Source organism: Oncorhynchus gorbuscha, linkage group LG09, assembly GCF_021184085.1.
Source record: "Oncorhynchus gorbuscha isolate QuinsamMale2020 ecotype Even-year linkage group LG09, OgorEven_v1.0, whole genome shotgun sequence".
Classification (NCBI taxonomy): domain Eukaryota; kingdom Metazoa; phylum Chordata; class Actinopteri; order Salmoniformes; family Salmonidae; genus Oncorhynchus; species Oncorhynchus gorbuscha.
In genome coordinates, this window is record NC_060181.1 from 11,189,253 (window position 1) to 11,256,916 (window position 67,664).

General features: G+C 44.1%; 2 protein-coding genes across 5 annotated transcripts; both read left to right on the top strand.

Annotated features, from left to right (window-relative positions):
- The first annotated feature begins 13,497 nt into the window (after positions 1-13,497).
- On the top strand, positions 13,498-28,289 carry LOC124042680 (serine/threonine-protein kinase DCLK3-like). 3 transcript variants are annotated; one of them, XM_046360764.1, is made up of 4 exons: positions 13,498-14,134; positions 25,513-25,645; positions 25,832-25,999; positions 27,664-28,289. In XM_046360764.1, exons 2-4 carry the CDS (start codon positions 25,570-25,572, stop codon positions 28,122-28,124), a joined length of 705 nt encoding a protein of 234 aa, XP_046216720.1. In that variant the 5' UTR covers positions 13,498-14,134; positions 25,513-25,569; the 3' UTR covers positions 28,125-28,289. The 3 variants fall into 3 exon arrangements, with proteins under 3 accessions (XP_046216720.1, XP_046216719.1, XP_046216721.1); XM_046360763.1 differs by lacking the exon at positions 13,498-14,134 and having other exon boundaries at positions 25,459-25,645; XM_046360765.1 differs by lacking the exons at positions 13,498-14,134; positions 27,664-28,289 and adding an exon at positions 27,119-27,167 and having other exon boundaries at positions 25,459-25,645.
- Positions 28,290-45,399: 17,110 nt separating this feature from the next.
- LOC124043163 (cysteine and histidine-rich protein 1-like) lies at positions 45,400-58,184 on the top strand. 2 transcript variants are annotated; one of them, XM_046361418.1, is made up of 6 exons: positions 45,400-47,065; positions 47,748-47,842; positions 48,030-48,173; positions 49,521-49,741; positions 57,694-57,872; positions 57,942-58,184. In XM_046361418.1, exons 1-6 carry the CDS (start codon positions 46,766-46,768, stop codon positions 58,152-58,154), a joined length of 1,152 nt encoding a protein of 383 aa, XP_046217374.1. In that variant the 5' UTR covers positions 45,400-46,765; the 3' UTR covers positions 58,155-58,184. The 2 variants fall into 2 exon arrangements, with proteins under 2 accessions (XP_046217374.1, XP_046217375.1); XM_046361419.1 differs by having other exon boundaries at positions 45,406-47,065; positions 49,521-49,732.
- The last annotated feature ends 9,480 nt before the right edge of the window (positions 58,185-67,664 follow it).

Sequence of the window (67,664 nt, forward strand, 5' to 3'; positions counted from 1 at the left end):
CCTCGTACCCCTGCATATCTACCTCAATTACCTCGTACCCTGCATATCTACCTCAATTACCTACCCCTGCATATCTACCTCAATTACCTCGTACCCCTGCATATCTACCTCAATTACCTACCCCTGCATATCTACCTCAATTACCTCATACCCCTGCATATCTACCTCAATTACCTCGTACCCCTGCATATCTACCTCAATTACCTCGTACCCCTGCATATCTACCTCAATTACCTCGTACCCCTGCATATCTACCTCAATTACCTCGTACCCCTGCATATCTACCTCAATTACCTCGTACCCCTGCATATCTACCTCAATTACCTCGTACCCCTGCATATCTACCTCTACCTCGTACCCTGCATATCTACCTCCTCGTACCCCTGCATATCTACCTCAATTACCTCGTACCCCTGCATATCTACCTCAATTACCTCGTACCCTGCATATCTACCTCAATTACCCTCATACCCCTGTACCCCTGCATATCTACCTCAATTATCCCCAATTACCTCGTACCCCTCATATCTACCTCAATTACCCCGTACCCCTGCATATCTACCTCAATTACCTCGTACCCCTGCATATCTACCTCAATTACCTCGTACCCTGCATATCTACCTCAATTACCTCATACCCCTGCATATCAACTCAGTACTCATTTCCCGTGTATATAGTTATTATATACACACACAGTTATACTCATTGTGTATTTATTATTACTTTTATTATTAGAAGTTTGACTTTTCTATTATTTCTCTATTTTCATTCTCTCTGTGTTGTTGAGAACGGCACATAAGCATTTCCCTGTTAGTCCACACCTGTTGTTAACGATACATGTGACAAATTAAATTGTAATTGATGGTTTGAAATCAAATAACCAATCTGAAGGTTCTTGTTGAAATATAATAGATCAAAGATCAATTATACAAAGGATCAAACATGACACTTTATTCTGAATGACTTGAACATTATCGGGCAGCTCCTAAACTTAAAGCAATGATTTGTATACTTCCCGAGGGAACAGCTCTCACCACATCTTGTGGCGTTGTTTATTGCTTACTTACACAACAGAAACAGTTGTTTTTGCTGACACAGTATTACCCAACCCCCCAACAAATGACTGGTCAGCAGCAGAGCCTCTGGAGCACTGCAGCACTACGTGACAAAGGAGATATTGATTCTCACTCCTGCTAGATGTTCTGTTCAGATCTTTGATTATAACGGGCAACCCTTCAGTTCAACCCTTTTAGATGCACATTAGTTTGGATACCCTGTCCCACTTTGAATTGGATGTGGGACAGAAGTGCTTTTCAAAGGATCCATTCTAGTGTCATTTTATACTCAGGAAGATCACGAGGACACGCCCTTAGAATCAGTGTTTGGACTGTTAGCACAGTTTACATTCTCACACACACACACACACACACACACACACACACACACACACACACACACACACACACACACACACACACACACACACACACACACACACACACACACACACACACACACACACACACACACACACAGCAGAGTGCTTTAGTGAGTGAGTAACTTCAGAGGTCGTGACTCCTGGTTTTCTGGTCTAAATTCTAATGGTCCAAATTCTACTGAATGCATCCCATTAGCTTAACTGTCTGCCGTGCCTACAGGAAGTTCACACCCTTATACTTTTTCCACATGTTGTTGTGTTACAGACTGGATTTAAAATGGATTACATTTAGATGTTATGTCCCTAATCTATACACAATTACCCCACAATATCAAAGTGGAATTTTGTTTGTAGAATTTATTTTTATTAATAAAAAATGAAAAGCTGAAATGTCTTAAGTCAATAAGTATTCAACCCCTTTGCAATGACAAACTAAAATAAGTTCAGGAGTAAAAATGTGCTAAACAAATAGCTAAATAAGTTGCATGGACTCATTCTGTGTTCAGTAATAGTGCTTAAGATGCTTTTTGAATGACTACCTCATCTCTGTATCCACACATACCATTATCTGCAAGGTCCCTCAGTCGAGTAGTGAATTTCAAGCACAAATTCAACCACAAAGACCAGGGAGGTTTTCCAGTGCATCGCAAAAAAAGGTCATCTATTGGTAGATAGAAAAAATAATGAAAAGCAGAAGCTGAATATCCCTTTCAACATGATGAGGTTATTAATTACACTTTGGGTGGTGTATCAATACACCCAGTCACTACAAAGATACAGGTGTCCTTCCTAACTCAAGTTGCCGGAGAGGAAGGAAACCGCTCAGGGATTTCACCATGAGGCCAATGGTGATTTTAAAACATTTAAAGAGTTTAATGGCTGTGGAAAGAGAATACTAAGGATGGATCAACAACAATCAGGGTTGGGGAGTAGCAGATTACATGAAATCCCTTAGATGTAAGGGATTACAAAAAAACACTAACTGTAATCTGTTACGTTACCAGCTAATATATTGGAATCCGATTACAGAAACGTTTTAAAAACTAGATGATATATATATATAATAAAAACTAGATGATATATATATATAATAAAATAATAGATGATATATATATATAATAAAAACTAGATGATATATATATATAATAAAAACTAGATGATATATATATATAATAAATAATAGATGATATATATATATAATAAAATAATAGATGATATATATATATAATAAAAACTAGATGATATATATATAATAAAAACTAGATGATATATATATATAATAAAAACTAGATGATATATATATATAATAAAAACTAGATGATATATATATAATAAAAACTAGATGATATATATATAATAAAAACTAGATGATATATATATATAATAAAAACTAGATGATATATATATAATAAAATAATAGATGATATATATATATAATAAAAACTAGATGATATATATATATATAATAAAAACTAGATGATATATATATATATAATAAAAACTAGATGATATATATATATATAATAAAAACTAGATGATATATATATATATAATAAAAACTAGATGATATATATATATATATAGATATATATATATAAAGCTAGATGATATATATATATAATAAAAACTAGATGATATATATATATATAATAAAATAATAGATGATATATATATAATAAAATAATAGATGATATATATATATATAATAAAATAATAGATGATATATATATATAATAAAAACTAGATGATATATATATATAATAAAATAATAGATGATATATATATATAATAAAAACTAGATGATATATATATATAATAAAAACTAGATGATATACATATATATAATAAAAACTAGATGATATATATATATAATAAAAACTAGATGATAATATATATATAATAAAAACTAGATGATATATATATATATAATAAAAACTAGATGATATATATATATATATATAATAAAACTAAAAGATAGATATATATATATATAATAAAATAATAGATGATATATATATATATAATAAAAAAAACTAGATGATATATATATATAATAAAAACTAGATGATATATATATATATAATAAAAACTAGATGATATATATATATAATAAAAACTAGATGATATATATATATAATAAAATACTAGATGATATATATATATATATAAAATACTAGATGATATATATATATAATAAAATACTAGATGATATATATATAATAAAATACTAGATGATATATATATATATAATAAAATAATATGATATATATATATATAATAAAATACTAGATGATATATATATATAATAAATACTAGATGATATATATATATATAATAAAAACTAGATGATATATATATATATATAATAAAAACTAGATGATATATATATATAATAAAAACTAGATGATATATATATATATAATAAAAACTAGATGATATATATATATATAATAAATACTAGATGATATATATATATATAATAAAAACTAAATGATCACGTCAAGCAAAAGTATTTGACACTTCTCGGTTTACATTCAAAGCAGCTCTGAAAAAAATGTGTAAATGTACGTTTGTTCCACCTGTGCGAATCTAAACACCAGTCAGAGACCACTATGATGACCACCAAATGATGACCACCAATCAGAGACCACTATGATGACCACCAAATGATGACCACCAATCAGAGACCACTATGATGACACACCAAATGATGACCACCAATCAGAGACCACTATGATGACACACCAAATGATGACTACCAATCAGAGACCACTATGATGACACACCAAATGATGACTACCAATCAGAGACCACTATGATGACACACCAAATGATGACTACCAATCAGAGACCACTATGATGACACACCAAATGATGACCACCAATCAGAGACCACTATGATGACACACCAAATAATGACCACCAATCAGAGACCACTATGATGACACACCAAATGATGACCACCAATCAGAGACCACTATGATGACACACCAAATGATCACCACCAATCAGAGACCACTATGATGACACACCAAATGATAATAATAATATATGCCATTTAGCAGACGCTTTTATCCAAAGCGACTTACAGTCATGCGTGCATACATTCTACGTATGGGTGGTCCCGGGGATCGAACCCACTACCCTGGCGTTACAAGCGCCATGCTCTACCAACTGAGCTACATTATTATTATATTAAATGATGACCACCAATCAGAGACCACTATGATGACACACCAAATGATGACCACCAATCAGAGACCACTATGATGACACACCAAATGATGACCACCAATCAGAGACCACTATGATGACACACCAAATGATCACCACCAATCAGAGACCACTATGATGACACACCAAATGATGACCACCAATCAGAGACCACTATGATGACACACCAAATGATCACCACCAATCAGAGACCACTATGATGACACACCAAATGATCACCACCAATCAGAGACCACTATGATGACACACCAAATGATGACCACCAATCAGAGACCACTATGATGACACACCAAATGATGACCACCAATCAGAGACCACTATGATGACACACCAAATGATCACCACCAATCAGAGACCACTATGATGACACACCAAATGTGTTTGATGGATTGTGGGAAAAGAGCAGGAATAGGCTTTTGTAGGCTACAGTCCAAGCTATGTCTTCCAATGGTGTGACTGCTGTCGGCATCCAAAGATTATCCAGCTTAAATAAACGCTTGGTGGTAATGATGATAGCAGTGGTGTAGTCTACGGTGATACGGACATCACTAATTATTGATATGTAAATAGCTCATTAATGTGAAACACACTGCTGCTCTCTCATTTAGCTACATTTGAAGTCGGAAGTTTACATACACTTATGTTGGAGTCATTAAAACTCGTTTTTCAACCACTCCACAAATTTCTTGTTAACAAACTATAGTTTTGGCAAGTCGGTTAGGACATCTACATTGTGCATGACACAAGTAATTTATCCAACAATTTTTTACAGATTATTTCAATTAGAATTCATTGTATCACAATTCCAGTGGGTCAGAAGTTTACATACACTTCGTTGACTGTGCCTTTAAACAGCTTGGAAAATTCCAGATAATGATGTCATGGCTTTAGAAGCTTCTGATAGGCTAATTGAGAATTTGAGGCAGTTGGAGGTGTACCTGTGGATGTATTTCAAGGCCTACCTTCAAACTCAGTGCCTCTGCTTGACATCATGGGAAAATTAAAAGAAAACAGCCATGGCCTCAGAAAAAAATTGTAGACCACAAGTCTGGTTCATCCTTGGGAGCAATTTCCAAACGCCTGAAGGTACCACGTTCATCTGTACAAACAATAGTACGCAAGTATAAACACCATGGGACCATGCAGCCGTCATACCTCTCAGGAAGGAGACGCGTTCTGTCTCCTAGAGATGAACGTACTTTGGTGTGAAAAAGTGCAAATCAAGCCCAGAACAGCAAAGGACCTTGTGAAGATGCTGGAGGAAACAGGTACAAAAGTATCTACATCCACAGTAAAACGAGTCCTATAATCGACATAACCTGAAAGGCCACTCAGCAAGGAAGAAGTACTAAGTCAAGTTTTGCAGAGGGGTCAAATACTTATTTCCCTCATTAAAATGCAAATCAATTTATACAATTTTTGACACGCGTTTTCTGGATTTTTTGTTGTTATTCTGTCTCTCACTGTTCAAATAAACCTACCATTAAAATGATAGACTGATCATTTCTTTGTCAGTGGGCAAAAGTACAAAAATTAGCAGGGGATCAAATACTTTTTTCCCTCACTGTATGTTAACTTCCGACTTCAACTGTATAAAACAAAAAATAAAACAGTGAACTATGTTTGTACTGAATAAGCTAAATTGTCACGGTCGTGATAAAAAGGAGACCAAGGCCCAGCGTGGTAAGCGTACATAACTCAGAGAGCCACATCATTTTACAGGAATACTCATTATAAATGCTGATGAAAATACATTTGTTAGACATGGAAATATAGATATACCTCTCCTTAATGCAACCGCTGTGTCAGATTTCAAAAAAACTTTACGGGAAAAGCAAACCATGCAATAATCTGAGACGGCGCTCAGAAAAAGAAAATAAATTATCCGCCATGTTGGAGTCAACAGAATTATAAATATTACCTTTGATGATCTTCATCATAATGCACTCCCAGGAATCCTAGTTCCACAATAAATGTTTGATTTGTTCGATAATGTCCATTATTTATGTCCAAGTAGCTACTTTTGTTAGGGCGTTTAGTACACAAATCCAAACGCTCATGCAGGTCCAGCCGAACTTCAGACGAAAACTTCAAAAAGTTATATTACAGGTCGTAGAAACATTTCAAACTAAGTATAGAATCAATCTTTAGGATGTTATCATAAATCTTCAATAACGTTCCAACCGGAGAATTCCATTGTCTGTAGAAAAGCCATGGAACGCAGGTCGCTCTCATGTGAAATGCGCATGACCAGGACCTGGCTCTCTGCCAGACCACTGACTCAAAGAGCTCTCATCCGGCCCCACATCACAGTAGAAGCCTCATTCAAGTTTCTAAAGACGGTTGACATCTAGTGGAAGCCTTAGGAAGTGCAACATAACCAATATCCCACTGTGTATTCAATAGGGGCTGGGTTGAAAATCGACCAACCTCAGATTTCCCACTTCCTGTTTGGATTTCTTCTCAGGTTTTTGCATGCCATATGAGTTATTTTATACTCACAGACATCATTCAAACAGTTTTAGAAATGTCAGAGTGTGTTCTATCCAATACTAATAATACTATGCATATACTAGCAACTGGAACTGAGGAGCAGGCCGTTTACTCTGGGCACCTCTGGGCACCTTTCATCCAAGCTACTCAATACTGCCCCTGCAGCCATAAGAAGTTAATGAAAGAGAGAACACTGAACAAAACTATACAAAACAACAAAACGAACCGTGAAGCTATATGGCTAGTGCAGAACAGGCAACTAAACATAGAATAACAACCCACAAAATACCCAAGGAATATGGCTTCCTAAATATGGTCCCTAATCAGAGACAACGATAAACGGCTGCCTCTGATTGAGAACCAATCTAGGCAACCTTAGACATAAACACCTAGACTAGAGAAAAACCCTAGACAATACAAAAACTAAACAAACCACCCTTGTCACACCCTGACCTAACCAAAATAATAAAGAAAACAAAGATAACTAAGGTCAGGGTGTGACGTAAATATAAAACAGTACATCATATAACATCCCTACACCACCACATGTCCACAACACAAAATGTTCAATACCACCATACAACAAAATCACAATGTGTGCGCGTATGTCTGTATCTTTGTGTGTGTTGACGACCAATCAGGTGGATAAGAAAGCTTGGTTTCCATTTTCCAACAGAGTTATCTAACTAGCTAGCCGCCTACTGAAGTTGTCCAGTGAGTGTCTAACTTAATAATTAAACTTCCTAATACACTTTCAAATTGTGTTAGCTAATTGATGCCTAGTTAGCAGTGTTTTATGGGATAGGGTGAATCACATTTTGTTGACACCAGTTTCAATCTGTCACCGCCACTGACTGGCTAGCGCTTAGCTAGCTGGCTAACGTTATCTATCATATTTTTGCACAATTAATGTGATCGCTAGCTAACTAATGATTTGCCTAAACACTTATATTTTTTGGTGAATACATTGCTGTCTTTTAATACCAATACGCAGGTCAATATGCTAGTGTCACTGTTCAGTAGCACGTTAGCTAGCACAACAGCTAAGGTACAAACAATATGAGCTGATTTGCCATCAAATCAAATTGCATTGGTCACATACACATGTTTAACAGATGTCATTGTGGGTGTAGCGAACTGCAAAACAAAACGGAACTTTTACAGATGGATCCCCTTGCACTACCCGTGGTGGTGGAATAGACTGTACCTAGAGGAGGCTGCAGCAGCATCCTGGGAAAGATGTTTGCCCCTTCCACTACCCGTGGTGGTGGAATAGACTGTACCTAGAGGAGGCTGCAGCAGCATCCTGGGAAAGATGTTTGCCCCTTCCACTACCCGTGGTGGTGGAATAGACTGTACCTAGAGGAGGCTGCAGCAGCATCCTGGGAAAGATGTTTGCCCCTTCCACTACCCGTGGTGGTGGAATAGACTGTACCTAGAGGAGGCTGCAGCAGCATCCTGGGAAAGATGTTTGCCCCTTGCACTACCCGTGGTGGTGGAACAGACTGTACCTAGAGGAGGCTGCAGCAGCATCCTGGGAAAGATGTTTGCCCCTTCCACTACCCGTGGTGGTGGAATAGACTGTACCTAGAGGAGGCTGCAGCAGCATCCTGGGAAAGATGTTTGCCCCTTCCACTACCCGTGGTGGTGGAATAGACTGTAGCTAGAGGAGGCTGCAGCAGCATCCTGGGAAAGATGTTTGCCCCTTCCACTACCCGTGGTGGTGGAATAGACTGTACCTAGAGGAGGCTGCAGCAGCATCCTGGGAAAGATGTTTGCCCCTTCCACTACCCGTGGTGGTGGAATAGACTGTACCTAGAGGAGGCTGCAGCAGCATCCTGGGAAAGATGTTTGCCCCTTCCACTACCCGTGGTGGTGGAATAGACTGTACCTAGAGGAGGCTGCAGCAGCATCCTGGGAAAGATGTTTGCCCCTTCCACTACCCATGGTGGTGGAATAGAGTGTACCTAGAGGAGGCTGCAGCAGCATCCTGGGAAAGATGTTTGCCCCTTGCACTACCCGTGGTGGTGGAATAGACTGTACCTAGAGGAGGCTGCAGCAGCATCCTGGGAAAGATGTTTGCCCCTTCCACTACCCGTGGTGGTGGAATAGACTGTACCTAGAGGAGGCTGCAGCAGCATCCTGGGAAAGATGTTTGCCCCTTCCACTACCCGTGGTGGTGGAATAGACTGTACCTAGAGGAGGCTGCAGCAGCATCCTGGGAAAGATGTTTGCCCCTTCCACTACCCGTGGTGGTGGAATAGACTTACCTAGAGGAGGCTGCAGCAGCATCCTGGGAAAGATGTTTGCCCCTTCCACTACCCGTGGTGGTGGAATAGACTGTACCTAGAGGAGGCTGCAGCAGCATCCTGGGAAAGATGTTTGCCCCTTCCACTACCCGTGGTGGTGGAATAGACTGTACCTAGAGGAGGCTGCAGCAGCATCCTGGGAAAGATGTTTGCCCCTTCCACTACCCGTGGTGGTGGAATAGACTGTACCTAGAGGAGGCTGCAGCAGCATCCTGGGAAAGATGTTTGCCCCTTGCACTACCCGTGGTGGTGGAATAGACTGTACCTAGAGGAGGCTGCAGCAGCATCCTGGGAAAGATGTTTGCCCCTTGCACTACCCGTGGTGGTGGAATAGACTGACAACCTAGAGGAGGCTGCAGCAGCATCCTGGGAAAGATGTTTGCCCCTTGCACTACCCGTGGTGGTGGAATAGACTGTACCTAGAGGAGGCTGCAGCAGCATCCTGGGAAAGATGTTTGCCCCTTCCACTACCCGTGGTGGTGGAATAGACTGTACCTAGAGGAGGCTGCAGCAGCATCCTGGGAAAGATGTTTGCCCCTTCCACTACCCGTGGTGGTGGACTTAGGTACCTAGAGGAGGCTGCAGCAGCATCCTGGGAAAGATGTTTGCCCCTTCCACTACCCGTGGTGGTGGAATGTTAGACTGTACTGTACCTAGAGGAGGCTGCAGCAGCATCCTGGGAAAGATGTTTGCCCCTTCCACTACCCGTGGTGGTGGAATAGACTGTACCTAGAGGAGGCTGCAGCAGCATCCTGGGAAAGATGTTTGCCCCTTCCACTACCCGTGGTGGTGGAATAGACTGTACCTAGAGGAGGCTGCAGCAGCATCCTGGGAAAGATGTTTGCCCCTTCCACTACCCGTGGTGGTGGAATAGACTGTACCTAGAGGAGGCTGCAGCAGCATCCTGGGAAAGATGTTTGCCCCTTCCACTACCCGTGGTGGTGGAACAGACTGTACCTAGAGGAGGCTGCAGCAGCATCCTGGGAAAGATGTTTGCCCCTTCCACTACCCGTGGTGGTGGAACAGACTGTACCTAGAGGAGGCTGCAGCAGCATCCTGGGAAAGATGTTTGCCCCTTCCACTACCCGTGGTGGTGGAATAGACTGCACCTAGAGGAGGCTGCAGCAGCATCCTGGGAAAGATGTTTTTGGTGCACGAAATCATAACACTTCCTACTGTTGTAATAAATGAATGTATGGTCTTCAAGCTTGATTAAGTAACGCATACATTATTCTCCTAAATGTAACCTATACATTCACATTCTTTGTAACGATTATATCTTCCGTTGCTTTAAACTAGCAGCTAGCTCATATCCATCCATGTGTTGTTCCTCATCTTTTTCCTCGAAGCAATTCCGTTACGAGGCAACAAAAAAAAAAGACAGATAGAGGCCTTCAATCAAACAGAGAAATATGTTTATGCACCAAGTCAGGGATTCTTGCATTCATGGCTTTGAGATGTAAGTTTACAGTAAATCATTTTAGAAAAAAATAATATTAGACGTGACTCAATGTTATGTTGCTTTTCTTCCAAGCCTTTATACACCCGAGTCAGGAAGAAGAGACAACTAGTAGACAACTGTCTCTTAATAGTGAATTCCCCAGTCTAGATTAAAGATCATAATTAATTGATTAGTTTGAATCAATTGTGTTGAGGCTTGGCTGGAGGAAAAACCTGGCCTAAGACCCAGTTTATGCTAGCTGCATCGTTTGTTTATTTAGTATTTATACAAGGCAGAAACATTGTTATCTTGCTGATTTAAAAAAAATAGAATGACAAGTTTCAGTGAGAAGCATAGCAACATCAAGGCAACTTTTGTAACAATTGATCCCGTTTTCCCAAAACCAAGCCCACCCATTAGCCTCCGATACCTTTTACATGTGATATGTTAGCCACTTAGCAGACGCTCTTATCCAGAGTGACTTAGGTAGTGAGTGCAGACATTTTAATATAACGTTTCATTTTCAGTATCCTAATGTTATTTTTGTTTTGTGTTTTCTGATTGTTTCAGTACATGCACACAACAAGCTTTGGACAAGGTCTTCCACTGAGCCACCATCTCCAAAGTTCACTCAAAAAGGAAATGGAAGTGAAGTGGGTTTGATTTAGTTTTAAGTTAGTTAACAAAAGTGAAATAATTATATCTTTTAAGATTCCAATGTTGAAAGCTAGTTATCACTTGGCTCATGTAAATTCTGTAGTTGCCTCTTTAAACATCACAAGGTCTACATCCACAGTGTTCTCATTTCTCCCATGTAAATGTTGTAGCTACATAAAAATATTAAATAAATATTTTATTTGGGAAATATCCTGTCTTTGCTCTTTTCTTCATTGCCATGCTGATGATTTCACTTTGTATTTTGTGTTAATACACAAAGTAATCAAAAAACTTGATCTAATTTTCATATTCATAAATTTGCAGCAAACAGTAGAACGTTCGACACAAGTTTCTTAAAATAGTTTGTCTGAAGTTCACAAGTCTCTCCGGTAAAATTTGGCGCAACAGGTTGCTACAAAACACATTTGCATGTAAAAATAGTAGTCTTTGGCAAATGGCTAAAGATTTGCCACAAACTGTTCGCCAAGAAGCCTGTTTTTTTTCTGTAAGGGAGATCCAGGATGAGTATCCTGGATGAGACCCATCGCTGGAGGCTGCAGTCTTAGCAGTAACCCTGGTAACAGACCGGGTCTTAGCAGTAACCCTGGTAACGGACCCTTAGGGAGAGCGGGACAAAGACACCGGCTGGACAGAGGTGGGATTCCATCCCAGATACCGCCTCTCTCTCTGTTTCTCTCTTTCTTTCCTCTGGTCTGTCTGTTTCTGATTGTCTCTTTCTTTCCTCTGGTCTGTCTGTTTCTGATTGTCTCTTTCTTTCCTCTGGTCTGTCTGTTTCTGATTGTCTCTTTCTTTCCTCTGGTCTGTCTGTTTCTGATTGTCTCTTTCTTTCCTCTGGTCTGTCTGTTTCTGATTGTCTCTTTCTTTCCTCTGGTCTGTCTGTTTCTGATTGTCTCCTTCTTTCCTCTGGTCTGTCTGTTTCTGATTGTCTCTTTCTTTCCTCTGGTCTGTCTGTTTCTGATTGTCTCTTTCTTTCCTCTGGTCTGTCTGTTTCTGATTGTCTCTTTCTTTCCTCTGGTCTGTCTGTTTCTGATTGTCTCCTTCTTTCCTCTGGTCTGTCTGTTTCTGATTGTCTCTTTCTTTCCTCTGGTCTGTCTGTTTCTGATTGTCTCTTTCTTTCCTCTGGTCTGTCTGTTTCTGATTGTCTCCTTCTTTCCTCTGGTCTGTCTGTTTCTGATTGTCTCTTTCTTTCCTCTGGTCTGTCTGTTTCTGATTGTCTCTTTCTTTCCTCTGGTCTGTCTGTTTCTGATTGTCTCTTTCTTTCCTCTGGTCTGTCTGTTTCTGATTGTCTCTTTCTTTCCTCTGGTCTGTCTGTTTCTGATTGTCTCCTTCTTTCCTCTGGTCTGTCTGTTTCTGATTGTCTCCTTCTTTCCTCTGGTCTGTCTGTTTCTGATTGTCTCTTTCTTTCCTCTGGTCTGTCTGTTTCTGATTGTCTCTTTCTTTCCTCTGGTCTGTCTGTTTCTGATTGTCTCTTTCTTTCCTCTGGTCTGTCTGTTTCTGATTGTCTCCTTCTTTCCTCTGGTCTGTCTGTTTCTGATTGTCTCTTTCTTTCCTCTGGTCTGTCTGTTTCTGATTGTCTCTTTCTTTCCTCTGGTCTGTCTGTTTCTGATTGTCTCTTTCTTTCCTCTGGTCTGTCTGTTTCTGATTGTCTCCTTCTTTCCTCTGGTCTGTCTGTTTCTGATTGTCTCTTTCTTTCCTCTGGTCTGTCTGTTTCTGATTGTCTCTTTCTTTCCTCTGGTCTGTCTGTTTCTGATTGTTTCTTTCTTTCCTCTGGTCTGTCTGTTTCTGATTGTCTCCTTCTTTCCTCTGGTCTGTCTGTTTCTGATTGTCTCTTTCTTTCCTCTGGTCTGTCTGTTTCTGATTGTTTCTTTCTTTCTTGTGTTTCTTTTTTCTTCCATCTCTCTGTTTCTGTCTCTCCACGAAGCATGCATTTGCCCTGAACAAAACCAGGGAAAAGTTCGTTTTTGTTATCAATCGCATAGCTACTGTTTGTGTTTGTGTGTGTCTACGCAGAGACGTGTATGAGTGAGGAGAGGCACCGGTCTGTGGCGAACGGGGAGCGAGCTGTGCCAAAACGGTGACGCATCTCTCCCGTTATTCTGGCAATGATCACCTGGATTTACCGCTGTGTTGTTGTTACCGACCCGTTTTGTAGTGTTGTTGTTATGTAAGGTAACAACATCCCACCCGGCTTCCTGTTGCTTAACTTACGAGAGAGAGAGTTTATGTTGCAAGTCTGGACGCCTAGCACGCGCACAAGTAGCAACTCTGGTGTTCCTTCCGTGAGTTGGTCAGAGGAGGTCAACACGCACATCCCGTCTACTATTCCTAATATCTCTTCCAAAAACGACAGAGGCAGAAGTTGTTACATGAAACAATGATCTCCACTGTTGGTAAAGAAATGGTCAACGAAAAGTCCACCGGAAAGTCCACCGGAAAGTCAGAATGAGTTTATTAGTACTGTGAACAGGTAGGCTATGACGCCCGCGTGGAAGCAACCGTTCGGATGCGACGTGGCGACGGACACTAGATGGAGAGCAGTAGGTGAGTGGAAAGTTTAAAACTATGAAATTTAATGCTTTAAAAGTAAAAATGATACATTTTCTCAAATTCATGTGTTGTCCAGTCTTAATATTTATTCTGTAGCTTAGAAAAAGGATATATATTTTTTTTAATGTTAAGAAAAAACATTATTGTCATTATATATGTTAATTGTGAAGCTCATCCTGTGAAGGATTTGAGTGGGAGTAAGAGCCTATAGATACAGTACAACTGTATTTTGTACAGCCAGGTCATCCGTTATACAAGTCAGTATTTGATGTCCATCCATGTCTGAGGATGTCAGGAGATGATGCAGAAACCTGCCACTAGGGGGCAACAGTGAGCACTGCTAGCTTCAAGAAGGTTACAGTTTTGTTAGGGTGTTGTGGACAGGGATGGTGGATGGGCGCTAAAGGTTGCATGTTCAAATCTAGTAATAGAACATTGTTTTTCAGATTTTTGTTTGTTTTGTAGCCTAGTGGGTAGAGCGTTGGGCCAGTAACCGAAAGGTTGCTGGATCAAATCCCCCGACCTGACAAGGTAAAAACATCTGTCGTTCTGCCCCTGAACAAGGCAGTTGGCCTACCGGGGAACAGTGGGTTGTCATTGTAAATAAGAATTTGTTCTTAACTGACTTGCCTAGTTAAATAAAGGTTAAATAAAATAAATTTAAGCCTATGTAACAGATATCCAGGGAAGACTAGAAGACTGGTCTCAGTACCAGTGTAACAGATATCCTGGGAGGACTAGAAGACTGGTCTCAGTACCAGTGTAACAGATATCCAGGGAGGACTAGAAGACTGGTCTCAGTACCAGTGTAACAGATATCCTGGGAGGACTAGAAGACTGGTCTCAGTACCAGTGTAACAGATATCCTGGGAGGACTAGAAGACTGGTCTCAGTACCAGTGTAACAGATAACCAGGGAAGACTAGAAGACTGGTCTCAGTACCAGTGTAACAGATATCCTGGGAGGACTAGAAGACTGGTCTCAGTACCAGTGTAACAGATATCCTGGGAGGACTCAGTACCAGTGTAACAGATATCCTGGGAGGACTAACAGAAGACTGGTCTCAGTACCAGTGTAACAGATATCCTGGGAGGACTAGAAGACTGGTCTCAGTACCAGTGTAACAGATATCCTGGGAGGACTAGAAGACTGGTCTCAGTACCAGTGTAACAGATAACCAGGGAAGAATAGAAGACTGGTCTCAGTACCAGTGTAACAGATATCCTGGGAGGACTAGAAGACTGGTCTCAGTACCAGTGTAACAGATAACCAGGGAAGAATAGAAGACTGGTCTCAGTGCCAGTGTAACAGATATCCAGGGAGGACTAGAAGACTGGTCTCAGTACCAGTGTAACAGATATCCTGGGAGGACTAGAAGACTGGTCTCAGTACCAGTGTAACAGATATCCAGGGAGGACTAGAAGACTGGTCTCAGTACTAGTGTAACAGATATCCTGGGAGGACTAGAAGACTGGTCTCAGTACCAGTGTAACAGATAACCAGGGAAGACTAGAAGTCTGGTCTCAGTACCAGTGTAACAGATGTGATGGTACTTCGTAATCAAATCAAAGTTTACAGTGAAATACTTACTTACAGGCTCTAACCAATGGTGCGGGGGGGAAAAAAGGTGTGTGTGTGTGTGTGTGTGTGTGTGTGTGTGTGTGTGTGTGTGTGTGTGTGTGTGTGTGTGTGTGTGTGTGTGTGTGTGTGTGTGTGTGTGTGTGTGTGTGTGTGTGTGTGTGTGTGTGTGTGTGTGTGTGTGTGTGTGTGTAAAAGTAAAGAAATAAAACAACAGTAAAAAGACATTAGAAAATAACAGTAGCGAGGCTACATACAGACACCTGTTAGTCAGGCTGATTGAGGTAGTATATACAGACACCTGTTAGTCAGGCTGATTGAGGTAGTATATACAGACACCTGTTAGTCAGGCTGATTGAGGTAGTATATACAGACACCTGTTAGTCAGGCTGATTGAGGTAGTATATACAGACACCTGTTAGTCAGGCTGATTGAGGTAGTATATACAGACACCTGTTAGTCAGGCTGATTGAGGTAGTATATACAGACACCTGTTAGTCAGGCTGATTGAGGTAGTATATACAGACACCTGTTAGTCAGGCTGATTGAGGTAGTATATACAGACACCTGTTAGTCAGGCTGATTGAGGTAGTATATACAGACACCTGTTAGTCAGGCTGATTGAGGTAGTATATACAGACACCTGTTAGTCAGGCTGATTGAGGTAGTATATACAGACACCTGTTAGACAGGCTGATTGAGGTAGTATGTACATGTAGGTATATACAGACACCTGTTAGTCAGGCTGATTGAGGTAGTATGTACATGTAGGTATATACAGACACCTGTTAGTCAGGCTTATTGAGGTAGTATGTACATGTAGGTATATACAGACACCTGTTAAACAGGCTGATTGAGGTAGTATGTACAGACACCTGTTAGTCAGGCTGATTGAGGTAGTATATACATGTAGGTATATACAGACACCTGTTAGACAGGCTGATTGAGGTAGTATGTACATGTAGGTATATACAGACACCTGTTAGACAGGCTGATTGAGGTAGTATGTACATGTAGGTATATACAGACACCTGTTAGTCAGGCTGATTGAGGTAGTATGTACATGTAGGTATATACAGACACCTGTTAGTCAGGCTGATTGAGGTAGTATGTACATGTAGGTATATACAGACACCTGTTAGACAGGCTGATTGAGGTAGTATGTACATGTAGGTATATACAGACACCTGTTAGACAGGCTGATTGAGGTAGTATGTACATGTAGGTATATACAGACACCTGTTAGACAGGCTGATTGAGGTAGTATGTACATGTAGGTATATACAGACACCTGTTAGACAGGCTGATTGAGGTAGTATGTACATGTAGGTATATACAGACACCTGTTAGTCAGGCTGATTGAGGTAGTATATACAGACACCTGTTAGTCAGGCTGATTGAGGTAGTATATACAGACACCTGTTAGTCAGGCTGATTGAGGTAGTATGTACAGACACCTGTTAGACAGGCTGATTGAGGTAGTATATACAGACACCTGTTAGTCAGGCTGATTGAGGTAGTATATACAGACACCTGTTAGACAGGCTGATTGAGGTAGTATATACAGACACCTGTTAGTCAGGCTGATTGAGGTAGTATGTACAGACACCTGTTAGTCAGGCTGATTGAGGTAGTATATACAGACACCTGTTAGTCAGGCTGATTTGTATGTACATGTAGGTATATACAGACACCTGTTAGACAGGCTGATTGAGGTAGTATATACAGACACCTGTTAGTCAGGCTGATTGAGGTAGTATGTACAGACACCTGTTAGTCAGGCTGATTGAGGTAGTATATACAGACACCTGTTAGTCAGGCTTATTGAGGTAGTATATACAGACACCTGTTAGTCAGGCTGATTGAGGTAGTATATACAGACACCTGTTAGTCAGGCTGATTGAGGTAGTATATACAGACACCTGTTAGTCAGGCTGATTGAGGTAGTATATACAGACACCTGTTAGTCAGGCTGATTGAGGTAGTATGTACATGTAGGTATATACAGACACCTGTTAGACAGGCTGATTGAGGTAGTATATACAGACACCTGTTAGTCAGGCTGATTGAGGTAGTATATACAGACACCTGTTAGTCAGGCTGATTGAGGTAGTATATACAGACACCTGTTAGTCAGGCTGATTGAGGTAGTATGTACATGTAGGTATATACAGACACCTGTTAGTCAGGCTGATTGAGGTAGTATGTACATGTAGGTATATACAGACACCTGTTAACAAGGCTGATTGAGGTAGTATGTACATGTAGGTATATACAGACACCTGTTAGACAGGCTGATTGAGGTAGTATATACAGACACCTGTTAGACAGGCTGATTGAGGTAGTATATACAGACACCTGTTAGTCAGGCTGATTGAGGTAGTATATACAGACACCTGTTAGTCAGGCTGATTGAGGTAGTATATACAGACACCTGTTAGTCAGGCTGATTGAGGTAGTATGTACATGTAGGTATATACAGACACCTGTTAGTCAGGCTGATTGAGGTAGTATATACAGACACCTGTTAGTCAGGCTGATTGAGGTAGTATATACAGACACCTGTTAGTCAGGCTGATTGAGGTAGTATGTACATGTAGGTATATACAGACACCTGTTAGACAGGCTGATTGAGGTAGTATATACAGACACCTGTTAGACAGGCTTATTGAGGTAGTATGTACATGTAGGTATATACAGACACCTGTTAGTCAGGCTGATTGTAGTATGTACATGTAGTATGTACAGACACCTGTTAGACAGGCTGATTGAGGTAGTATATACAGACACCTGTTAGACAGGCTGATTGAGGTAGTATATACAGACACCTGTTAGACAGGCTGATTGAGGTAGTATGTACATGTAGGTATATACAGACACCTGTTAGTCAGGCTGATTGAGGTAGTATGTACATGTAGGTATATACAGACACCTGTTAGTCAGGCTGATTGAGGTAGTATGTACAGACACCTGTTAGTCAGGCTGATTGAGGTAGTAAGGCTGATTGAGGTAGTATGTACATGTAGGTATATACAGACACCTGTTAGTCAGGCTTATTGAGGTAGTATGTACATGTAGGTATATACAGACACCTGTTAGTCAGGCTGATTGAGGTAGTATGTACATGTAGGTATATACAGACACCTGTTAGTCAGGCTTATTGAGGTAGTATGTACATGTAGGTATATACAGACACCTGTTAGTCAGGCTGATTGAGGTAGTATGTACATGTAGGTATATACAGACACCTGTTAGACAGGCTGATTGAGGTAGTATGTACATGTAGGTATATACAGACACCTGTTAGACAGACTGATTGAGGTAGTATGTACATGTAGGTATATACAGACACCTGTTAGTCAGGCTGATTGAGGTATGTATGTAGTCATGATTGAGGTAGTATGTACAGACAGACACCTGTTAGACAGGCTGATTGAGGTAGTATGTACATGTAGGTATATACAGACACCTGTTAGACAGGCTGATTGAGGTAGTATGTACATGTAGGTATATACAGACACCTGTTAGTCAGGCTTATTGAGGTAGTATGTACATGTAGGTATATACAGACACCTGTTAGACAGGCTGATTGAGGTAGTATATACAGACACCTGTTAGACAGGCTGATTGAGGTAGTATATACAGACACCTGTTAGTCAGACTGATTGAGGTAGTATATACAGACACCTGTTAGTCAGGCTGATTGAGGTAGTATGTACATGTAGGTATATACAGACACCTGTTAGACAGGCTGATTGAGGTAGTATATACAGACACCTGTTAGACAGGCTTATTGAGGTAGTATGTACATGTAGGTATATACAGACACCTGTTAGTCAGGCTGATTGAGGTAGTATGTACATGTAGGTATATACAGACACCTGTTAGACAGGCTGATTGAGGTAGTATATACAGACACCTGTTAGACAGGCTGATTGAGGTAGTATATACAGACACCTGTTAGTCAGGCTGATTGAGGTAGTATGTACATGTAGGTATATACAGACACCTGTTAGACAGGCTGATTGAGGTAGTATGTACATGTAGGTATATACAGACACCTGTTAGACAGGCTGATTGAGGTAGTATATACAGACACCTGTTAGACAGGCTGATTGAGGTAGTATATACAGACACCTGTTAGACAGGCTTATTGAGGTAGTATGTACATGTAGGTATATACAGACACCTGTTAGTCAGGCTGATTGAGGTAGTATGTACATGTAGGTATATACAGACACCTGTTAGACAGGCTGATTGAGGTAGTATGTACATGTAGGTATATACAGACACCTGTTAGACAGGCTGATTGAGGTAGTATATACAGACACCTGTTAGTCAGGCTTATTGAGGTAGTATGTACATGTAGGTATATACAGACACCTGTTAGTCAGGCTGATTGAGGTAGTATGTACATGTAGGTATATACAGACACCTGTTAGACAGGCTGATTGAGGTAGTATGTACATGTAGGTATATACAGACACCTGTTAGACAGGCTGATTGAGGTAGTATATACAGACACCTGTTAGTCAGGCTGATTGAGGTAGTATGTATATGTAGGTATATACAGACACCTGTTAGTCAGGCTGATTGAGGTAGTATGTACATGTAGGTATATACAGACACCTGTTAGACAGGCTGATTGAGGTAGTATATACAGACACCTGTTAGTCAGGCTGATTGAGGTAGTATGTACATGTAGGTATATACAGACACCTGTTAGACAGGCTGATTGAGGTAGTATATACAGACAAAGAAAGAAAGTCCTGTCCACCAATGGTCCCAGTTCATCTGTACTTTATTCTAGTACGATTCTACTACGACGATGATAGACACAACGATGCACATTAGATGTGCAGGATAACAGTATGTTGATGGCTGTAGATTCCTGGTTCGTCTGTTAGCATGGAAATAAATGAGAATTAGCAGGGGGAGCCAACGGGACCATTACAAATAGAGAATGCTAGCTAACTCACTCTCACAGCAATAACATACAAAAGCACATCCCAGGATTCCCCCTTATATCTACCAGGTAACGTGCACATATATCTTACACACATCAGGGCATGTATATAGAGCTCCTACAGGTTGAACATCTGAAAATAGAATAGACTATTTCAAAACGTGACCTACCGATTTGACCTACCGCTTGCATTTCAATATCAGACTGGGAAGAAGTTACGTTCGCGATCTCCCCCTATCTACAAGCATGACCAATGGCATAACACCTTATTGACATGTGGCTTCATCCAACCAATAGGAATACATAAACATTGAATACATATTTCTGCCGTGTCAAGTGGAAACATAACCGCGCCTGTTACACCTATCCCAAACCTTAACCCTTACCTTAACCATTCAGAATGAATGCCTAAACTTCCAATTTCAGAGTTAATGCCTAAATCTAACATTAAACACTTCGAAATGTGAAGTTTGGAACAACTTGAAAATTTGACGTTTGAGAAACATGGATGAACGTCAAATTGTGACGTGAGACTGTGAGAGCTGGTTGATTTTGTATCATGGCGGCCATTGTGGTATGTGTGTGTATCCGTGTGTTTTTTCCTGAAAGTGAAACATCCTCAACTTGGCGTTTCTGACGCTCCATTAAACATGCAGTTTCAGCAGAGAACAAGGCCACGCGTTTGTTGTCCTTCTGTAGCTCAGTTGGTAGAGCATGGCGCTTGTAACGCCAGGGTAGTGGGTTCGATTCCCGGCACCACCCATACGTAGAATGTATGCACACATGACTGTAAGTCGCTTTGGATAAAAGCGTCTGCTAAATGGCATATATTATTATTATATTATTATTATTATTATTATTATATTATTATTATTATAATTATTATTATTATTATTATTATTATTATTATTATTATTATTATTATTATTATTATTATATTATATTATTATAGTAAAGAAATACGGCTGATCAGATTTGAGCTTCTTCTATCTCTTGGATTGCAGGGGCCAGGTTCTTTGAGTGCCGAGCTCTCCCCCTCCCCCTCCCCCACCCTCAGCCCTGGCCGTCTCTCCTCCCGTCTAAATTATTCACGCTTCCTCAAGGACCATGTGTCATGTTACTTGCTCTATCTAAAGAAAACAGTAGCCCAGTTAACCTATATACAGACAGCTGTTGAGGACACATTTTGAAAGTGGACCTAACTAACCTGTTGATTCTCTCTCAGACACATACATCGCAAAGCAGACACACACAGGCTTAAACACCCAAACACACTGACACACCCCAATACACACCCAAACACACTGACACAACCCAATACACACCCAAACACACTGACACACCCCAATACACACCCAAACACACTGACACACCCCAATACACACCCAAACACACTGACACAACCCAATACACACCCAAACACACTGACACACCCCAATACACACCCAAACACACTGACACAACCCAATACACACCAAAACACACTGACACACCCCAATACACACCCAAACACACTGACAATACACACCCAAACACACTGACACAACCCAATACACACCCAAACACACTGACACACCCCAATACACACAAACCCAAACACACTGACACAACCCAATACACACCCACACTGACACACCCCAATACAAACACACTGACACACCCCAATACACACCCAAACACACTGACACACCCCAATACACACCCAAACACACTGACACACCCCAATACACACCCAAACACACTGACACACCCCAATACACACCCAAACACACTGACACACCCCAATACACACCCAAACACACTGACACACCCCAATACACACCCAAACACACTGACACACCCCAATACACACCCAAACACACTGACACACCCCAATACACACCCAAACACACTGACACAACCCAATACACACCCAAACACACTGACACACCCCAATACACACCCAAACACACTGACACACCCCAATACACACCCAAACACACTGACACACCCCAATACACACCCAAACACACTGACACACTGACACACCCCAATACACACCCAAACACACTGACACACCCCAATACACACCCAAACACACTGACACACCCCAATACACACCCAAACACACTGACACACCCCAATACACACCCAAACACACTGACACACCCCAATACACACCCAAACAGGCACTTCACACACAACAACCCAACCAGACTGTCCATACACCCTACTCACACACACCTTGACACGGATGCACACACACATACACACCCTAACACACATTCTAAACTGAACTCCACACACCCCTCTCACACTCCCAATCATCTTCAGAGGGTCAGAGTGAAAAGCGGAACTAGAGAGAGACTATAGAGACTATCCTCACCGATAGGTCCACTTACCCAGGAAGAGGAGATAGACACACCCCTCGCCCCACGCAGCAGGAACTGTAAGCTCTCTGATCGACCCAATCAGAGAGCAGGGAGGGCTCCACTTCCTCCCGTAACCAGGAAGCAAACAGGAAACAGACCAAATGACCAGGAAGTAGAGAAACTGCACGTCGGTCCTGCCCGATGCCACACTGGATCAATCTGTAGGTTTGAGGAGGAGTCCCTCAGCCAATCAGAACATTGCTCCTCAGATTCTAAACAGGAAAAGGCGGGGACTAAACAGGAAATTATTTTTGACCTCCCATCGGACAATAGTGATGTCACTCTGTCGGATATTGAGCGTTACTATGACATCGGCCGCACGGTCGGCGACGGAAACTTTGCTGTCGTCGGCGCAACAACGGGGAAGCCTTTGCTGTAAAGATTGTGGAGCGCTCAAAGCTGATTGGTCGAGAGCTCATGATGCAGAACGAGCTGAGCATTCTGGGTAGCTTGTCACATCCCCGCGTGGTGCGCCTCTTCACACACCACCACACACACACACATTCCTATATTGTCATGGAGATGGTTACCGGGGGCGACCTGTTCGAGGCGATTGCAGAGCGTGGGAAGTTTCCGGAAGAGGAGGCGGGGCACATGGTGTAAGACCATAGTACACAGAGACCTGAAACCTGAAAACCTACTGGTGAGGCAGTGTGTGTGTGTGTGAATAGGTAAATCAATAGGTGGAGTACAGTAGTGATGGTATCTCTCTCTGCCTTCCAGGTGGAGTACAGTAGTGATGGTATCTCTCTCTGTCTTCCAGGTGGAGTACAGTAGTGATGGTATCTCTCTCTCTCTTCCAGGTGGAGTACAGTAGTGATGGTATCTCTCTCTGTCTTCCAGGTGGAGTACAGTAGTGATGGTATCTCTCTGTCTTCCAGGTGGAGTACAGTAGTGATGGTATCTCTCTCTGTCTTCCAGGTGGAGTACAGTAGTGATGGTATCTCTCTCTGTCTTCCAGGTGGAGTACAGTAGTGATGGTATATCTCTGTCTTCCAGGTGGAGTACAGTAGTGATGGTATATCTTTCTGTCTTCCAGGTGGAGTACAGTAGTGATGGTATCTCTCTGTCTTCCAGGTGGAGTACAGTAGTGATGGTATCTCTCTCTGTCTTCCAGGTGGAGTACAGTAGTGATGGTATCTCTCTCTGTCTTCCAGGTGGAGTACAGTAGTGATGGTATCTATCTCTGTCTTCCAGGTGGAGTACAGTAGTGATGGTATCTCTCTCTCTCTTCCAGGTGGAGTACTGTAGTGATGGTATCTCTCTCTGTCTTCCAGGTGGAGTACAGTAGTGATGGTATCTCTCTCTGTCTTCCAGGTGGAGTACAGTAGTGATGGTATCTCTCTCTGTCTTCCAGGTGGAGTACAGTAGTGATGGTATCTCTCTCTCTTCCAGGTGGAGTACAGTAGTGATGGTATCTCTCTCTCTCTCTCTCTCTCTCTCTGGTAGAGTACAGTAGTGATGGTATCTCTCGGTATCTCTCTCTGGTAGAGTACAGTGGTGATGGTATGTCTCTCTCTCTCTCTCTCTCTCTCTCTCTCTCTCTCTCTCTCTCTCTCTCTCTCTCTCTCTCTCTCTCTCTCTCTCTCTGGTAGAGTACAGTAGTGATGGTATCTCTCTCTCTCTCTCTCTGGTAGAGTACAGTAGTGATGGTATCTCTCGGTATCTCTCTCTGGTAGAGTACAGTGGTGATGGTATGTCTCTCTCTCTCTCTCTCTCTGGTAGAGTACAGTAGTGATGGTATCTCTCTCTCTCTCTCTCTCTCTCTCTCTCTCTCTCTCTCTCTCTCTCTCTCTCTCTCTCTCTCTCTCTCTCTAGTAGAGTACAGTAGTGATGGTATCTCTCTCTCTCTCTGGTAGAGTACAGTAGTGATGGTATCTCTCTCTCTCTCTCTGGTAGAGTACAGTAGTGATGGTATCTCTCTCTCTCTCTCTCTCTGGTAGAGTACAGTAGTGATGGTATCTCTCTCTCTCTCTCTCTGGTAGAGTACAGTAGTGATGGTATCTCTCTCTCTCTCTCTGGTAGAGTACAGTAGTGATGGTATCTCTCTCTCTCTCTCTCTGGTAGAGTACAGTGGTGATGGTATGTCTCTCTCTCTCTCTCTCTCTCTCTCTGGTAGAGTACAGTGGTGATGGTATGTCTCTCTCTCTGGTAGAGTACAGTAGTGATGGTATCTCTCTCTCTCTGGTAGAGTACAGTAGTGATGTTATCTCTCTCTCTCTCTCTCTCTGGTAGAGTACAGTGGTGATGGTATGTCTCTCTCTCTCTCTCTCTCTGGTAGAGTACAGTGGTGATGGTATGTCTCTCTCTCTCTCTCTCTCTCTCTCTCTCTCTGGTAGAGTACAGTAGTGATGGTATCTCTCTCTCTCTCTCTGGTAGAGTACAGTGGTGATGGTATGTCTCTCTCTCTCTTCAAGGTGGAGTACAGTAATGATAGGGTCAGTAGGCTGAAGCTGGGTGATTTTGGTCTAGCCATGGTTGTAACAGAACCCATCTTCACTGTTTGTGGAACACCCACCTATGTCGCCCCGCAGATCCTCTCAGAGACAGGTGACAACATCTGTCCCTTTATACTGTATCTATCACTTTATTTCTCTCTCTATCAATTACTTACCTCTGTCTGTCACTCTATCACTTTATTTATTTTTCTACCAATGACTTACCTCTATCACAATCTTTGTCGTCTCTGTTCACCTCTCTCTCTTTCTCTCCATCCCTCTACCTCTCTCTCTGCAGGGTATGGTCTGCCGGTAGACCTGTGGGCGTTGGGGGTGATAGTCCACATCCTGCTCTGTGGGTTCCCTCCATTCCGGAGAAGGGACAGAGACCAAGAGGAGCTGTTCCAGATGATCAGAGAGGGACACCTCACCTTCCTGGCCCCTTACTGGGATCACATATCTGACGGTGAGTCACACACATATGTATAGACATAAGCACGCACTTACACACACGTACACTACCAGTCAAAAGTTTTAGAACACCTACTCATTCAAGGGTTTTTCTTTATTTTTTACTATTTTCTACATTGTAGAATAATAACGAAGAGATAAACTATGAAATAACACATATGGAATCATGTAGAAACCAAAAAAAGTGTTCAACAAATCAAAATATATTTTATATTTGAGATTCTTTAAAGTAGCCACCCTTTGCCTTGATGACAGCTTTGCACACTCTTGGCATTCTCTCAACTAGCTTCATGAGGTAGTCACCTGGAATGCATTTCAATTAACACGTGTGCCTTGTTAACAGTTAATTTGTGGAATTTCTTTCCTCCTTAATACGTTTGAGAAAATCAGTTGTGTTGTGACAAGGTAGGGGTGCTATACAGAAGATAGCCCATATTATGTCAAGAACAGCTCAAATAAGCAAAGAGAAACGACAGTCCATCATTAATTTAAGACATGAAGGTCAGTCAATACGGAAAATGTCAAGAACTTTGAAAGTTTCTTCAAGTGCAGTCGCAAAAACTATCAAGCTCTATGATGAAGCTGGCTCTCATGAGGACAGCCTCAGGAAAGGTCCTCATGCTGCACTCTAAAGTTTATTAGAGTTACCAGCCTCAGAAATTGCAGCCCAAATAAATGCTTCACATAGTTCAAGTAACAGACACATCTCAACATCAACTGTTCAGAGGAGACTGTGTGAATCAAGCCTTCATGGTCCAATTGCACCAATAATAAGAAGAGACTTGCTCGGGCCAAGAAACACGGACAATGGACATTAGACCGGTGGAAATCTGTCCTTTGGTCTGATGAGTCCAAGTTTGAGACTTTTGGGTCCAACCGCTGTGTCTTTGTGAGACGCAGAGTAGGTGAATGGATGATCTCAGCATGTGTATTTCCCACCGTGAAGCATGGAGGAGGAGGTGTGATGGTGTCGGGGTGCTTTGCTGGTGACACTGTCAGTGATTTATTTAGAATTCAAGGCACACTTAACCAACATGGCTATCACATCATTCTGCAGTGATACGCCATCCCCTCTGGTTTGCACTTATTGGGACTATCATTTGTTTTTCAACAGGACAATGACCCAACACACCTCCAGGCTTTGTCAGGGCTATTTGATCAAGAAGGAGAGTGATGGAGTGCTGCATCAGATGACCTGGCCTCCACAATCACCCAACCTCAACCCAATTGAGATGGTTTGGGATGAGTTAGACCGCAGAGTGAAGGAAAGGCAGCCAACAAGTGCTCAGCATATGTGGGAACTCCTTCAAGAGAGAATGCCAAGAGTGTGCAAAGCTGTCATCAAGGCAAAGGCTACTTTGAAGAATCTAAAATCTAAAATATATTTTGATTTGTTTAACACTTTTATGCTTACTTTATTTCACAGTTTTGACCTCTTCGTTAGTATTCTACAATGTAGAAAATAGTAAAAATAAAGAAAAACCCTTGAATGAGTAGGTACGTCCAAACTTTTGACTGGTACTGTACATACACGCATACACACTTAAGCTTGTAGACACATTTATACACACATGCTCACACATATTTGACCCTCTCTGACCGTGTATGTGTGTCTGTGTGTGTGTGTCTGTGTGTGTCTGTGCGTATATGTGTGTGTAGCAGCACAAGGCCTGGTGAAAGCCTTACTACAGGTGAATCCAACAGAGCGACTGACAGCAGTGCAGACTCTGAAGCATCCCTGGATTCAGACCACTACAGACCAGAACAGACCAGTACCGACCAGCACAGAGTCCATCCCCTACAGACCAGTACCGACCAGCACAGAGTCCATCCCCTACAGACCAGTACCGACCAGCACAGAGTCCATCCCCTACAGACCAGTACCGACCAGCATAGAGTCCATCCCCTACAGACCAGTACCGACCAGCACAGAGTCCATCCCCTACAGACCAGTACCGACCAGCACAGAGTCCATCCCCTACAGACCAGTACCGACCAGCACAGAGTCCATCCCCTACAGACCAGTACCGACCAGCACAGAGTCCATCCCCTACAGACCAGTACCGACCAGCACAGAGTCCATCCCCTACAGACCAGTACCGACCAGCACAAACCAGTAAAGAACAGCACAGATCACTACAGACCATCAGAGAGCATCAAAATCATCAACACAACTTAAGTCATCGAATGCCCCAAGCAACCAGTCGTCTGCTCCAACAAAAGCACATCCAATCCAGCCAGCCCACCACCCATCCAGCCAGCCCACCACCCATCCAGCCCACCACCCACCCATCCAGCCAGCCCACCACCCATCCAGCCCACCACCCACCCATCCAGCCAGCCCACCACCCACCCATCCAGCCAGCCCACCACCCACCCAGCCAGCCCAACACCCATCCAGCCCACCACCCACCCATCCAGCCCTCCACCCACCCATCCAGCCCACCACCCATCCAGACCACCACCCACCCATCCAGCCAGCCCACCACCCATCCAGCCCACCACCCACCCATCCAGCCAGCCCACCACCCATCCAGCCCACCACCCATCCAGCCCACCACCCACCCATCCAGCCAGCCAGACTTTAAACACTTATCATTCAGGACTTGTAAAGATCTGATATTCTGTACAGAGTGCCCCCCATTGCAATACACTGATGTTCACTTCCTCTTCAACTATAGACGTAGATGGTAGGTTGTAGTATTTAGATGGTAGGTTGTAGTATTTAGATGGTAGGTTGTAGTATTTAGATGGTAGGTTGTAGTATTTAGATGGTAGGTTGTAGTATTTAGATGGTAGGTTGTAGTATTTAGATGGTAGGTTGTAGTATTTAGATGGTAGGTTGTAGTATTTAGATGGCAGGTTGTAGTATTTAGATGATAGGTTGTAGTATTTAGATGGTAGGTTGTAGTATTTAGATGGTAGGTTGTAGTATTTAGATGTAGATGGTAGGTTGTAGTATTTAGATGGGCAGGTTGTAGTATTTAGATGGCAGGTTGTAGTATTTAGATGGGCAGGTTGTAGTATTTAGATGGTAGGTTGTAGTATTTAGATGTAGATGGTAGGTTGTAGTATTTAGATGGTAGGTTGTAGTATTTAGATGGTAGGTTGTAGTATTTAGATGGGCAGGTTGTAGTATTTAGATGGTAGGTTGTAGTATTTAGATGGTAGGTTGTAGTATTTAGATGGTAGGTTGTAGTATTTAGATGGTAGGTTGTAGTATTTAGATGGGCAGGTTGTAGTATTTAGATGGGCAGGTTGTAGTGTTTAGATGGGCAGGTTGTAGTGTTTAGATGGTTGGTTGTAGTATTTAGATGGTAGGTTGTAGTATTTAGATGGTAGGTTGTAGTATTTAGATGGTAGGTTGTAGTATTTAGATGGTAGGTTGTAGTATTTAGATGGTAGGTTGTAGTATTTAGATGTAGATGGTAGGTTGTAGTATTTAGATGGTAGGTTGTAGTATTTAGATGGTAGGTTGTAGTATTTAGATGGTAGGTTGTAGTATTTAGATGTAGATGGTAGGTTGTAGTATTTAGATGGGCAGGTTGTAGTATTTAGATGGTAGGTTGTAGTATTTAGATGGTAGGTTGTAGTATTTAGATGTAGATGGTAGGTTGTAGTATTTTTAGATGGTAGGTTGTAGTATTTAGATGGTAGGTTGTAGTATTTAGATGTAGATGGTAGGTTGTAGTATTTAGATGTAGATGGTAGGTTGTAGTATTTAGATGGTAGGTTGTAGTATTTAGATGGTAGGTTGTAGTATTTAGATGTAGATGGTAGGTTGTAGTATTTAGATGGTAGGTTGTAGTATTTAGATGGTAGGTTGTAGTATTTAGATGTAGATGGTAGGTTGTAGTATTTAGATGGTAGGTTGTAGTATTTAGATGGTAGGTTGTAGTATTTAGATGTAGATGGTAGGTTGTAGTATTTAGATGGTAGGTTGTAGTATTTAGATGGTAGGTTGTAGTATTTAGATGTAGATGGTAGGTTGTAGTATTTAGATGGTAGGTTGTAGTATTTAGATGTAGATGGTAGGTTGTAGTATTTAGATGGTAGGTTGTAGTATTTAGATGGTAGGTTGTAGTATTTAGATGTAGATGGTAGGTTGTAGTATTTAGATGGTAGTATTTAGATGGTAGGTTGTAGTATTTAGATGGTAGGTTGTAGTATTTAGATGGTAGGTTGTAGTATTTAGATGGTAGGTTGTAGTATTTAGATGGTAGGTTGTAGTATTTAGATGGTAGGTTGTAGTATTTAGATGGTAGGTTGTAGTATTTAGATGGTAGGTTGTAGTATTTAGATGGTAGGTTGTAGTATTTAGATGTAGATGGTAGGTTGTAGTATTTAGATGGTAGGTTGTAGTATTTAGATGGTAGGTTGTAGTATTTAGATGGTAGGTTGTAGTATTTAGATGGTAGGTTGTAGTATTTAGATGGTAGGTTGTAGTATTTAGATGGTAGGTTGTAGTATTTAGATGTAGATGGTAGGTTGTAGTATTTAGATGGTAGGTTGTAGTATTTAGATGGTAGGTTGTAGTATTTAGATGGTAGGTTGTAGTATTTAGATGGTAGGTTGTAGTATTTAGATGGTAGGTTGTAGTATTTAGATGGTAGGTTGTAGTATTTAGATGGTAGGTTGTAGTATTTAGATGGTAGGTTGTAGTATTTAGATGGGCAGGTTGTAGTATTTAGATGGGCAGGTTGTAGTGTTTAGATGGGCAGGTTGTAGTGTTTAGATGGTTGGTTGTAGTATTTAGATGGTAGGTTGTAGTATTTAGATGGTAGGTTGTAGTATTTAGATGGTAGGTTGTAGTATTTAGATGGTAGGTTGTAGTATTTAGATGGTAGGTTGTAGTATTTAGATGTAGATGGTAGGTTGTAGTATTTAGATGGTAGGTTGTAGTATTTAGATGGTAGGTTGTAGTATTTAGATGGTAGGTTGTAGTATTTAGATGTAGATGGTAGGTTGTAGTATTTAGATGGGCAGGTTGTAGTATTTAGATGGTAGGTTGTAGTATTTAGATGGTAGGTTGTAGTATTTAGATGTAGATGGTAGGTTGTAGTATTTAGATGTAGATGGTAGGTTGTAGTATTTAGATGGTAGGTTGTAGTATTTAGATGTAGATGGTAGGTTGTAGTATTTAGATGTAGATGGTAGGTTGTAGTATTTAGATGGTAGGTTGTAGTATTTAGATGGTAGGTTGTAGTATTTAGATGTAGATGGTAGGTTGTAGTATTTAGATGGTAGGTTGTAGTATTTAGATGGTAGGTTGTAGTATTTAGATGTAGATGGTAGGTTGTAGTATTTAGATGGTAGGTTGTGTATTTAGATGGTAGGTTGTAGTATTTAGATTAGATGGTAGGTTGTAGTATTTAGATGGTAGGTTGTAGTATTTAGATGGTAGGTTGTAGTATTTAGATGTAGATGGTAGGTTGTAGTATTTAGATGTAGATGGTAGGTTGTAGTATTTAGATGGTAGGTTGTAGTATTTAGATGGTAGGTTGTAGTATTTAGATGGTAGGTTGTAGTATTTAGATGTAGATGGTAGGTTGTAGTATTTAGATGGTAGGTTGTAGTATTTAGATGGTAGGTTGTAGTATTTAGATGTAGATGGTAGGTTGTAGTATTTAGATGGTAGGTTGTAGTATTTAGATGGTAGGTTGTAGTATTTAGATGGTAGGTTGTAGTATTTAGATGTAGATGGTAGGTTGTAGTATTTAGATGTAGATGGTAGGTTGTAGTATTTAGATGTAGATGGTAGGTTGTAGTATTTAGATGGTAGGTTGTAGTATTTAGATGTAGATGGTAGGTTGTAGTATTTAGATGTAGATGGTAGGTTGTAGTATTTAGATGGTAGGTTGTAGTATTTAGATGGTAGGTTGTAGTATTTAGATGTAGATGGTAGGTTGTAGTATTTAGATGGTAGGTTGTAGTATTTAGATGGTAGGTTGTAGTATTTAGATGGTAGGTTGTAGTATTTAGATGGTAGGTTGTAGTATTTAGATGGTAGGTTGTAGTATTTAGATGGTAGGTTGTAGTATTTAGATGATAGGTTGTAGTATTTAGATGGTAGGTTGTAGTATTTAGATGGTAGGTTGTAGTATTTAGATGGTAGGTTGTAGTATTTAGATGTAGATGGTAGGTTGTAGTATTTAGATGGTAGGTTGTAGTATTTAGATGTAGATGGTAGGTTGTAGTATTTAGATGGTAGGTTGTAGTATTTAGATGGTAGGTTGTAGTATTTAGATGTAGATGGTAGGTTGTAGTATTTAGATGGTAGGTTGTAGTATTTAGATGGTAGGTTGTAGTATTTAGATGGTAGGTTGTAGTATTTAGATGGTAGGTTGTAGTATTTAGATGGTAGGTTGTAGTATTTAGATGGTAGGTTGTAGTATTTAGATGGTAGGTTGTAGTATTTAGATGGTAGGTTGTAGTATTTAGATGGTATGTATTTAGATGGTAGGTTGTAGTATTTAGATGGTAGGTTGTAGTATTTAGATGGTAGGTTGTAGTATTTAGATGGTAGGTTGTAGTATTTAGATGGTAGGTTGTAGTATTTAGATGGTAGGTTGTAGTATTTAGATGGTAGGTTGTAGTATTTAGATGGTAGGTTGTAGTATTTAGATGGTAGGTTGTAGTATTTAGATGGTAGGTTGTAGTATTTAGATGGTAGGTTGTAGTATTTAGATGGTAGGTTGTAGTATTTAGATGGTAGGTTGTAGTATTTAGATGGTAGGTTGTAGTATTTAGATGGTAGGTTGTAGTATTTAGTTCAGTAGATGATCTAATATCGAACATGACAGATAACTTAATACTTTCAATAAATGTTTTTTTTTCTGACCCCGTGTAGTACACACACACTAGTAATAAATATCTAAACTTACTTTGAACTGACGTGCTATATGACAATAACACGAGGACAGCCCATCAGAATCTATTATTTATTTATCATTGGTTTACCACAGAATTATTTTAATACAGTGACATCATCAACAGTGCATTAGAGCAGTGTTTCCCAAACTCGGTCCCCCCATCCCCCCGGACCTGCCCCCCCCCCATCCCCTCAGGTCCTGCCCCCCATCCCCCGGACCTGCCCCCCCCCCATCCCCTCAGGTCCTGCCCCCCATCCCCCCCGGACCTGCCCCCCTTCCCCCGGACCTGCCCCCCATCCCCTCAGGTCCTGCCCCCCATCCCCTCAGGTCCTGCCCCCCATCCCCCCGGACCTGCCCCCCTTCCCCCCGGACCTGCCCCATCCCCTCAGGTCCTGCCCCCCATCCCCTCAGGTCCTGCCCCCCATCCCCTCAGGTCCTGCCCCCCATCCCCCGGTCCTGTCCCCCCCCATCCCCCAGGTCATGTCCTGCCCCCCCCCACCCCCAGCACTGCACGGCTGATTCAAATAACCAACTCATCATCAAGCTTTGATGATTTGAATCAGATGTGTAGTGTTAGGACAACAAACCAAAACGTGCACCCAGGGGGGGGGGGGGGGGGGGGCAGGACTGAGTTTGGGAAACACTGGTCTAGGAAAGAGGGAGGAGGGTTGCATCCATAGAAATATGACTAGAGTGGACAAAGCACCCTCAGATCATAGAGTTAGTGGGAGGAGCCAAATAAACATTTTCACATTTTAACCAGCATCCAAAGATATGGTTTGGAGGCCATCTTGGATACGCTGTTGGACCCAGTTTTGAGTATTGTTGAATTGAAAAGTATGTTTTATATCCTTACTAAGTGTTTTAAATGATTATATATCAAGTTTAAAAACAATTGATCACAAAAATAGATAAGTTACCCAAGCCCTGAGTTGTTGGAAACCAAACCCATCCTTGTTCTGTTTGAAGATAGACATCACGGAGACAGGTTTAAAAGACAAGCAATATCACATACTAATGTCATCACACACAACCATCATCACATACTAATGTCATCACACACAACCATCATCACATACTAATGTCATCACACACAACCATCATCACATACTAATGTCATCACACACAACCATCATCACATACTAATGTCATCACACACAACCATCATCACATACTAATGTCATCACACACACAACCAAAAATAAATCATCATTATCGGGTCACTTCTGTCCTTCTATTGGTCCGCTGGTCTAAAGAGAGCCCGTCCCCTGAAGCTAAACTCATTTACATTTTTACATTTAAGTCATTTAGCAGACGCTCTTATCCAGAGCGACTTACAAATTGGTGCATTCACCTTCTGACATCGAGTGGAACAGTCACTTTACAATAGTGCATCTAAATCTTAAAGGGGGGGGTGAGAGGGATTACTTATCCTATCCTAGGTATTCCTTAAAGAGGTGGGGTTTCAGGTGTCTCCGGAAGGTGGTGATTGACTCCGCTGTCCTGGCGTCGTGAGGGAGTTTGTTCCACCATTGGGGGGCCAGAGCAGCGAACAGTTTTGACTGGGCTGAGCGGGAGCTGTACTTCCTCAGTGGTAGGGAGGCGAGCAGGCCAGAGGTGGATGAACGCAGTGCCCTTGTTTGGGTGTAGGGCCTGATCAGAGCCTGGAGGTACTGAGGTGCCGTTCCCCTCACAGCTCCGTAGGCAAGCACCATGGTCTTGTAGCGGATGCGAGCTTCAACTGGAAGCCAGTGGAGAGAACGGAGGAGCGGGGTGACGTGAGAGAACTTGGGAAGGTTGAACACCAGACGGGCTGCGGCGTTCTGGATGAGTTGAAGGGGTTTAATGGCACAGGCAGGGAGCCCAGCCAACAGCGAGTTGCAGTAATCCAGACGGGAGATGACAAGTGCCTGGATTAGGACCTGCGCCGCTTCCTGTGTGAGGCAGGGTCGTACTCTGCGGATGTTGTAGAGCATGAACCTACAGGAACGGGCCACCGCCTTGATGTTGGTTGAGAACGACAGGGTGTTGTCCAGGATCACGCCAAGGTTCTTAGCGCTCTGGGAGGAGGACACAATGGAGTTGTCAACCGTGATGGCGAGATCATGGAACGGGCAGTCCTTCCCCGGGAGGATGAGCAGCTCCGTCTTGCCGAGGTTCAGCTTGAGGTGGTGATCCGTCATCCACACTGATATGTCTGCCAGACATGCAGAGATGCGATTCGCCACCTGGTCATCAGAAGGGGGAAAGGAGAAGATTAATTGTGTGTCGTCTGCATAGCAATGATAGGAGAGACCATGTGAGGTTATGACAGAGCCAAGTGACTTGGTGTATAGCGAGAATAGGAGAGGGCCTAGAACAGAGCCCTGGGGGACACCAGTGGTGAGAGCGCGTGGTGAGGAGACAGATTCTCGCCACGCCACCTGGTAGGAGCGACCTGTCAGGTAGGACGCAATCCAAGCGTGGGCCGCGCCGGAGATGCCCAACTCGGAGAGGGTGGAGAGGAGGATCTGTTGGTTCACAGTATCGAAGGCAGCCGATAGATCTTGAAGGATGAGAGCAGAGGAGAGAGAGTTAGCTTTAGCAGTGCGGAGCGCCTCCGTGATACAGAGGAGAGCAGTCTCAGTTGAATGACTAGTCTTGAAACCTGACTGATTTGGATCAAGAAGGTCATTCAGAGAGAGATAGCGGGAGAGCTGGCCAAGGACGGCACGTTCAAGAGTTTTGGAGAGAAAAGAAAGAAGGGATACTGGTCTGTAATTGTTGACATCGGAGGGATCGAGTGTAGGTTTTTTCAGAAGGGGTGCAACTCTCCCTCTCTTGAAGACGGAAGGGACGTAGCCAGCGGTCAGTGATGAGTTGATGAGCGAGGTGAGGTAAGGGAGAAGGTCTCCGGAAATGGTCTGGAGAAGAGAGGAGGGGATAGGGTCAAGCGGGCAGGTTGTTGGGCGGCCGGCCGTCACAAGACGGACACTCCACCTTCCTGCCCTCTGGGAGAGAGGAGGAGAGGGAGGAAGAGGACGAAGAGGAAGGGAGAGAGGAGGGAGGGGCATGGGTAGCAGGCTGCAGGAGCGGCTGGCGAGAGAGAAGCTCCTTGAAGACAGAGTTCATCTGTTTATTGATGTCTTGAAAGAGAGAGAGGGAAGGGAGAGAGAGGGGAAGGGAGAAAGAGGGGGAAGGGAGAGAGAGGGGGAAGGGAGAGAGAGGGGAAGGAAGAGAGGGGGAAGGAAGAGAGGGGGAAGGAGAGAGAGAGGGAAGGGAGAGAGAGAGGGAGGGAGAGAGGGAAGGAAGAGAGGGGGAAGGGAGAGAGAGAGGGAAGGAGAGAGAGAGGGAAGGGAGAGAGAGGGGAAGGAAGAGAGGGGGAAGGGAGAGAGAAGGGGAAGGGATAGAGAGGGGAAGGAAGAGAGGGGGAAGGGAGAGAGAGAGGGAAGGGAGAGAGAGGGGAAGGAAGAGAGGGGGAAGGGAGAGAGAGAGGGAAGGGAGAGAGAGGGGGAAGGGAAGAGGGGAAGGAAGAGAGAGGAAGGGAGAGAGAGGGGAAGGGAGAGAGAGCGGAAGGGAGAGAGAGGGGAAGGGAGAGAGAGGGGAAGGGAGAGAGAGGGGAAGGGAGAGAGAGGGGGAAGGGAGAGAGAGGGGAAGGGAGAGAGAGGGGAAGGAAGAGAGAGGGGAAGGAAGAGAGAGGGGAAGGAGAGAGAGGGGGTAGGGAGAGAGAGGGGGAAGGGAGAGAGAGGGGGAGGGAGAGAGAGGGGGAAGAGAGAGAGGGGAAGGGAGAGGGAGGAAAAGAGAGAGGGGAAGGGAGAGAGAGGGGGAAGGGAGAGAGAGGGGAAGGGAGAGAGAGGGGGAAGGGAGAGGGAGGGGGAAGGGAGAGAGCGAGGGAAGGGAGAGAGAGGGGGAGAGAGAGAGAGAGAGGAGGAAGGAAGAGAGAGGGGAAGGGAGAGAGAGGGGTAAGGGAGAGAAAGGGGAAGGGGAGAGAGAGGGGGTTGGGAGAGAGGGAATGGAGAGAGGGGGAAGGGAGAGATAGGGGGAAGGGAGAGAGAGGGGAAGGGAGAGAGAGGGGGAAGGGAGAGGGAGGGGGAAGGGAGAGAGAGGGGAAGGGAGAGAGAGGGGAAGGGAGAGAGAGGGGAAGGGAGAGGGAGGGGGAAGGGAGAGAGAGAGGGAAGGGAGAGAGAGGGGAAGGGTGAGAGAGGGGGAAGGGAGAGAGAGGGGGAGGGGAGAGAGAGGGAAGGGAGAGAGAGGGGAAGGGAGAGAGAGGGGGAAGGGAGAGAGAGGGGAAGGGAGAGAGAGGAGGAAGGGAGAGAGAGGGGAAGGGAAAGATGTTTGAGTGGCCTCAGACCTACAGTATCCAGCCCCACCTATATCTCCAAATGAAACACCTGCACATCTGCAATGCTTCAAATGAACTATCTGCAATACATTTCTTTGAATGTATTTAATTTCAGCCTTCTCCATGGCGCATAACCAAAAATAAGTTATTCTCCAGGTACCGGTCCTGCTCTCTGCCTCACACTGTCAAAGGTATGCCTACGCTCCAGAGATTCCTGAGAGAGAGACAGAGAGAGAGAGGGGGGAGACAGAGAGAGAGAAAGGGAAAAGGAGAGAGGGGGGGGGAGAGAGCACGAAAGAGGGGGAAAAGGAGAGCGTGAGGAAGGGGACAAATTAGAGAGAGAGAGAGAGGGAGGGTAAAATGAGAGAGAGGGAGAGAGAAAGAGGGGGAGAGAGAAAACAATTGCTGATGTGTTTTTGGTACATTTCAGGTGTGTGTGCGTGCACGTGCATGGAATGTCCTACCCTGTGTTTTGGTGTGTCATGGAGGAGAGGGGGATCTTTTGGAAGGGGCTTTCACTGCCCTCTGTCTCCCAGGCAACGAAGCACTGTCACTGTTCACCCGCAGCCTGTCAAACACACACACAGACCTTTATTAGTTCTTGATGTATGCAGTTAGACCCTCACAAGGCTCACTAGCATGTGCACGTGTCTTCAGAGTGCACGTGTGTGTGTACCGTGTCGTGTTCTCAGTCAGAAGCTCTTCTGAATCCAGGTTTCCGGTGCCTCCTCCTCTGCCCTCCTCTGCCCTCCCTCACTCTGCCCTCCTCTGTCCTCCCTCGCTCTGCCCTCCTCTGTCCTCCCTCGCTCCGCTCTGCCCTCCTCTGTCCTCCCTCACTCTGCCCTCCTCTGTCCTCCTTCGCTCCGCTCTGCCCTCCTCTGCCCTCCTCTGTCCTCCCTCGCTCTGCCCTCCTCTGTCCTCCTTCGCTCCGCTCTGCCCTCCTCTGTCCTCCCTCGCTCCGCTCTCCTCTGTCCTCCCTCGCTCCGCTCTGCCCTCCTCTGTCCTCTGTCCTCCTTCGCTCCGCTCTGCCCTCCTCTGTCCTCCCTCGCTCTGCCCTCCTCTGTCCTCCCTCGCTCTGCCCTCCTCTGTCCTCCCTCGCTCCGCTCTGCCCTCCTCTGTTCTCCCTCGCCCCACTCTGCCCTCCTCTGTCCTCCTTCGCTCCGCTCTGCCCTCCTCTGTCCTCCCTCGCTCTGCCCTCTGAACTCCCTCGCTCCGCTATGCCCTCCTCTGTCCTCCCTCGCTCCGCTCTGCCCTCCTCTGTCCTCCCTCGCTCTGCCCTCCTCTGTCCTCCCTCGCTCCGCTCTGTCCTCCTCTGTCCTCCCTCGCTCCGCTCTGCCCTCCTCTGTCCTCCCTCACTCTGCCCTCCTCTGTCCTCCCTCGCTCTGCCCTCCTCTGTCCTTCCTCTGTCCTCCCTTGCTCTGCCCTCCTCTGTCCTCCTTCGCTCCGCTCTGCCCTCCTCTGTCCTCCCTCACTCCGCTCTGCCCTCCTCTGTCCTCCCTCGCTCCGCTCTGCCCTCCTCTGTCCTCCCTCGCTCCGCTCTGCCCTCCTCTGTCCTCCTCTGTCCTCCTTCGCTCCGCTCTGCCCTCCTCTGTCCTCCCTCGCTCTGCCCTCCTCTGTCCTCCTCTGTCCTCCCTCGCTCTGCCCTCCTCTGTCCTCCCTCGCTCCGCTCTGCCCTCCTCTGTCCTCCCTCGCTCCGCTCTGCCCTCCTCTGTCCTCCCTCGCTCCGCTCTGCCCTCCTCTGTTCTCCCTCGCTCCACTCTGCCCTCCTCTGTCCTCCCTCGTTCCGCTCTGCCCTCCTCTGTCCTCCCTCGCTCTGCCCTCCTCTGTCCTCCCTCGCTCTGCCCTCCTCTGTCCTCCCTCGCTCCGCTCTGCCCTCCTCTGTCCTCCCTCGCTCTGCCCTCCTCTGTCCTCCCTCGCTCTGCCCTCCTCTGTTCTCCCTCGCTCCGCTCTGCCCTCCTCTGTCCTCCTTCGCTCCGCCCTCCTCTGTCCTACTACCACCATCATTACTTCTACTACTACCACCATCATTACTACTACAACTACCACTATCATTACTACTACTACTACCACCATCATTACTACTACTACTACCACCATCATTACTACTACTACTACTACAACTACCACTATCATTACTACTACTACTACCACCATCATAATAATAATAATAATAATAATAATATATGCCATTTAGCAGACGCTTTTATCCAAAGCGACTTACAGTCATGTGTGCATACATTCTACGTATGCACTACTACTACTACTACTACCATCATCATCATTACTACTACTACAACTACCATCATCATTACTACTACTACAACTACCACCATCATTACTACAACTACTACCACCATCATTACTACTACTACTACCAGCATCACTACTACTACTACCATCATCATTACTACTACTACAACTACCACCATCATTACTACTACTACTACCACAATCATTACTACTATTACCATCATCATTACTACTACTACCATCATCATTACTACTACTACTACTACTACCACCATCATTACTACTACTATCATCATTACTACTACTACTACTACTACCACCATCATTACTACTACTACTACTACTACCATCATCATTACTACTACTACAACTACCACCATCATTACTACTACTACTACCACAATCATTACTACTACTACCATCATCATTACTACTACTACTACTACCATCATCATTACTACTACTACTACTACCATCATCATTACTACTACTACTACCATCATCATTACTACTACTACTACTACTACTACTACTACTACTACCATCATCATTACTACTACTACTACTACTACTACTACCATCATCATTGCTACTACTACTACTACCATCATCATTACTACTACTACTACCATCATCACTACTACCATCATCATTACTACTACTACTACCATCATCATTACTACTACTACCATCATCATTACTACTACTATCATCATTACTACTACTACTACCACCATCATTACTACTACTACTACCACCATCATTACTACTACTACCACCATCGTTACTACTACTACCACCATCATTACTACTACAACTACCACCATCATTACTACTACTACTACCACCATCATTACTACTACTACTACTACAACTACCACTATCATTACTACTACTACTACCACCATCACTACTACTACTACTACTATCATCATTACTACTACTACTACCACTATCATTACTACTACTACAACTACCACCATCATTACTACTACTACTACCACAATCATTACTACTACTACCATCATCATTACTACTACTACTACCACCATCATTACTACTACTACCATCATCATTACTACTACTACCACCATCATTACTACTACTACCATCATCATTACTACTACTATCATCATTACTACTACTACTACTACTACCATCATCATTACTACTACTACTACTACCATCTTCATTACTACTACTACTACTACCATCTTCATTACTACTACTACTACTACCATCATCATTACTACTACTACCATCATCATTACTACTACTACAACTACCACCATCATTACTACTACTACTACTACCATCATCATTACTACTACTACTACTACCACCATCATTACTACTACTACTACCACCATCATTACTACTACTACAACTACCACCATCATTACTACTACCATCATCATTACTACTACAACTACCATCATCATTACTACTACTACTACCACCATCATTACTACTACTACCACCATCATTACTACTACAACTACCACCATCATTACTACTACTACTACCACCATCATTACTACTACTACTACTACTACAACTACCACTATCATTACTACTACTACTACCACCATCACTACTACCACCATCATTACTACTACTACTACTACTACCACCATCACTACTACTACTACTACTATCATCATTACTACTACTACTACCACTATCATTACTACTACTACAACTACCACCATCATTACTACTACTACTACCACAATCATTACTACTACTACCATCATCATTACTACTACTACTACCACCATCATTACTACTACTACCATCATCATTACTACTACTACCACCATCATTACTACTACTACCATCATCATTACTACTACTATCATCATTACTACTACTACTACTACTACCATCATCATTACTACTACTACTACCATCATCATTTACTACTACTACCATCATCATTACTACTACAACTACCATCATCATTACTACTACTACTACCATCATCATCACTACTACTACTACTACCATCATCATTACTACTACTACAACTACCACCATCATTACTACTACTACTACCACCATCACTACTACTACTACCACAATCATTACTACTACTACTACCACCATCACTACTACTACTACCACCATCATTACTACTACTACTACCACAATCATTACTACTACTACCATCATCATTACTACTACTACTACCATCATCATTACTACTACTACTACCACAATCATTACTACTACTACCATCATCATTACTACTACTACTACCACAATCATTACTACTACTACCATCATCATTACTACTACTACCATCATCATTACTACTACTACTACTTGTTAAGTGACTGTCCCACTGGATGTCATAAGGTGAATGCACCAATTTGTAAGTCGCTCTGGATAAGAGCGTCTGCTAAATGACTTAAATGTAAATGTAAATGTACTACTACCATCATCATTACTACTACCATCATCATTACTACTACTACTACTACTACCACCATCATTACCACTACTACCACCATCATTACTACTACTACTACCACCATCATTACTACTACTACAACTACCACCATCATTACTACTACTACTACCACCATCATTACTACTACTACTACCACCATCGTTACTACTACTACTACCACCATCATTACTACTACTACAACTACCACCATCATTACTACTACCATCATCATTACTACTACCATCATCATTACTACTACAACTACCATCATCATTACTACTACTACTACCACCATCATCATTACTACTACTACTACCACCATCATCATTACTACTACTACTACCACCATCATCATTACTACTACTACTACCACCATCATCATTACTACTACTACTACTACTACCACCTTCATTACTACTACTACTACTACCATCATCATTACTACTACTACTACCACCATCATCATTACTACTACTACTACTACCATCTTCATTACTACTACTACTACCATCATCATTACTACTACTACTACTACCATCATCATTACTACTACTACTACTACTACTACCATCATCATTACTACTACTACTACTACCATCATCATTACTACTACTACTACTACTACTACTACTACTACTACCATCATCATTACTACTACTACTACCATCATCATTACTACTACAACTACCATCATCATTACTACTACTACTACCATCATCATTACTACTACTACTACAATCATCATTACTACTACTACTACAATCATCATTACTACTACCACTACCTCCCTCCCTCTCCCTCCCTTTCCCCCTCCCGCACTCCCTCTCTCCCCCTCCCCTCTCTCCTCCCTCCCCCTCTCCTCTCCCCCTCCCTCTCTCCGTCCCTTTCTCTCACTCTCTCCCCCTCTCCATTCCTCCCTCCCTCTCTCCCTCCCTCCCTCCCTCTCTCTCTCTCTCCCTCTCTCTCTCTCCCTCTTCCCCCTCTCCCGCACTCCCCCTCTCCCTCCCTCTCTTTCCCCCTCCCTCCCCTCTCTCTCTCCCCCTCCCTCCCTCCCCCTCTCTCTCTCTCCCCCTCTTTCCCCCTCCCACCCCCTCCCCCTATCTCTCTCCCCCTCCCTCCCTCCCTCTCCCCCTCCCTCCCCCCCTCCCCCTATCTCTCTCCCTCCCTCCCCTCCCTCCCCCCTCTCTCTCTCTCCCTCTTTCCCCCTCCCACACTCCCTCTCTCCCCTCCCTCCCTCCCTTTCTCTCTCTCTCTCCCCCTCCCTCTCTCTCCCTCCCTCCCCCTCCCTCTCTCCCTCGTATTTCTCTCACTCTCTCCCCCTCTCCATTCCTCCCTCCCTCTCTCTCTCTCTCCCTCTTCCCCTCCCGCACTCCCTCTCTCCCCCTCCCCCTCTCCCCCCCCTATCTCTCTCCCTTCCTCCCTCTCTCCCCCTCCCTCCCTCCCCCTCCCTCCCCCTCTCCCTCTCCCCCTATCTCTCTCCCTTCCTCCCTCTCTCCCTTCCTCCCTCTCTCCCCCTCCCTCTCTCCCTCCCTCCCCCCTCTCTCTCCCTCTCCCTCCTCTCTCTCTCTCCCTCCCCCTCCATCCCTCTCTCTGTCTTTCCCTCTCTCTCCCTCTCCCCCTCCCTCCCTCCCTCCCTGTGTGACCAACAGATTAATATCTGTATTCCCAGTTTATGTGAAATCCATAGATTAGGACCTAGTGAATTGATTTAAATTGACTGATTTCCTTTTATATAAATTGTAACTCAGTAAAATCATTGAAATTGTTGTATGTTGCGTTTATATTTTTTGTTCAGTGTAGATATGCTTTTAGTTTAAGTTGAGAACAATAGCATTTGTAGGGTATTTGCACCACCTGGTGCACATGGAGGGAGCTTGCAGCTGTAGTGGTATCTGAGGAACGACAACTGCTAGAGTGCTAGGGGCACTCTATTACTATTTGAGAAAGTCCGGTCACACAAATTTCCCAAAAGGTCTGGATGGAATTTATCAGCGTAGTAACAAAATCCCCACCTCGCAACCCATGCGACCCTAAACTGTTCACACCCCTCTTGTTGGCAGAGAGAAAATGTTGCAGTTTCTACACATTTTGCCATGTGGCAGAGATTTAAAAAACAAAACGATTTAAGGCATATTTTCTGCAATGCTAGGCATTCTGCCATGTCTCATGTGTGTTTATATGATACAAGCGGTCGAAAGGGAGGGGGGGGCATATTGACTACGTTCTGGGTCCGGGTCCGGTCCGCGGGCCGCCAGTTTAGTATGACGGTACTAACTAGGCCAATGTGGGGAATGTAGTCATGTGATGTCTTGATGATAAACAGTCAGTGAAGCCACAACCGAATCCCGAAGACGGTTTTTGGATATGCAGTCTTGGTGATTCAACTGTAGCCTGGCTAAGTTTAAGTTAAGTTAAGTGAGTTAGGTTAAGTTGTTAAGTAGGTTTTTGAAGTAAGTGAAGTTGATTTTGGTGTGGTTCATTGTGAGAGGTAGGGGATGATGATGGGTGTCACCAGTGACAGTGTGACTTGTGGATTCACTTCCGGTCACCTCCTGAGTGTAAAAGGGAAAGGGACCTGTTTTTAGTGCACATACGCTGGGTACGAGTACTGAGTCAATATGCAGGGGCACATACGTTGGGTACGAGTACTGAGTCAATATGCAGGGGCACATACTTGGGTACGAGTACTGAGTCAATATGCAGGGTCACATACATTGGGTACGAGTACTCAGTCAATATGCAGAGGCACATACGCTGGGTACGAGTACTGAGTCAATATGCAGGGGCACATACGTTGGGTACGAGTACTGAGTCAATATGCAGGGGCACATACGTTGGGTATGAGTACTGAGTCAATATGCAGGGTCACATACGTTGGGTACGAGTACTCAGTCAATATGCAGAGGCACATACGCTGGGTACGAGTACTGAGTCAATATGCAGGGGCACATACGTTGGGTACGAGTACTGACTCAATATGCAGGGGCACATACGCTGGGTACGAGTACTGAGTCAATATGCAGGGGCACATACGTTGGGTACGAGTACTAAGTCAATATGCAGGGGCACATACGCTGGGTACGAGTACTGAGTCAATATGCAGGGGTACGAGTACTGAGTCGATATGCAGGGGTACGAGTACTGAGTCGATATGCAGGCGTACGAGGTAATTGAGGTAGATATGCACTTATAATTAACTATTTAGCAGTCTTCTGGCTTGGAGGTAGAAGCTGTTCACTGTCTTGTTGATTCCAGACTTGGTTCATCGGTTGCTGTGTGGTAGCGGAGAGAAACGTCTGACTTGGGTGGCTGGAGTCTTTGACAATTTTTGGGCCTTCCTCTGACACCGCCTGGTATAGAGGTCCTGGGTGGCAGGGAGCTTGGCCCCAGTGACGTACGTTAAGGTAGTGACAGCTGTGTGTGTGTGTGTGTGTGTGTGTGTGTGTGTGTGTGTGTGTGTGTGTGTGTGTGTGTGTAGGAGATGTTGGTCTCTGGTCATGTCATTTAGCCATATAAGGCATGTCCCTTTGGCCAATCCCAGGCAGCGACCCCACCCTGCCCAATCAGATAGCTGACACCAGGCCTCCTCATTACCCCCTTCTAACAGCATCTTTTGACTGTTTATCTTCTGTGTCAGACACAAGATAAACAGTTGTGGCAATGTTTTGTATGACCAAAAAGTGTAATAATAATTATCAACAAGATCACAACACCTGGGTTCTGCTGCTATCACCCAATGTGTTAGTCTATTACATAATTTGACAAATGATGGATATATAGGCCTATTGTTGCTACATTTAGTTGGCTATCAATGGTGCAGAGGCCAAACAGGGTTTCAGGTAGCATGATGTGTCAGATTATGTCTAGCCGTGTCTAGGCAGGTGATGCCCTTCAGGTGAGGTGCTCCATTTTGTCGCATATCGGGTTCTGGTCACCTTTCAAGTCCAAAATTCTACCCGGTCACCCACACGCACCCTGCAGACCGCAACCGCGCATGCGCACCCACTGTTTAAAGACCCCCCCAAGTCATCTGCTACAGAAAAAACACATTCCACTGTTAGCCAATCTGCGACGCAGCTCAAGGACTGTCAAAGGGAGGCCATAACAGCAGCTGGCAAAAATATTGACAGTTTATCAAGCAACGAAACTCGGGATTTGCTGTTTTTGTGACCATAGCTGAGTAACACCGGTTAGGATTGGAAGGTGCAGCCGAGCTAGGGTGTAGTGAAGTCGGGGGGAGAGGAGGAGGAGGAGGGTCCGGACAGGAGAAAAACAAAGATGTCTGTGTAGTTCAACTAGGCAAATCCCAGCGACCTGTCTGAACATCTCTCTTGATTTTTTTTCTCCAAAACTGACACGTCCCTCCCGGAGGTCCAGTGGATAGCGAGTTGGCAACAGGAGAGAGGAAAAAAACGTTTACCGACCAGCCGAACCGGGCCGTTATGAACGGCCGCTCATGCGCTGTCACGGCAAATAACTGCGACTTGACAACACAAAAAACATCTCTGACGGGTTGTTTTGTTCTAGCTAGACGAGGACAGGAGTGTTTTTGTGAGCTTGTTAGCTATAGCATGTAGCTAGCTGAATATATTCGTTAAAACTGCCACAGTCAACAACGCTACATTTCTATACGAAAACGACCATTAAAAAAAAAAAAAAATATATTTTTGGAAAATTACTAAAAACGTCCGTTTGTTAAAATTCAACGCGTATTGCGCAACATTGCTTACTAAACTAGCTAGCTAACTAGCTAACTCACTAGCTAACGTCCATTCCGGCTGTCCTGGCTCTCCCTTGCCGAGCCTGGGGTCGCTAAATCTGCCAGCTCGCTAACAGGTCGCTCGATTCCGCCTGACAACCACCATGTCCTCGATGGAAGAGCGTGGTGAGGTGGGCGTCGCGGCGGCTCCAGGCTCCTCAGGCGGCCTGGGGGTTGGTGCGGTGGGGGCAGCTCTGGAGACTGTGGTCGGTGGGCCGTCAATGCAAGAGGAGGTGGGCTTCCGAAGAGGAGAGGGACTCGGGCCCGATTCGGACCCGGACGAGCCGCCGCCCAAGAAGCGGATGAGATTGCCGGAGGGAGAGTCGGGAAAGCTGGAAGAGAGGCTGTATTCAGTGTTGTGCTGCACGGTGTGTTTAGATCTGCCCAAAGCCTCCGTTTATCAGGTAAATGCTGTCAAACATCTGTCCTGGCCTACCAACTGTGTCCCACCTGTCAATATTAGCCAGCGAGCTAACTAACTTCGTATTAAATAGACCCAAATAACATGTCTATTTAGCTTCACAGGTTATGAATGTCAGGCATGAAGTAGGGGTTGAGGAAAATCTGTAAGCCTACTGATCAGCACCTGTCGTGGGCTGTAACGTTAGCTAGATGGGTGAAGAGCGGATGTTGGGCCCAGGGACGCAGGCTAGCCGCTAGCTCAGTGGGTACCGTGTTCAGAAGGGTTAGCCAGTGCTCAGCGCTGCACAGAGAAATGATGACCTATAAATAATACCGGTAGACAGTACTCAGCGCTGCAAAAGAGATGATCTATAAATCCTCAGGATGTAGGTGTTCAAAATGGCACCTGAGCCATTTCTATTCAGATGTGCCAATAAGACATGAACACCTGCAGATGTCTGTTCTGCACATTGATTATCCCAGGCTAACCACCCTAGGAAATAGGAAAGCCCCAAGATATCACCTTACACAGAGTGAACTGCTCTCATGCCCTCAAATAACCACGAGATGCTCTTCCCCACCCCAAAGCAAATGAGCATATTAACACTGATTTCTAAAGACTCATGTCAACAGTATGGACACACCAGACACACCTACATTAACCCTTTCCTCTCTTCTCTACAGTGCACCAACGGTCACCTGATGTGTGCTGGTTGTTTCATCCACCTGCTGGCTGACTCTCGTCTGAAAGAGGAGCAGGCCACGTGTCCTAACTGCAGGTCTGTACACGCACACACAGTTTACAGATGCACTTGAATTGACTGAGTGAGTAATTGATATATGTAAAATATTTTAAATTGTTGCATGGTGCGTTTTTATATATTTTTTTGTTCAGTGTATAATTGGTTGATTGAGTGTGCCCCATCTTTCTCCCCCCCCCCTCTTTCTCTCCCCCCATCCCCTCAGGTGTGAGATCACCAAGTCTCTGTGTTGTAGGAACCTGGCTGTAGAGAAGGCTGTGAGTGAGCTGCCCACAGACTGTCCCTTCTGTCTCAAACAGTTCCCTCGCTCCAGCCTAGAGAGGCACCAGAAAGAGGAGTGTCAAGACAGGTACACACCTCATTGGTACACACACTAACACACACACACACATACACTAACACACACACTAACACTAGTGCTGAGCGATTAGTGTTTTGAGGTCGTTTTGGTTCTATAATTTTTTTTAAACATTAAATTAATTATGTGGGTTGAATTCTGTAACAACACAGAATATAACAATTAATAAGAGTCCCATGATGATAGTGACGGCCCATTACTGCTTATTAGTGATAATTTATTCATATTTCGAGCTGCTGTCTGACAATATCAACATTTTAGTAGTTCTTCAAAGTAAATAAGGCATACTTTTATGACTGCTGAATACCAACTATCAATCACTTAGATCATGTATTTTCAGGTAAAGATACCCGGTGAAGCAACGGCTGCTCTCGATTGCACCGTCTTCTGTCTATTCCGTAGCAGGTGTAAAAGAAACACACACACCGGACCAATAGGTGCTCAATGGATTATGGTCATTGTAGTTAGTTACCACGTTTTCTTTGTTAAACTATGTATAATATTGGCCTGTTGGAAACTACAACTTCCTGCTACATCTCACAGTTCAGGCTGGATCTGACTTATCTCTAGAGAAACTGCAATGTGTGCATTGAGCTCACGGGAAAAAAATGAACAAAATTAAAATAATTCAATTACTTGTTAAAAAGAAATAGGGGGTCCCGGATGGCGCAGTGGTTAAGGGCGCTGTACTGCAGCGCCAGCTGTGCCACCAGAGACTCTGGGTTCGCGCCCAGGCTCTGTTGTAACCGGCTGCGACCGGGAGGTCCGTGGGGCGACGCACAATTGGCCTAGCGTCGTCCGGGTTAGGGAGGGTTTGGCCGGTAGGGATATCCTTGTCCCATCGCGCACCAGCGACTCCTGTGGCGGGCCGGGCACAGTGCGCGCTAACCAAGGTCGCAAGGTGCACGGTGTTTCCTCCGATACTTTGGTGCGGCTGGCTTCCAGGTTGGATGCGCGCTGTGTTAAGAAGCAGTACGGCTGGTTGGGTTGTGTATCGGAGGACGCATGACTTTCAACCTTCGTCTCTCCCGAGCCTGTACGGGAGTTGTAGCGATGAGACAAGATGGTTGGATACCATGAAAAAGGGGTCATTTTAAAAAAAAACGATGAATAACCAATATTTTAGTTAATCGCTCAGCAATAACACACCCTACCAGACAACACCTGCAATAGGGTCAATGACAGAACCAGCAGAAATTACACAGCCGGTCCCAAATCATTCTTACCCCCCCCCCCTTGGCCCTAACCCCTCCATGTTTGCAGATCTGTAGGGTGATGGCTTTAAGCGATGCACTCCCATGATTGGCCCTAAACTCCCACTTCCTGATGTGTTGCCAGGGTGACGCAGTGTAAGTATAAGCGGATTGGCTGCCCATGGAAGGGACCGTTCCACGAGCTACCGGCCCACGAGGAGGAGTGCTGCCATCCCACCAAGACTGGCACAGAGCTGATGGGCATCCTGGGGGAGATGGACCAGAGCCACAGCAGAGAACTAACCCTTTACAACTCTATATTCTCCCTGCTCTGTTACGAGAAGATAGGCTTCACAGGTAGGCTAGGTACACACTGTCACACACACAGTACCTTACTTCAACACTGTCAAAAAAAAACTACCTTACTTCCACACTGTCAAATCAAATTACATTTATTTATAAAGCCCTTTTTACATCAGCAGATGTCACAAAGTGCTATACAGAAACCAGCCTAAAACCCCAAACAGCAACAATGCAGATGTAGAAGCATGGTGGCTAGGAAAAACTCCCTAGAAAGGCCAGAACCTAGGATGAAACGTAGAGAGGAACCAGGCTCTGGTGGCCAGTCCTCTTTGGCTGTGCTGGGTAGAGAGGAACCAGGCTCTGGTGGCCAGTCCTCTTCTGGCTGTGCTGGGTAGAGAGGAACGAGGCTATGGTGGCCAGTCCTCTTCTGGCTGTGCTGGGTAGAGAGGAACGAGGCTATGGCGGCCAGTCCTCTTATGGCTGTGCTGGGTAGAGAGGAACCAGGCTCTGGTGACCAGTCCTCTTATGGTTGTGAGGGGTGGAGATAACAGTACATGGCCATTAAGGCCAGATTGTTCTTCAAGATGTTCAAACGTTTATAGATGAGCAGCAGGGTCAAATAATAATCCCAGTGGTTGTAGAGGGTGCAACAGGTGGGCACCTGTGGAGTAAATATCAGTTGGCTTTTCATAGCTGAGAAATCAGAGGTCAAGACAGCGGGTACAGTAGAGAGAGAGGGGGTCGAGAACAGCAGGTACAGTAGAGAGAGAGGGGGTCAAGACAGCGGGTACAGTAGAGAGAGAGGGGGTCGAGAACAGCAGGTACAGTAGAGAGAGAGGGGGTCGAGAACAGCAGGTACAGTAGAGAGAGGGGGTCAAGACAGCAGGTACATTAGAGAGAGGGGTCGAGAACAGCAGGTACAGTAGAGAGAGGGGGTCGAGAACAGCGGGTACAGTAGAGAGAGGGGGGGTCGAGAACAGCAGGTACATTAGAGAGGGGGTCGAGAACAGCGGGTACTGTAGAGAGAGAGGGGGTCGAGAACAGCAGGTACATTAGAGAGGGGGTCGAGAACAGCAGGTACAGTAGAGAGAGAGGGAGTCGAGAACAGCAGGTCCTAGAAAAGGTAGCACATCCAGTGAACAGGTCAGGGGTTCCATAGCTGCAGGCAAAACAGTTAAAACTGGAGCAACAGCATGACCAGGTGGGCTGGGGACAACCACGAGGCATCAAGCCAGGACATCCTGAGGCATGGTCCTAGGGCTCAGGTCCTCGGGCTAAGGTCCTCCTAAAGAGAGAGAGAGATGGGAGAATGAGAGGGAGCATACTTATGTTCCCACAGGACACCAGAATTTCACCAGACAGGACAGACTGACTCTATCCCCCCGGCACATACACTATACAGCATAGATACTGACACCAGAATTTCACCAGACAGGACAGACTGACCCTAGCCCCCCCGGCACATACAGTATTACAGCATAGATACTGACACCAGAATTTCACCAGACAGGACAGACTGACCCTAGCCCCCCGGCACATACAGTATTACAGCATAGATACTGACACCAGAATTTCACCAGACAGGACAGACTTAGCCCCCGGCACATACAGTATTACAGCATAGATACTGACACCAGAATTTCACCAGACAGGACAGACTGACCCTAGCCCCCCGACACATACACTATACAGCATAGACACTGGAAGCTGAGATGGATGGACGGACGGGTGGTCTGACGATAACCTCAGACAGGGCCAACCAGACAGGATATAACCCCACCCACTTTGCCAAAGCACAGCCACCACACGACTAGAGGGATTCCAACAGATCACCATCTTACCACCCGGAGACGAGGCCGAGTATAGCCCACGAAGATCTCCCATGAAGATCTCCTCCACCGCATGAGTCCCACCAGACAGGAAGATCATGTCAGTGACTCAACACACATGTTGAGTATAGCGAGGAAAAGCCTTGCATGATGTGACGCACCCCTTTAATGGGTACGCCATGCGAGAGCACTAGTAAGCCAGTGACTGAGCCCCTGTAACGGGGTTTAGAGGCAGAGAATCCCAGTGGAGAGAGGGGAGCCGGCCAGGCAGAGACAGAAAGGGCGGTTCGTCGCTCCAGTGCCTTGCCGTTCACCTTCGCACCCCTGGGCCAGACTACATTCAATCATAGGACTGACTGAAGAGATGAGTCTTCAATAAAGACTTAAAGGTTGAGACCGAGTCTGCGTCTCTCACATGGGTATTCAGACCATACTATAAAAATGGAGCTCTATAGGAGAAAGCCCTGCCTCCAGCTGTTTGCTTAGAAATTCTAGGGACAATAACGAGGCCTGCGTCTTGTGACCGTAGCGTACGTGTGGGTATGTACGGCAGGACCAAATCGGAGAGATGGGTAGGAGCAAGCCCATGTGATGCTTTGTAGGTTAGCAGTAAAACCTTTACATTTTGTAAATTATAAATATGTTTTATTATTGTTGACCGTGAAATCAGACCTAGCCTCAACAGGAAGCCAGTGTAGAGATTCTAGCAGCTGTGTAGAGATTCTAGCAGCTGTGTAGAGATTCTAGCAGCTGTGTGGAGATTCTAGCAGCTGTGTGGAGATTCTAGCAGCTGTGTGGAGATTCTAGCAGCTGTGTGGAGATTCTAGCAGCTGTGTTTTAGCACTAACGGAAGTTTATTTAATGCTTTATCCGGGGAGCCGAAAAGTAGAGCATCGCAGTAGTCTAATCTAGAAGTGACAAAAGCATGGATTTGCTTTTCTGCATAATTTTGTTTTACAAAAAGTTTAGTGTTTTTGCAATGTTACGAAGATGGGGGGAGCTATCCTTGAAATATGTTCGTCCAATGAGAGATCACGGTCCAGAGTAACACTGAGGTCCTTCAGTTTTATTTGAGACGACTGTCCATCCATCAAGATGAATTGTCAGATCCAACAGAAGATCTTTCTTTCTCGGGACCTAGAACTAGCATCTCTGTTTTTGTCACATTTTCTGCCATCCACTTCCTTATGTCTGAAACTCAGGCATCCAGGGTAGGCAATTTTGGTGCTTCACCATGTTTCATCGAAATGTACAGCTGTGTTGCATCCGCATAGCCGAAAAAGTTGATACTGTCTTTCCGAATGACATCACCAGGATGTAGAATATATAGTGAAAACAATAGTGGACCTAAAACGGAACTTACATTTGATTTGTCAGAGGATAAACCATCCACAGAGACAAACTGATATCTTTCTGACAGTTAAACTCTAAACCAAGTAAGAACTTGTCTGTGCAGACCAATTTTAGGGTTTCCAATCTTTCCAAAAGAATGTGGTGATCGCTGGTGTCAAGAGGAGTCTAGAAGCACGAGGACCGATGCAGAGCCTTGATCTGGGCTCAGGTATTTTCTAATCTTCCAGGATTATGAGGGAAAACATTTAGATCCAGAATGTTTATATCCACCAGGCTAAACTAGATCCAGGGTATGACTCTGGCAATGCGTTGGTCTGGCGGACATGTTAGACACAACCCACTGAGTCAATGATGGCTCCGAAAACCTTGTTGGATTGGGTCTGTGTCACTAAACAAACTTGAATATTATCTGCCCTGACTACAAGGTTCAGGGAGCTCAGTAAGGAACACTGTATATGGCTCAGGAGGCCTGTAAACGGTGGCTATAACAAATGATTGAGGAGGCTGTGATACACGCAGTACTTGACTTCCACAGTTCGGTCTGTCGCGGTCACGGAATTTCATCAGCTGGTGATTGTCAAGCAAATAACTGTCTGTCTCACGGTAATTGACCGTTAATTAACATATTTAGCATCTCCTAGCTTCCACACACGGATGCAGAACTTTGGAACATCTACATTTTTTTTAAAGTCTAATGAATCCAAGTAAAACAGCCTACACCTTCACAATAAATCCATTATTTATTTTAGACAGGTCTAAAGAAACATGATATGAAGGAAATGTAGTCTATTTCAGAAGAACAGAATACTCTGAGTTGTCCTTATGTTAGGTCCTGATCTGGCTATGGCATATGGCTGTGGGCTACACTAGATCGTTTAACAGACAAGATTTGCTTAGAATTCCGTGGCATTATTTTATATTATGAAGAATTAAAGTTGAAAAAAAGAGCTGAATAAAATGTTATTTTCTCCTTACGATTTGAGGAATTGCGCACATGCGGCTATTCTGTGTTGAGCGGTTAACAAAGAAATATGTCCTACTATCTGCTTAATTTAGAGTTATTAATGTGACTTTGTTCTATAAACGTTGGGCTATATGTTTAGATTGTTAATACATTGTAAGGCTGCATGACGTGACTCATGAAAAAAGTTGCTTGAAAGGCAGGAGCTCTGATTTGTTTTTTTTTTACAGACTGTACACACTTCATCAGTCTCTCATTCACAATTTGACAAGCACTTGATAATGCCTCAAATTTCACGGCGGCATACCCTTTGGCCGTAATGCACCCTAAAAAAAAACAGGCCTTTTGCGGCCAGTCCCATTGTGCCCTCGGCCCGGAGTCCTGCGTTGTGCCCTCGGCCCGGAGTGCTGCGTTGTGCCATTTCTCCCCGAGAAACTCAGGTGCTCACGTGCTGCTTATGTATGCCAATTAGGCTCTAAACCCCTTGTAAGTGGATTAATGTGCTTCATTTTAAGAAGTTATTTGGCCACTTTAGTTGTTATACAAACCTTATCAAAACATATAGGCTTTATGGGCTAGACTACATGAGGTGTGTCACTATGATTTGAAAAATTTGCCAAAAAAAAGGCAGTTTCTTACGCTGGGCATTGTTCACAAGTGATGATATATAATTCAGAAGTGATAGGCTAATGTTGTCACCCATCACACTATTCTTGATTTAATATTGTCTTTACATATACTATATAATATATATAATTCAGAAGTGATAGGCTAATATTGTCACCCATCACACTATTCTTGATTTAATATTGCCTTTACATATACTATATAATATGTGACATTTGTTTTGATTTAGAATGGACCATTATCATGCACCTGTCTCAAAACAGGAAGCAGGAAAAAATACATGTCATCTATGCACTTAGATAGTGAATGAAGAACCCTTTTCCCCTGGTTCATTTTCATGCCAGTCAGGTTTGGCTATACTCCTGTTGTAAAGAGAAGCAATGTGCTTAACATTAGGAAAGTTGAGAAATATAGTTGGCCTAGCCTATAGAAAGCTGATGGGATCCTCCTCTTTTTAAGAGGCCATCACTCTGTTTTCTCACAATTGCATAGCCTATAGAAATGTTGCGCAACATGAGCTCATGTTCTCTCATGAAGTGTTTGATAAGATTTTCCATTACATTTGCATTGACGTCAGAGTGATTTAGAGGGAGTGCTGAGAACCAGGCAGTTAGCAAGGTTGGTCGGCTACTAATGACCATCAGCAGCATCAGAGTTTGGAGAAGACTAATTACCGTGACTAAACGGCCACGTGACATTTGACTGCCTTCATGACTCGTGACCGCCGGTGTGGCGGTAATGCGGTCACCGTAACAGCCCTAATCCACAGTACACACTGTCAAACACACATACACACACGTGGATTGGGATATGCTCTGCATTGCGTCCAACAACAACATTGACGAATACGCTGATTCGGTGAGCGAGTTTATTAGAAAGTGCATTGACGATGTTATACCCACAGCAACGATTAAAACATTCTCAAACTAGAAACCGTGGATTGATGGCAACATCCGCTGAAACTGAAAGCGCGAACCACTGCTTTTAACCAGGGCAAGGTGACCGGAAACATGACCGAATACAAACTGTGTAGCTATTCCCTCCGCAAGGCAATCAAACAAGCTAAGCGTCAGTATAGAGACAAAGTAGAGTCGCATTTCAACGGCTCAGACACGAGGTATGTGGCAGGGTCTACAGTCAATCACGGATTACAAAAAGAAAACTAGCCCTGTCACGGACCAGGATGTCTTGCTCCCAGGCAGACTAAATCACTTTTTTGCTCGCTTTGAGGACAATACAGTGCCACTGACACGGCCCGCTACCAAACCTGCGGACTCTCCTTCACTGCAGCCGACGTGAGGAAAACATTTAAACGTTTTAACCCTCGCAAGGCTGCAGGCCCAGACGGCATCCCCAGCCGCGCCCTCAGAGCATGCGCAGACCAGCTGGCTGGTGTGTTTACGGACATATTCAATCAATCCTTATCCCAGTCTGCTGTTCCCACATGCTTCAAGAGGGCCACCATTGTTCCTGTTCCCAAGAAAGCTAAGGTAACTGAGCTAAACGACTACCGCCCCGTAGCACTCACTTCCGTCATCATGAAGTGCTTTGAGAGACTAGTCAAGGACCATATCAACTCCACCCTACCTGACACCCTAGACGACGCAACCACACTGCACACTGCCTTTAACCCATCTGGACAAGAGGAATACCTATGTGAGAATGCTGTTCATCGACTACAGCTCAGCATTTAACACCATAGTACCCTCCAAACACGTCATCAAGCTCGAGACCTTGGGTATCATCCCCGCCCTGTGCAAATGGGTCCTGGACTTCCTGACGGGCCGCCCCCAGGTGTTGAGGGTAGCTAACATCTCCACCCCGCTGATCCTCAACACTGGGGCCCCACAGGGGTGTGTTCTGAGCCCTCTCCTGTACTCGCTATTCACCCATGACTGCGTGGCCACGCACACCTCCAACTCAATCATCAAGTTTGCAGACGACGCTACAGTGGTAGGCTTGATTACCAACAATGACGAGATGGCCTACAGGGAGGAGGTGAGGGCCCTTGGAGTGTGGTTTCAGGAAAATAACCTCCCACTCATTGTCAACAAAATAAAGGAGATGATCGTGGACTTCAGGAAACAGCAGAGGGAACACCCCCCTATCCACATCGACGGGACAGTAGTGGAGAGGGTAGAAAGTTTTAAGTTCCTCGGCGTACACATCACAGACAAACTGAATTGGTCCACCCACACAGACAGCGTTGTGAAGAAGGCGCAGCAGCGCCTCTTCAACCTCAGGAGGCTGAAGAAATTTGGCTTGTCACCAAAAGCACTCACAAACTTATACAGATGCACAATCGAGAGCATCCTGTCGGGCTGTATCACCGCCTGGTACGGCAACTGCTCCGCCCACAACCGTAAGGCTCTCCAGAGGGTAGTGAGGTCTGCACAACGCATCACCGAGGGGGGGCAAACTACCTGCCCTCCAGGACACTTACAGCACCCGATGTTACAAGAAGGCCATAAAGATCATCAAGGACAACAACCACCCGAGCCACTGCCCGTTCACCCCGCTATCATCCAGAAGGCGAGGTCAGTACAGGTGCATCAAAGCAGGGACAGAGAGACTGAAAAACAGCTTCTGGCCATCAGCTCAAGGCCTTCAGACTGTTAAACAGCCACCACTAACATTGAGTGGCTGCTGCCAACACACTGACTCAACTCCAGCCACTTTAATAATGGAAATTGATGTAAAAAATGTATCACTAGCCACTTTAAACAATGCTACCTAATATAATGTTTACATCCCCTACATTACCCATCTCATATGGATATGTATATACTGTACCTATATCATCTACTGCATCTTTATGTAATACATGTATCACTAGCCACTTTAACTATGCAACTTTGTTTACATACCCTACATTACTCATCTTATATGTATATACTGTACTCGATACCATCTACTGTGTCTTGCCTATGCCGTTCTGTACCATCACTCATTCATATATCTTTATGTACATATTCTTTATCCCTTTACACTTGTGTGTGTGTATAAGGTAGTAGTTTTGGAATTGTTAGTTAGATTACTCGTTGGTTATTACTGCATTGTCGGAACTAGAAGCACAAGCATTTCGCTACACTCGCATTAACATCTGCTAACCATGTGTATGTGACAAATAAAATTTGATTTGATTTGAGTATCTGACTTCCAGGACAATAATTTAAATCTGTCTGAAAAGACCAGTCACACACACAGAAAACATGAGTCTTTCCCCATCTCTCTCCCCTGTCCAGAGGTCCAGTTCAGGCCGTACCGGACAGATGACTTCATCACCCGTCTGTACTATGAGAGTCCTCGTTTCACCGTGTTGAACCAGACCTGGGTACTGAAGGCCAGGGTCAACGACTCTGAACGCAACCCTAACCTCTCCTGCAAACGCACCCTCTCCTTCCAACTCATCCTCAAGAGCAAGGTACACACACACACACGCTCGCTCTCGACTCGCTCTCGCTCTCTCTAACGTTCACCCTCTTCCTTCTAGGTGAACTCGGCTATAGAGTGTTCCTTCCTGCTGTTGAAAGGTCCGTACGACGACGTGAGGATCAAGCCTGTGATCCACCATCACGCGTTCAGCAACGACACCAACGAGACAGACTACGTTCCCCTGCCCATCACCGACTCTGTGGAGTGTAACAAACTACTGGCCGCCAAGAACATCAACCTACGACTCTTCATCTTCCAGATCCAGAAATAGACAGACGAGGAGGAGGAGGAGGAGGAGGAGGAGGAGGAGGGAGAGGACCGGGAGAGACGTGTAGAGGACGTGAGGGAGAGAGAAGTTTGAGTTTAAAGTGAGACACCACTGATACCTCTTTACACACACACACACACACACACACACACAGCCCACTAGACCACATATTGAGAGAGTTAGGGAACCCCACCATTTCAGGTGCTGCTTTTAGTGTTGCTTTGGAGACCGGATGGTGTTGCTAGGGGAATTCATCTGTATGGACTGAGGAGTTGTTACTATGGGGGTGTTAGGGGAGAGGGGGTTGTTGCTATGGAGACAGGATGGTGTACCCGTGGAGTTGAGTCGGTCTGACCTTTCACCCTTTGACCCCAGAGCCAAAGGTAGCTCATACCCACCAAAGCAGGATGAACCATACGAGAGTGTGTGTGTGTGTGTGTGTATGTGTGTGGTATGATACTCTGAGTAAATGTGTGTGCGTATGTGTTCCTAAGATGTGAATGTGAGCTTTTGAACTCTGTTGACCACTCAGCTAGTCTGTCCTATAGAATGGAAGGGTGTGTTACTTGTATACATACACTCTGACCTGCTCCTAGTCTGTTTGATTAGGACAGCCGTCCATTTTGTTCGGACACCAACCCAGAGCAGAGCCAAGATGGCAGTGTTTTGCATGCTCCTTTTAGTTAGTCCTTCAAAAATTAGTTGTGATTTATATATTTAACCTTAAAAGTTAACTTATACCTCCTTTTTAATTTTTTTTATTTTTAATCCTGAATATTTAAATTCCTTTGAACTTAGCCTTTTTTTTAGTTTGGTATTAGTGTGGCTGTGCGCTCGCGTGTGTGTGTGCGTGGCGTTGCTCGCGTGTGTGTGTGCACGGCGTTGCTGGCGTGCGTTTGTGTTGAGACAGATGCATTTAGGGCCCTAGTGATCACATCCCTATAAACAGATACTTGCATGGCCACACACACACACACACACACACACACACACACACACACACACACACACACACACACACACACACACACATACAATTGACAGACCTCTTAGGCCTGCTCAGAAACCAACATCTGTGTATGTATGTGTGTGTGGACTCCTCCGTCTGCTCTGGTTGGGCCGTGCTAGAACCGGAGAACCCAGATCCCTGAAACGGACCTGAAGGGAACCCCAGCTAGTGTGACAGACTGGGTTTGAATCCGGTTTGTCTGCGTGCCACAAGACCGTGTTAGTCCTCTAAGCTAAAGCCTAGGGCATCATCTTGGGGAGGTTCCCCTGTAGTAGGGTGGTTCCCCTCCGGAAGATGGAATAGAGAACCTGAACGGTCCACCGGGTCAACCCTGTTTCACAGGACTAAGGGGTCGATTCCACCCGCTTTAGCCAACATCTGCAGAGTGGTTGTTTTGGCGGTCAAATTCACAAGTAAAAGCCGGACATTCCCATTGGAGTCACATTAACAGAAATCCCATGCAGCCTTGTTTACAAGTTCAACACTGGAATGTGAGATGTAGTCTACACTTTGATTTAGGGATGAATGAAATCCTCATTTAGTTGAATGATAATTTTTTTTCAATTTGAGCATAAATATTTCCATATAACCTAAACGCTCTCGTTGTGAACTTCTGCAGCGAAAGGGTTTCCTGACAAATGTTTTTTTTTTTGTTGATGGCTCAAACTTAAGTCCCACCGCCAAAACATCCGCTATGCTGGTGTCTACTGTCACCGGTTAAGTCATGATCTGACTGTCTAGACCGAGCTCATGACTCTGGTTTTAAATGGGGAGAACTGGACATTTGTGTGTGTGTGTGGGGGGGGGGGTCTGGTGCGTTACTATGGTGACGTGTTTAGAGTGTTAGAGTTACTTGAATGATGCTGAGATGACGATGTTACTAAAAAGTAGAATCTACTGTGATGGCTCTATCTCTCCTCCTGGCCTATTTAGGTTGAGTATTTCTATAGATCTGACTCCTCCGGGCCTATCTAGGTCTTGTATTTCTGTGTTTTAATGCTTTTTCGTCTCTATGCCAATAGACTCACTGACTCATCTCACTATGGCTGTACATGTGCCTTTTATTAAAGATCATGGAAACTGAAATGTGTGTGTGTGTGTGTGTGTGTGTGTGTGTGTGTGTGTGTGTGTGTGTGTGTGTGTGTGTGTGTGTGTGTGTGTGTGTGTGTGTGTGTGTGTGTGTGTGTGTGTGTGTGTGTGGCACACATCAATACATATTCTATAGTCATTTCATATCCATACAAAACTCAACTGGAGTATATACACGATGCTGCACAGCACCTCTGATATACAATGCAGGAAGTATTCAGACCCCTTGACTTTATTCCTTTTTACGTTACAGCCTTATTCTAAAATGGTTCAAATCGTTTTTATCCCTAACCTCATCAATATATACACAATACCCCTAAACGACAAAGTAAAAATCGTTTTTTTTAATACATTTTTGCACAAAATTAAACACTGAAAGATCACATTTACATAAGTTTTCAGACCATTTTCTCAGTACTTTGTTGAAGCACCTTTGGCAGCGATTACAGCCTCCAGTCTTCTTGGGTTTGATGCTACAACCTTGGCACACCTGTACTTGGGGAGTTTCTCCCATTCTTCTCTGCAGATCCTCTCAAGCTTGGTCAGGTTGGATGGGGAGCGTCGCTGCACAGATATTTTCAGGTCTCTCCAGAGATGTTCAATTTGTTTCAAGTCCGGGCTCTGGCTGGGCCACTGAAGGACATTCAGAGACTTGTCCCGAAGCCACTCCTGCGTTGTCTTGGCTGTGTGCTTAGGATCGTTGTCCTGTTGGAAGGTGAACCTTTGCCCCAGTCTGAGGTCCTGAGCGCTCTGGAGCAGGTTTTCATCAAAGATCTTCTTTGCCTCTCATCTTTACCTCGATCTGGACTAGTCTCCCAGTCCCTGCAGCTGAAAAACATCCCCACAGCATGATGCTGCTGCCACCACCATGCTTCACTGTAGAGATGGTGCCATGTTTCCTGCAGATGTGACGCTTGGTATCCAGGCCAAAAAGTTAAATCTTGGTTTCATCCGACCAAAGAATGTTGTTTCTCATGGTCTGAGTCCTTTAGGGGCCTTTTGTGGAAAACTCCAAGTGTGCTGTCATGTGCCTTTTCCGTCTGGCCACTATACCATAAAGGCCTGATTGGTGAAGTGTTGCAGAAATGGTTATCCTTCTGGAAGGTTCTCCCATCTACCCAGAGTGACCATCGGGTTCTTGGTTCCAAACTTCTTCCATTTAAGAATGATGGAGACCACTGTGTTCTTGGGGACCTTCAATGCTGCAGAATGATGGAGGCCACTGTGTTCTTGGGGACCTTCAATGTTGCAGAAATGTTTTGGTACCCTTCCCCAGATCTGTGCCTCGACACAATCCCGTCTCAGAGCCCTACGGACAGTTCCTTCGACCTCATGGCTTGGTTTTTGCTCTGACACACACTGTCAACTGTGGGACGTTATATAGACAGGTTTGTGCCTTTCCAAATCCTGTCCAAACAATTGACTTTACCACAGGTGGACTCCAATGAAGTTGTAGAAACATCTCAAGGATGATCAATGGAAACAGGAGGCACCTGAACTCAATGTCGAGTATCATAGCAAAAGGTCTGAATACTTATGTAAATAAGATATTTATGTTTTCAAGAATTTGTACATTTGCAAAACAATCTAGTCCGGTTTTCGCTTTATCATTATGGGGTATTGTGTGTAGATTGAGGATGTTTTATTTAATCCATTTGAGAATAAGGCTGTAATGTAACAAAATGTGGAGAAAGTCAAGGGGTCTGAATACTTTCTGAATGCACTGTACACTAAAAGTATGTGGACCGCCCTTCAAATGAGTGGATTTGGCTATTTCAGTCACACCCGTTGCACACAGCCATGCCATCTCCATAGACAAACATTGGCAGTGGAATGGCCCTTTCTGAAGAGATCAGTGACTTTCAGCATGACACCGTCATAGGATGCACTGTCATAGGATTCAACAAGGGTAGACCTTACTGTGAAATGCTTACGTACAAGCCCTTAACCAACAGTGCAGTTCAAGAAGAGTTAAGAAAATATTTACCAAATAAACTAAAGTCAAATATAGAAAGTAAAAAATAACAATAACGCCGCTATATACAAGGGGTACCGGTACCGAGTCAGTGTGTCAGCAAGTCAGTTTGTTAAATTTCTGCCCTGCTAGAGCTTCCCCGGTCAGCTGTAAGTGCTGCTATTGTGAAGTGGAAACGTCTAGGAGCAACAACGGCTCAACAGCGAAGTGGTAGGCCACACAAGCTCACAGTACGGCACCGCCAAGTGCTGAAGTGCGTAGTCTGTAAAAATTGTCTGTCCTTTGTTGCAACACTCACTACCAAGTTCCAAACTGCCTCTGGAAGCCTCGTCCGCGCAATAATTGTTTGTTAGGAGCTTCATAAAATGGGTTTCAATGGCCGAGCAGCTGCACACAAGTCTAAGATCACCATGCGCAATGCCAACCTTGGCTGGAGTGGTGTAAAGCTTGCCACCATTGGACTCTGGTGCAGTGGAAATGCATTCTTTGGAGTGATGAATCATGCTTCGCCATCCCAGCATGCTTTGGGCTTGGTTCGGAAGTAGCTGCAACTCCAGGAGAGTGTACACACACACACACACACACACACCAAAGACAACACACACACCAGATATAAACACCCAATACATAAATCAATTGCTTGTTTGTTAAACGTTAACTCAAGGCTCTATCATTCATTGTAATAGCTGACAAGTAGAGGACTAGCAGCAATTCAGGAGCTCTCTTTTTTCCCCTCTTTCTGAAGAGTAGAAGCAGCAGGGAAAGAGACCGGTTCACTGTGAGACTTCAGACAACATCTCTTACAGTGTAATGGCCCCCTCCCTACTGCTACATATATACGCATGCATGTGACCGCAGTGTACCTGTGTGGCCTGGGTAGGCTGTGTGGCCTGGGTAGGCTGTGTGGCCTGGGTAGAATGTGTGGCCTGGGTAGGCTGTGTGGCCTGTGTAGAATGTGTGGCCTGGGTAGGCTGTGTGGCCTGGGTGGGCTGTGTGGCCTGGGTAGAATGTGTGGCCTGGGTAGGCTGTGTGGCCTGGGTAGAATGTGTGGCCTGGGTAGAATGTGTGGCCTGGGTAGGCTGGGTGGGCTGTGTGGCCTGGGTGGGCTGTGTGGCCTGGGTGGGCTGTGTGGCCTGGGTAGGCTGTGTGGCCTGGGTAGGCTGTGGCAGGTCTTTGGAGTGCTGAGTAGTAATACAGTACGGAGTTCAACATCATGTCAACACATGGAGTATTCTATTATTCTGTTCTATCATTCCATGATTCTATCATTCTGTTCTATCATTCCATGATTCTATTCTATCATTCTATTATTCTGTTCTATGATTCTGTTCGATCATTCCATGATTCTATTCTATCCTTCTATTATTCTGTTCTATCATTCCATGATTCTATTCTATCCTTCTATTATTCTGTTCTATCATTCTATGATTCTATTCTGATTCTGTTCGATCATTCTATGATTATATTGTATCATTCCATGATTCTGTTCTATATATGATTATATTTTATCATTTTATGATTCTATTCTATCATTCTGTTCGATCATTCCATGATTCTGTTCGATCATTTCATGATTCTGTTCTATCATTCCATGATTTTATTCTATCATTCTATTATTCTGTTCTATCATTCTATGATTCTATTCTATCCTTCTATTATTCTGTTCTATCATTCTATGATTCTATTCTATCCTTCTATTATTCTGTTCTATCATTCTATGATTCTATTCTGATTCTGTTCGATCATTCTATGATTATATTGTATCATTCCATGATTCTGTTCTATCATTATATGATTATATTTTATCATTTTATGATTCTATTCTATCATTCTGTTCGATCATTCCATGATTCTGTTTGATCATTTCATTATTCTGTTCTATCATTCCATGATTTTATTCTATCATTCTATTATTCTGTTCTATTATTCCATGATTCTATTCTATCATTCTGTTCGATCATTCCATGATTCTATTCTATGATTCTGTTCTATCATTCTATAATTCTATTCTATGATTCCATTATTCTGTTCTATTATTCCATGATTCTATTCTATCATTCTGTTCGATCATTCCATGATTCTATTGTATCATTCCATGATTCTATTCTATCATTCTATGATTCTGTTCGATCATTCCATGATTCTATTGTATCATTCCATGATTTTTATCATTCCATGATTCTATCATTCCATTTGATCATCCTATTATGATGGTGTTGTGTTGTTCCTACCTGGGTTGGAGGGGGTTGGCAGTAGCTGGGGGGTTGTGAGGAGGGGCGGTGAAGACTTAACTCTGTGTGGGAGGGGCTAAGAGAGGGTATAGAGGCGGAGCTTCTGCCAATGACTGGCAGCTCACAGTCATGTGACCAAACTGGGAAGGCAGGTCCTCGCCCTGAGGACTACAGACAGACAGACAGACACTCCTACATGTATACTGTTGATGCTGCATCCACAAAATAAGAACATGCATGAATACACATGGTACCGTAGAGAACTACTGGGGAGGAATATTTAACCACCTGAGAGAGAGAACGTTTTTATGGTGAATCTTCCAGTACAAAAATATATATATTAAATGCTGTGAAAATATATAATACTTATATTCTCCTTACGGTGCCTTCGGAAAGTATTCAGACTCCTTGACTTTTTACACCTTTACGTTACAGCCTTACTCTAAAATTGATTAAATTGCTTTTCTCCTCATTAGTCTACACAAAATACCCCATAATGACAAAGTGAAAACAGATTTTAGAAACGTTTGCAAATTTAGAAAAAACAAACTGAAATACCTTATTTAGTAATCAACAACAACATTAACCAATGAAGTGGCTTGAAACACAACAACATTAACCAATGAAGTGTCCTGAAACACAACAACACATTAACCAATGAAGTGGCTTGAAACACAACAACATTAACCAATGAACACACAACAACATTAACCAATGAAGTGGCTTGAAACACAACAACATTAACCAATGAAGTGTCCTGAAACACAACAACATTAACCAATGAAGTGTCCTGAAACACAACAACACATTAACCAATGAAGTGGCTTGAAACACAACAACATTAACCAATGAAGTGTCCTGAAACACAACAACACATTAACCAATGAAGTGTCCTGAAACACAACAACAACATTAACCAATGAAGTGTCCTGAAACACAACAACACATTAACCAATGAAGTGGCTTGAAACACAACACATTAACCAATGAAGTGTCCTGAAACACAACAACACATTAACCAATGAAGTGTCCTGAAACACAACAACAACATTAACCAATGAAGTGTCCTGAAACACAACAACACATTAACCAATGAAGTGGCTTGAAACACAACAACACATTAACCAATGAAGTGTCCTGAAACACAACAACACATTAACCAATGAAGTGGCTTGAAACACAACAACACATTAACCAATGACGTGTCCTGAAACACAACAACAACATTAACCAATGAAGTGTCCTGAAACACAACAACACATTAACCAATGAAGTTGCTTGAAACACAACAACACCATTAACCAATGAAGTTTCCTGAAACACAACAACACATTAACCAATGAAGTGTCCTGAAACACAACAACACATTAACCAATGAAGTGTCCTGAAACACAACAACACATTAACCAATGAAGTGCAAGCCCTGCTTAACCGTGCTAAATGAAATGATCCCAGTCTGTCACACAAACACACGCAACAGTGATACCTAGGGCTGTACGTTGTACAGGTGTATAGTACAGGTGCCTTCCTGCTCTTCCTGGTTGGTTGCCCCTGGTTACAGACCCTTTTTGTAAGACACCATCGTGACAAATCATCACACAGTGACATCACACGACGTTCCTTAACCCAGTCGTCTCTCCTGTTGTCATGGTGACCCTCCTCCGCTGTGGCGATGGGGGGCTGAATATGGATGATGGGGAGGGGCATAACTCGTCACATGACCTCAGCCCTGAGGATTCTGGGACCACCGCTGCAGACATCCTCCCTGAAACACACACACCTACTTAATGTGACTTGCAGAGCCCATATAATAGCTAATACTGCCTCTCTCTTTCTCCCTCCACACACCAATGGCTACTGTGTGTGTGTGTGTGTGTGTGTGCGTGCGTGCGTGCGTGCGTGCGTGTGACACATTATATTTTTACCCCTAATGACCTCCAGCTTACAGCCTTCACTGGGCTTTCTCTCTCTCTCTCTCTCTCTTTCCTTACCTGTCTCCCTCCCTCTCTCTCCTTACCTGTCTCCCTCTCTCTCTCCCTCTCTCTCCTTACCTGTCTCCCTCCCTCTCTCTCCTTACCTGTCTCCCTCTCTCTCTCTCTCTTTCCTTACCTGTCTCCCTCCCTCTCTCTCTCTCCTTACCTGTCTCCCTCTCTCTCTCTCTCTCTCTCTCCTTACCCTTCTCGGTCTCCCTCTCTCTCTCTCTCTCTCTCTCCTTACCCTTCTCGGTCTCCCTCCCTCTCTCTCCTTACCTGTCTCCCTCTCTCTCTCTCTCTCTCTTTTCTTACCTGTCTCCCTCTCTCTCTCTCTTTCCTTACCTGTCTCCCTCTCTCTCTCTCTTTCCTTACCTCAAATCAAATCAAATCAAATTTATTTATATAGCCCTTCGTACATCAGCTGATATCTCAAAGTGCTGTACAGAAACCCAGCCTAAAACCCCAAACAGCAAACAATGCAGGTGTAAAAGCACGGTGGCTAGGAAAAACTCCCTAGAAAGGCCAAAACCTAGGAAGAAACCTAGAGAGGAACCGGGCTATGTGGGGTGGCCAGTCCTCTTCTGGCTGTGCCGGGTAGAGATTATAACAGAACATGACCAAGATGTTCAAATGTTCATAAATGACCAGCATGGTCAAATAATGATAAGGCAGAACAGTTGAAACTGGAGCAGCAGCACAGTCAGGTGGACTGGGGACAGCAAGGAGCCATCATGTCAGGTAGTCCTGGGGCACGGTCCTAGGGCTCAGGTCCTCCGAGAGAGAGAAAGAAAGAGAGAATTAGAGAGAGCATATGTGGGGTGGCCAGTCCTCTTCTGGCTGTGCCGGGTGGAGATTATAACAGAACGTGGCCAAGATGTTCAAATGTTCATAAATGACCAGCATGGTTGAATAATAGTAAGGCAGAACAGTTGAAACTGGAGCAGGAGCATGGCCAGGTGGACTGGGGACAGCAAGGAGTCCTCATGTCAGGTAGTCCTGGGACATGGTCCTAGGGCCCAGGCCAGTTGAAACTGGAGCAGCAGCATGGCCAGGTGGACTGGGGACAGCAAGGAGTCATCATGTCAGGTAGTCCTGGGGCATGGTCCTAGGGCTCAGGTCCTCCGAGAGAGAGAAAGAAAGAGAGAAGGAGAGAATTAGAGAACGCACACTTAGATTCACACAGGACACCTGAATAGGACAGGAGAAGTACTCCAGATAAACAAACTGACCCCAGCC

Bases quoted from the DNA above. Each gene is read 5' to 3' on its own strand.
- LOC124042680 (XM_046360763.1), top strand. From the start codon at position 25,492: ATGTCTCTCTCTCTCTTCAAGGTGGAGTACAGTAATGATAGGGTCAGT. The intron at 25,646-25,831 runs GTGACAACATCT...CTCTCTCTGCAG, and splicing joins GCAGATCCTCTCAGAGACAG to GGTATGGTCTGCCGGTAGAC. The intron at 26,000-27,663 runs GTGAGTCACACA...ATGTGTGTGTAG, and splicing joins CTGGGATCACATATCTGACG to CAGCACAAGGCCTGGTGAAA.
- LOC124043163 (XM_046361418.1), top strand. From the start codon at position 46,766: ATGTCCTCGATGGAAGAGCGTGGTGAGGTGGGCGTCGCGGCGGCTCCA. The intron at 47,066-47,747 runs GTAAATGCTGTC...TCTTCTCTACAG, and splicing joins CCAAAGCCTCCGTTTATCAG to TGCACCAACGGTCACCTGAT. The intron at 57,873-57,941 runs GTACACACACAC...TCTTCCTTCTAG, and splicing joins AACTCATCCTCAAGAGCAAG to GTGAACTCGGCTATAGAGTG.